This window comes from Hevea brasiliensis, chromosome 4, assembly GCF_030052815.1.
Source record: "Hevea brasiliensis isolate MT/VB/25A 57/8 chromosome 4, ASM3005281v1, whole genome shotgun sequence".
NCBI lineage: Eukaryota > Viridiplantae > Streptophyta > Magnoliopsida > Malpighiales > Euphorbiaceae > Hevea > Hevea brasiliensis.
The window spans coordinates 22,178,145-22,250,233 of record NC_079496.1 but is presented as its reverse complement, the minus strand read 5'-3'; the positions used below and the strand labels follow the sequence as shown (position 1 = coordinate 22,250,233).

Genomic DNA, 72,089 nt, shown 5'->3' with positions numbered 1-72,089 from the left:
GCAACATCAATAATTAGATGGTGATAGTAGTGATAATGTGAAGTAGTAGTAAAATGAGGTAATGGTGGTGATAGTAGCCAAGTGGTGATAGAGGTGACAATAATTAAGTGGTGATAATAATAGTCAAGTGATGATGATAAGGGTAGTTTTAACAGAATGGTGGTAATAGTGGTAGTTGTGGTGCTGACAGAGTAGGAATAGTGGTGGTATTAGTAATGGTGGCCTAATGTTGATAATAATATTGATAATAAATAAAAAAATAAAATAAATAATTATGATTATATTATTTTTATATGTAATAACTATTACGTTACTTTAAGTATAATTAATTACATTACATAATTATCATTCCATTACATTAAATTTTTTGATATTATCAAATGATTTAATTAAATATGCAATGTATTACATTACAATTTTAATTATGCCATACTAAACATAGCTTAAATATTAAACGTGAGGTCAATATTTTAGTAATTTAAGATTTAGAATTTAGTGAAAATTAGCTTAATAAGCCACATATTCTAAGTAATATTATTAAAATATATCTAATTCTAATAATACTCAATATGACTTACCAAAACTAAAACATATAGCCCTCAAAAATTTTAGTTTTTAATTAGAATAATTTAAATTGTGAGTAAATACATAAAACAACTAGATCTAATTATTATATCCGTCATTACTTTCATATATCTAAATATTATAATCGTCATAACCAAATAAAAAAAAATTAATGGACTAATACTATAGTAAGAGAAAAAATTAAATCATTCTTAAAAAAAATGACTTTTTTTAAAGAATAAATCATTTTATAGATTTTGATAATTTTATTAAAATATAAAAACACTTAGGGATGGCAACAATGCCTACAAGAATCATATTATCTAAACCAAAACTTGATTAATATTTTCAAAATCCGAATCTACCAAACCTGATTAAAATTTATTCTTAACCACCCAAATTCATTCCAAACCCGATTATTACTACGAAAAATACTTGAACCCAATTAATTTTATATATTTTAATTAATAATCTACGTAAAAATTATTTTATTAATAATTTATATTTTAAAATTTTTATAATTTCATAAAATATTTAAACTTTATTTTATTTAAAATAAAAAATATATAAATTTTATAAATAATATTATAAAAATATATATTTTATATTTAATTAAATATTTATGTAAATGAGTTGGGTTAACAAATACATAACATAAAAAATTCAAACCCATCATAAGTATTATTTTTGAAACTCGAACCCATCCCATACTCGATTACATCCTACTCAAGTCCGTCTTATTAGAGTTCCATCAGATTGGACACCCATAAAAATCTGACTTATTATCATATCTAAAAATACTTATACATATATTTTATAAACACATATTAATTAATATACTATTTATTGAAATCAAATAATAAAAAATAATTTAAAAAAAAATAATTTTCATAAAACATATCTTTTTTTTATAAAATTAGCAGAGTCTAAATCCAACGGAAGAGTGATTATTTTAGTAAATGCTTCATATGTATATATTTACACACAAATAAGATAATTGACAGAGTGTCCATACCAACAAAACCTAACTAATGGTGCTAATTTGAGTTATCCTTTTTGGAAGTTAGTGAAATAGAGAGCTTTTGGGCTAACAATTAATTATTAACTAATTAAACACTAAAACTTGTGCCTTTTTAAAATACTTTTAATTTCAATAATTAAGTGGGATTATTTTCCATGGCAAATTTACATTTCACATTTTTAATAAGTATTTGAATACTAAAGTCATACTATCTAATAGATATTTTTTTTTTATAAATTTTAAATATGATTAAATTGAAGATACATGTTTACTATACTGAAAAATTTTTATTTAAACTCGGTCTTACATAAATTCAAGATACGAATATAAGAAATTTATGTATTTAATAGGTGAATTTTATCTATATTTTATATTTTCATTTATAATATACTAGTTTTACCTAAGAAAATCTATAATGAAAATATGTAAAAATTAGTTAACTATTTGCAAATTTTATCCGTAACAACACCTTATCATAAATATTAAAGAAAACTGTAGATTTTGTTAGTTGCAAAATGCTGATAGAAAGCTAAGTTCTTAATTCATAATAAAATCATATGAAAAATTGAAAATTATTTGATACACTTAAAATAATATTCATTCATTCACATAAATAAAACTATATGCAAAACATAAAACTAAATAGACAAAAACCACATTTTTATTAGTTTCAGAATCGTGATATACCATCTTACTATCATATTAAAAGGGGGAAAAAATGGTTTTTATTAGTTCCAAAATCCTGTTAGGAAGCCAATTAGTTGTTACCAAATCAAATCATATTGTACACTCTCCTCATGTTCAGACATAAACATTTTTAGCATTTGTTAATGGTTCAATATTAAAGCAGAATAAGCTCTGATATCATGTAGAGAAAATAGATCAGACCTAATTTTACCCCAAAAGCCAGCTTAAAAAAAATAGATTTGCTAAGTTTTATATTTAGTTCAAAGACCTCATACCAAACTAGGGAACAACACATGTGCAAAATATAAATAAAATTAAACAAACAAAAACTATTGGGGTTTTAATATCAAGTGTTGTAATAGCAGATTACAGGCTAAATTAAGAAATGGCCTTTTCAAATTTGTTTTAATTTACTAACTATATATCTTAGCAGAAATCATATTAGCATTTTGTTTTCTAAATTTTTTTTTCATTTATTTTTCGCTGTAATACAATTTGTTTTCATGAGAACAAAATGGCTGTCAATACTACCTAACTCAGTTTCATAGTTTGAGCTCTGTCTCTAACTCCACCTCCCAAAAAGAACCCTGCCATTTTCATGCAACAGAATATGTCTCTCAGATACATATATATATATTGATAATCAACATTTTATATTTCATATCCTGATCATTTCTCATCTTCTTCATTCATTTCCTTAATCATCTCCTATTTATCTATCTAATAATGGATCAAGACGATGCATCATCAAGCATGCTTTCTAATGCCAAGATCAATCCTACAACTGCAGAAACTTCAGATTCATCCGACAGCCATTATCCTCAGTTTCGTGCAGCCAAACGTCCGAGACTAGAGATTAACAACACCATTACTGCGGCCAAATTCAAAGGAGTGGTGCCCCAGCAAAATGGACATTGGGGTGCACAGATATATGCAAACCATCAGAGAATCTGGCTAGGAACCTTTAGGTCTGAGAAAGAAGCAGCTATGGCGTATGATAGCGCAGCAATCAAGATTCGAAGTGGAGATTCGCATAGAAATTTTCCATGGACTGAAAGGAACATTCAAGAGCCTAATTTCCAATCCCAATACAGCACAGAAGCTATATTGAACATGATCAAAGATGGATCTTACCAACCAAAATTTGCTGATTTTCTTAGGACACAATCCAGAAGACAAGAAGCTGCTGCTGGCAAAAGTCTTAATAATAATAGTAATCAAACCAGGGCTTATGGTGGTGATGGGCAATTTTCTTGCATACAGCTTTTTCAGAAGGAACTTACACCTAGCGATGTAGGTAAGCTTAACAGGCTTGTTATCCCCAAGAAATTTGCCACTAAGTACTTCCCTTATATCAGTGGAAAAATGGAAGATGATCATGATGATGATCATGGATTAGGGGATGGGATAGATGATATAGAACTTGTATTTTATGACAGGCTAATGAAGTGCTGGAAGTTTAGGTATTGCTATTGGAGAAGCAGCCAAAGTTTTGTGTTCACAAGGGGTTGGAATAGGTTTGTGAAGGAGAAAAATTTGAAGGAAAAAGACATTGTCACTTTCTATGCATGTGTTTGCCCTGAAAGGGTTCAAGAAGGGCAGCACTTTTCCTTAATTGACATTAGTTACAGCAATGGCCAAAGCTGTAGCGTGGTTGATGGGCCTTACCAGATTGAGGACATGCAAGAAGAATTGGAGCTCAATTTGGGACAAACTATTAGAAATAAATTGCAGAAAGATCATCATCAAGGGAAAGAGAATAGATTCAGAGGATCGGAATTCAATAACGCCAAGGAAAAAGGGTTGAGGCTTTTTGGAGTGCAGATCAACTGACGAGTAAATCTTTTTTTGAAACGTTTCGAATTTAAATCTTAGAAAAGAATTTCAGTATTATAGGAATTTATTAAGAGGGTGATTTTGGTGTATCTGTAAAGTTATTCAGGTACTCCGTTTATAATTTAGAGGTCATAAAAACAGTTTCTCTATAAAATAGAGGTAAAATTACATATATTAACTCTCTCAAAATCCATAAATATAAATCTTCTTTAAATTTTTTTTTTATTTTCCAATAAGTTTTTAATTATGAATGCAAGTCATGAAATTAGGATAACACTGCATACATCAATTTTCCCATAATCCAAAAATGTGAGTAAGAAATCATATATATATATTACAAATTCATTAAGTGAATTAGAAAATTATAGAAAAATGAAAAGATTCAAAGAAGAAAATAAGTAGGAAGGAATATCAACAAAAAATGGTTACCACCTTTTTGGATGAAAATTAACCAACAAGCAAGTCTATGGGAAAAGAAAAGACTCAGCCTTTTTTTTGAAAGGTAAAAAATTTTACTAATAATAATAAAAAAAAGAAAAGAGAAAGAGCTGCATCGTATATATCAGAAGGCAAAATCAAAAAATTTTACAATTTACTTTGTTACTTGGTTTAAAATAGTGTAAATATTACTTTGTTGTGAAAAATAAAGTGATTTAATGAATTTTACAATTTATCCCATTAAATTTTTATAAATTGATACTTTTTTATAAAATAATTAATTGTGAAAAATTTATTAACTTAATATAAAGAATAAAATTTCTTTCGTATAATAGAATATATATAATATTTTTTTTAATAATGTTAAAAATATTATTAATAAAATTAAATAAAATATATTTATTTAATATTTCATATTTAATATCTATTATTTTAATTAAAATATAAAATATTACAAAAAATATAATAATCTAAGATATTGAAAAAATTTTATTTTTTTATAAATTAATAAATTTTTCATAATTGACTACTTTTCGAATCATCTTAAAAAAAATTAAATGAAATAATTATAAAATTTCATTAAATCATTTTATTTTTCAAAATAATATAATTTTATTTTATTTTAAATTTAATAATTATAAAATACATCCAGTCGAAAGATCAATATGCAACTCATCAAATGAGAAAAAACAAACTCATTAAATAAGAAAAAACAAAGCAAAGTAAAATACAAGATTTTCCAAATAAAGTCTACATAGAAATCAGTATCATGTCATTAATTTAATCACTTATTAATTATTTAAGTTTTCTTATTTATACTAAAAAATTATTTAATTCATTCTTTTATTATTAAGAAAAGAAAAATTCATTGTTCTGATCTGTAAATTTAATACATATTAATTACCAAGTGTCGCAAGGTATTTTGCGATCGCCCAGATGAAGATCTTCACCGAAGTGAGAAGAGTGAGGAGTCACTACTCTAATTTTGAGGAAAATTAAAAAAAATCATTTTGTGAAAATAAATTAAAAGGAAGCCACTTCAAAAGAGAAAAAGAGATTCTAGGTTTGGGATCTGTATACGGGAGGGGAAGGTGTTAGGCACCCCGTCTCGTCCCTCAGTGAGGGTGAACAGATTTAATGTTATACTCCTTATAAATTAAAAAGATAATTAGAGAGTTGGGATAGGGGTGGTGTTAGTCCTTTATGCATAATAAAAAAGTGTTCGATATTTCACTTATTTTGGGTTGCTCAAGAACACGAATTCGTGAGACGGCCCTTTAGTGAATAGGTGTCAAATAAAGTTATCTTATATATTGAACTTCTATTATTTTAATTTTGATTTCGTTAAGAGAGATCGAATAAGAAGTTTCTACCGATCTCTAGGTATGTTTTATTAAGAGTTTTAGGCGGGAGATTTCGGATAAGAACTCTCCTCCGATCTTCACATATTTTATTGAGGTTTTGGTTGAGAAACGGGTAAGAATTCTCCCCCGATCTCTTAGAGTAATCGGTTCAAAATTTTAATGAAGGATCTCGGATAAGAACTCTCCTCCGGTCTCCGTATTTAGTTAAATGAGAAACGGGTAAGAAATCTCCCCCGATCTCTTAAAGTGTTCGGTTCAAAATTTAAATGAAGGATCTCGGATAAGAACTCTCATCCGATCTCCGTATTTTATTTAAATGAGAATTGGGTAAGAACTCTCCCCCGATCTCTGTATTTTATTTAAATGAGAATTGGGTAAGAACTCTCCCCCGATCTATTAAAGTGTTCACGATATAAGATCGAACTTTTCACCGACATCCTAGGTGATTACCTTGTCAGGATTCTTTGGCCTGCTATATCCAATCTCTTTCGGATACTTGTCTGGAATCCGATCTTATCTCGATTCCTGCTCTATTATGCTATCTCCTAGACTCATTTAGTAGCCCGACCTCATAACTTTTTCCTCTGAACTTATTATTCAACCTTTGGTTATTTTTTATTTGTTCAAAAAAAGTTTCACGTTAAGATACTTCTACTAATATTTTATTAAGCTACCTATAAGTTGCCCATAACTAGAACACCTATTTTTGAAGGAAATGAAAACTGAGGAGGAATAAATAAAGTTTACGGACGAATAGAAGAAGTAAACATCAGAAAATAACTATTGACCTGAATAATCTACATTGGGACTTTAATGTTACTAAACTTGATGGAAAAATAAAAAAATAAACTAAAACACGAGCATTCAGTAAAATAATAGTCTAGACACTTACCTGTGGGAGGTTGAGGATCTTGAGCGAACTCTAGTGTCCACAAATCTTGTAGAGGTGGAAGTTGATGGTCCAGAGACTAATGCTTACTTTGAAATAACAAGAACCAGGTCAGAATGCAGTTGAGCATGAAGCGACGGTAACCGGGTCAGAATGAGATCAAGCTTGGGGATTAATATGCTAGTATTAGGGTGATGAAGACGAAACTAAAAAATGGTAGAGCAGAGTAATGAACAGATTGAAAATAAAGAATTCCAGGGTCTAAAGCTCCTTCAATGGAGATACTTAAGAAAAATTGTTTCTGAAGTTTCTCGAAAGCTCAGAAAGGCAAAGTAGCAAGACTGAATTAGATTTCAGAGCCTTTCCACTATAATCACCACCCTTTTTTTTGTCCGTCCCTTCTACAGTATTGTATGTAGGTATTTATAGGGAACGGGTGCTTCTAATGAAGGGTCAGGATCTCTCCTGGGGAGAGGAAGGTCTGGATTTCAAAGGACATGATCCGATATCTAAGAATTAGAGAGAATCAAAATGGACGGCTGGGATCCTATTCAGAATATCTGTCCTTTCCCTTTTTAATCCAACGGCTCAGGATCTTTCCTGTCAAGATGGATCCGAAGGCTGGGAATAAAAGGCACTGGTCCTGTCGTCTATTTTTTGATCCAAGGGCTCTGGGTTTGTCCTTACAAGTAAGATCAACAGTGGAGATTGAGATGTACAGGACTGCCATAACTGTCTTGGCGTCTGTCAGCAATGTGGGCGATTTTACAAATGAGGCATGCAGTGAAGATTTGATCACACCTGCAACGGTTTAACTACCTCGGCCCTGATTATGAAGAAAGTTATTGGAAGTCTTTTTGTCCTCTTATTGCTTCCCGATCTCTATTCCTTCCGATCTCTCTGTTATAACTCTTTTTCGATCTCTCTCACATCGGGTCCCTCATCATTTCCCGATTTGAGATTGCCCAAACGATGAAATTTGATCTTTAAAGGTTCTCTCAGTGATGTAATCTGATCTCTTGGGATCGCCCAAATGATGTAATCTGACCTTTTGGAAATGAAATGAAATTTTATTTGAAGATCATTATTTAATGATTGCATTGGTTATTTTTCCGATCTCTGATGTGCATATCCGATCTGGTCTCTAACTAAATCGTCAGAAAAGTGGGCTGATTCTGCTAACCAATGCGTTGCTTGGGACTCTGTGAGCATTAAATGCTCAAACAGGTATAAATTGGGGAAAGGTCCATCAGTTGCTCTCCTATGTCACTTTCAGTACTCTACTAGCAACTTCAACATTCTCTCATTTCTTCAAGTTTTTTTTTCGGCACCAATCACATTTCGGTAAGGGTTTTGATCCTTTTCTTAATTAAACCTCTTTTGTTTTTTTGTGAAAATGAGCGGCGCCGAGGGTCAGAGAGCGGCGTCCGTATCTCATGGACGTCGGACGAAGTTGAGGTGGTCAGGCTAAGTGGGCGACCTGAGCCTCCTACGACCTCTGCTTCAGCCCACGGTCTAGCGGCCCAATCAAGACAGACATCTTCCTCTGGGAGAGAAAATCTTCCCATGGATGAGTTGCCGTCAATCCTCCAAGAAACCGATCTGCAATCCATTAGTCAAGAGTACAACCTTCGGACCGACTCTTACGATTTTATTAGATGCCATGGTGATCTCTAAGCCAACCACTTCTTTGAAGAAAATGATGTGATCATGGTGTATGAAGAATAATTAAAAGCCGAGCTTTGGTTCCCCCTTGATGACTTCTTTAAGGACATTCTGAAGTTCCACCACGTATGTGTAGCCCAAGTGCATCCGAACTCATGGCGAATTCTGGTGGCTTTTAGAGGCTTATGCCGGGCTAAGAAGCCCGAGCCTATAGCGAAGGTTTTTGTCGAGTTTCATAGGCTTACTCATTGAAAGGACGATGAATACTGATTCTTCTAAGTCAAACTGTACTGCGGGCTTTTTACCGACCTCCCCTCTTCACTGAAGAATTAAAAGAATCACTTTTTTATGTTGAGGAGCAAGATTCTGAACGGTTTCGAGGGTTTCTCCCGTAGTTGGCAATATCTGGTCTCATCAATTCCAAAAAAGATCACCCTGAGTAGGGATGAGGGTGCCATGGTAATGGAATTAAAGAATCAGGCAGCCACTCACAAATATTCATGCTTATACGTCATTTTGGCCGAACAGAAATGTTGGTTGATGCAGATAATAGCCAATAAAGATTATGAACTGCAACTCTCTGACCTCGGACCTAGGATCGGTATAACTTAAATCTTTAGTCTCTCGACTTAGGTAATCTCACTAACTATTTTTCTGTGCAGAAATGGCTAGAGGCGAAGGTGTGAAGGAGAGCCGCAAGCGAAAAAGAGAAGTCTCCCGAAAGGTACGAGAAATGAAGATCGCCGCGACATCACAGACGCCAAGGCGAGATTCGGGAGAAGTGCCAGGAGACTCATCCCGACCTTCGGGACAACTGATTCCAGAAGTAGAGCTAGCTCCTTCCCCTCCTCGACAAGAAGAACCACCACCTCCACCTATTTCTTCAAGTGCAGAAGGGGGGTCTTCCCAACCTACTGTGAGGACCCTTTCTCGTGGTGCCCAGGTCCTCATTCACTCTCTAGAGAAGAACAGATCAGTTCGGGAGAATCCGGGCTTGGCCAAAGTTTTGGGTGCTACCATATGCCTCCAGGAGGACCGGAACAGGCTGACCCTAGATAGCATTGACAATCTCCTGGCTCAGACGATGAGTTTGAGCGTAGAGAGCCTGGTGAATCAGCATATAATCAGGGAAAAAGCTCATCTTCTGAGGCAAGAAATTCTGAAGGCGGTCCAGGATGCAGCTTCTGCCCGAGCCCAACTTTCGTCCGCCTAGGACTATATTGCTGAAATCGAAGGTCAGATGAAATACTACGAGGCTAAGTTGACTGAACAGGCTCATGAACTTAGAGAAGCTCGGGCGCTCTAAACTACCGATGTCGCTCGCCTTACCGAAGAACTCAAAGCGAAAGAAGAAGAGGCTATGACGAGGGAAGCTGGTGCTTACGTAAATGTACACAGCGATCTTTTGGCCGAGCTCGAGAGGCGTTATCCCGGGGAAGACTTCTCCTGGATGGTGGATCTTGCTCCTAGAAACGAAGAGGGGAGCGAGGAGGAAACCGAAAGAGAGAGAGAGAGAGGATGAGCGAAATGACAATATACCTGGAGAACAGGATGGGGGTGACTCTCCAGCCGAATGACTTGTAACTTTTATTTTAAGATGAAATGAAATCCCTTTTATTCAATTTCTTGATGAGATAGGAAAGTGTCCAAATTGTATGAGTGCTTGATTATTTGAACACATTAGAACGTCAAACTTAAAAGCGACAATTAATCTAAGTATAAGAGGTTGGAAAAACATTGTAAGCATGAGATCGGCCTAAGCCGAGACCAAACACCGGGTAGAACTTTAGAACCTTAAAATTGGAAAGGCTTAATTTAAATTCTTAAGATCGGAACCACCATTAAGTCGGACTGAAACCTTAACTTTGTTTTAAGGAATGTCTAAGACATATAAGTGAGGAACCCGATCTTAGTGTTAGCTAAACGACTATCAACTATATTTGTAAAGAAGAGATCGGAAATAAGACTGGATGGCATGGAGACCTGATATTGGTTCAATCTCCTTTGACGAGAGATCGAAAAATAATCGACTAAATGTGGGATCGGTTTATTTCATGACCAAGTCACTTGCAACCGAAGAATGTTGGCTGAGGGTCGATTTTCAAAGTCCATTGAATTCGGTGATCGGCCGAAATATGGTGTCAACAGCTGCCCCTCTTTGCATAATTTCTATTGAAGGGAATAAAATTTTCCGTATAGGAATTATGTAAAGATTCAGACCCATATTTTGGGCGATTGGGGGATCAAAAATCAAAATGTTGAGAATCAAAAATTGGCTTGGAAGTTGAAGTTGGAAACTAAAATCAATTTAGATCGAGGAACTAGAGGTTGATGCAAGAAATTAAAATCAACTTGGGATTTTAAATGCACGAAATTAAAATCAACTTGGATCAAGGAACCAGAGGTTGATGGCGAGAAATTTAAATGCTGAAAATTAAAATCAACTTGGATCAAGAAACCAGAGGTTGATAGCAAGAAATTTAAATGCTAAAAATTAAAATCAACTTGGATCAAGGAACCAGAGGTTGATGACTGGAAATTAAATGCAAGAAATTAAAATCAACTTAGGAATTTAAATGCACGAAATTAAAATCAACTTGGATCAAAGAACCATAGGTTGATGACAAAAAATTTAAATGCTGGAAAATTAAAATCAACTTGGGAATTTAAATGCACGAAATTAAAATCAACTTGGATCAAGAAACCAGAGGTTGATGGCGAGAAATTAAAATGCTGGAAATTTAAAATCAACTTGGATCAAGGAACCAGAGATTGATAGCGAGAAATTAAAATCAACTTGGATCAAGGAACCAGAGATTGATGATAAGAAATTTAAATGCTGGAAATTTGATGACAAGAAATTTAAATGCTGGAAATTTAAAATCAACTTGGATCAAGGAACCAGAGGTTGATGATGAGAAATTTAAATGCTAAAAATTAAAATCAACTTGGATCAAGGAACCAGAGGTTGATAGCGAGAAGTTTAAATGCTAAAAATTAAAATCAACTTGGATCAAAGAACTAGAAGTTGATGACAGAAAATTAAATGCGAGAAATTAAAATCAACTTGGGAATTTAAATGCACGAAATTAAAATCAACTTGGATCAAGGAACTAGAGGCTGATGACAAGAAATTAAAATGCTGGAAATTTAAAATCAACTTGGATCAAGGAACCAGAGGTTGATGACAGGAAATTAAATGCAACAAATTAAAATCAACTTGGGAATTTAAATGCACGAAATTAAAATCAACTTAGATCAAGGAACTAGAGTTTGATGGCGAGAAATTAAAATGCTGGAAATTTAAAATCAACTTGGATCAAGGAACCAGAAGTTGATGACAGGAAATTAAATGCAAGAAATTAAAATCAACTTGGATCAAGAAACCAGAGGTTGATGACAAGAAATTTAAATGCTAAAAATTTAAAATCAACTTGGACCAAGGAACCAGAGGTTGATAGTGAGAAATTAAAATCAACTTGAATCAAGGAACCAGAGGTTGATGGCGAGAAATTTAAATGCTGGAAATTAAAATCAACTTGGATCAAGGAACTAGAGGTTAATAGCGAGAAATTTAATTGCTAAAAATTAAAATCAACTTGGATCAAGGAACTAGAGTTTGATAGCGAGAAGTTTAAATGCTAAAAATTAAAATCAACTTGGATCAAGGAACCAGAGGTTGATGACAGTAAATTAAATGCAAGAAATTAAAATCAACTTAGGAATTTAAATGTACGAAATTAAAATCAACTTGGATTAAGGAACCAGAGGTTGATGACAAGGAATTTAAATACTGAAAATTTAAAATCAACTTGGGAATTTAAATGCACGAAATTAAAATCAACCTGGATCAAGGAACCAGAGGTTGATGGCGAGAATTTAAAATCAACTTGGATCAAGGAACTAGAGGTTGATGACAAGAAATTAAATGCAAGAAATTAAAATGAACTTGGGAATTTAAATGCACGAAATTAAAATTAACTTGGATCAAGGAACCAGAGGTTAATGGTGAGAAATTTAAATGCTAAAAATTAAAATCAACTTGGATCAAGGAACCAGAGGTTGATGACAATAAATTTAAATGCTGGAGATTTAAAATCAACTTGTATTAAGGAACCAAAGGTTGAAAATTAAAATCAACTTGGATCAAGGAACTAGAGGTTGATAGCTAGAATTTAAAATTGTTAGTAGTATGCCCTAGAGCATATCATTTAGTATGTATCTTGTACATATTTTTATTAATAAAAGGCATTTCCACTTTTCCGTTTACATAATATATTTATGTGTAATAGAAAAGGTCCATTGATATTTTGTTAGAAATATTATTCTTAAGTTGTTAAGAATATGAGTGACAATATTTCTAGCACGAAGTATCATAAATAGGTTCATAATCGAAGAAACTTCATAATAAGGACATGACTTATCCAGAAAGATTGTATTCATGTTTGTTCCCAAGTTGTTTATATGAGATATAAATAAGATGAAATGGTGAGTCTCATGCCATATAACAAACATGATAGGCACTTATAAATGATAAGTAGCCGAACCAGTGACACTTATGACAAGCACATGGAGTTTACTCTTGTCAATGTTTTGTCATAAATCATATCAGTGCATATAATCTTTAGACCTGAGATAGCACAATTATCTTGTATATAGGTAGTTTGAGTTTGATACTGCTTTCATACTTGTACTGTGTATGGGTATATGGGCATGTGTTGGCTCCTACTAGTTATATATGGAGGTAGGTGTTGATCAAGATGGAATCTGTTCCTCTAAGTAAATAGAGATAAAATCCTATGTTCATTTAATTATTCTTGATGTTTCAAGTTCCTGGCCAGGACAGATAGATTTATTCAGAAAAGAGTTTCTGATGAGAAAATCTTTTTAATCAAGAACTGGAATTAAAAGAGAACATAATATTCATAGCAAATGGAGTTTGACATAAACCATGATTCCAGCTTGAGTTGGGATTTTGTAACAGAGAGATTCTAGTGCATGGTAACATATGATTATAGGTTCATTTAAGGTAAACCTTATTACTAATTGGGTGGCCATGGCATGCTATGCTAGGCGTTAACCATGGTCTATGAGGTTCATAAAATGATTTAGAGAAATCATTTATGGTAAGAAAGAGTTCTGATGATATTAAGAGTTGATATCATGTCTCATTGCCAATTAGTGATGAGCCTAGTAAGTCACACACATACACAAGTTATCACCTAATTAAATATGATTTAATTAATTAATTAAAGAGTTTAATTGATTAATTAAAGAGTTTAATTGATTAATTAAATAGGTTTGGTTTGCAATTAGTTTGCAAAGTCCCTAGCATGACTTGAAATCAAATCTAGATTATTGGATGTATAATATAAGTTAAATTTATATTTAAAGTGTTTAAATATGAATTTAATTAATGAGAAATTAATTAATAGAGATTAATTAATTAATTTATATTTGATATAAATTAATTAGAAGAAGAAAAATAATTATTTTGGGTTGAGAACTCAAAATTAAGACACAGGGGCATTTTGGTCATTTTGCAGTGTGACACGTGGCACCATGAGATGGTGACACATGGAATAACACATAAGCTTGCCAAATGTTTTTTTAATCATGTAAGATGATTAAAATCAAGATTAAATATAGGTTTGACACTTGGCGCAATGTGATTGGGTCACTTAAACCTAGAGCTAATCAAAGGGTGACATGTGCAAGGGTTTAATGTGTTAACCTAGCTATTTAAGTGTTGTTATGAGAAAATAAAAGACAACCAGCAGCCACACTCCTTGGTCACGCCATTTTGCAGCCCTCCCTCTATTCTTCTTCATCTCTCATCAATTCAAAGAGATTAGTCATCAATCTCTTGAATTAAGAACACTAGAAATTGTTTTTAGTGTCCTGTTTACATCTCTAATCTCTTAAAAGGCAGAACTTGAATTTCTAATTAATAGAAAAGGCTTTAGAAACTGTTCAAGGGTTGCCATAGGTGTTCTTGGTGTGGACAAGCTAGAGGGACAACATCTGGTGTCCTGAAGACGAATCTCAAAAGCGCATACGCCGCAGGCATCAAGAGGTTAGTGTAATCGTTCTTGATTTAATCTAGGGTTCTAAAATTAATCTGATTAATTTTAAAATCTTAAATGGCAAATACAGATCCAAAAACATATTAAAAGAGTTTTAATATGTTGTTTATCATTGAAATCAAATAGATAAAATTAAATCTTGCATGATGCATGTGACCCTAGGTGAAAATTTTTGAATTCAATGGTATAAACTTGTGTTTTTCACGCTTCCGTTCCTTCAATTGGTATCAGAGCCACTATATTTGCCATTTAGATTGTTTATTATATGATTTAATTGTGTGATTTGATCATGAGATGATTGATCCATTGCTGGTTGGATCAAGAGGTATGGCGGCATGCTTGATGAACTCCAACATGGTGCACATGGCTTGGGAAGATCATGGTGCGCATGGTTGTTATTAAATTCTACAATTGTTGCATGATGAAAGGTTCATCACATGACTAATTAACATGTTTAATTAGGATTTTTAATCACACAATTAAATTATGATTCAAATCAGAATTTTAAAAATTGTTTGAATGTGATTCAAATCTGAATTTTAAAAGTTGTTTGAATGTGATTCAAATCTGAATTTTTAAAGTTGTTTGAATCATATTTAAATCTGATTTTTTAAAATTGATTGAATAAAATTCAGATCTGATTTTTTAAAAAATGTTTGAATGTGATTCAAATCTGATTTTTTAAAAAATGTTTGAATGTGATTCAAATCTGAATTTTTAAAGTTGTTTGAATGTGATTCAAATCTGAATTTTTAAATTTGTTTGAATGAGATTCAAATCTGGATTTTTAAATTTATTTGAATCATATTCAAATCTGGATTTTTAAGTTGAATATGAGATATTCAATTTAATTTAAGTATGTATGTTTTATTTAATCGTTAAATAGTGATATGCATGATGGATGATCATGGACTATAAAAGACCAATGTGATTGGATTTATTTCTTTTATGTTTCTTTGGAATTGTAAATTAATTAATTTATTTTAATTTATTTTGGGCATGTATTATTAAGTTTGTAATAATTTTTGGGTTGTAATTTCATTTATTTAAGTTCTTGTAAATTCGCCTTGGTATGCCAAGGATTACTATGTAATATTGGATTGCAAGAAGTTCAAGGAGGTCAAGAGCATTGGTGGGACCAGTGGGAGGAATTCAAGATCAAGTGTTGATTATGTACTCCTTCAGCAACTCTTGTAAAATGAATGAATGAAATGCACCTAGGAATGCCCTGATTCAATTCTTGGTGGCTCAGAATTGAATCCCTTAGAAAGTCCATGATCATACCATATTTATTGCTTATCCATGAATGCATGAGATGTATGGGAATATATGCTATTATATGATATATGCATGCTAATTGGATAATGTGCAAAGTGAGACCTTAATAGTAATTAGAATGACCATAAAATCTTCCAAACAAATGATTAAGTTGGAAATGCTATAATTAAAGTAATTATAACATAGGCCCTCCATTGGGGCAATTATTTTAAGAAATTTTAAATAGTTGCATAAGATGCAATTAATTTAAGAGATTTTCTTAAGAATAATTGTTAAGCATGAGATATTGTAAATATGTAAATGGTTTAGTGGCCAATATTGGACGTACCTGAGGGCATTAAAATTATTTGCATAATTACTGGCTCAATGGGATCAACTTAACTAATGCAAGATAAGTCAATAATGGATGTACTTGAGATTTTGAGCATTAGGGGCTAGGTAAAGGATTGAACCTCACATGAGATGTGATGGGCAAGGAGTTGCTCACTTATAGTTTATTGTAATTCCAATAATGGATGTACCTGAGGATGATCAATAGAATTATAAGAATTCAATCACCCACTAGAAATCCATCCAACTAGGATTTCAGTTTTCTACTTTGGAAGTGTAGGATTCGCTAAGTTAGTGGGAGGACCAATTTGATTAAAAGACCATAATCATTTTGGTTAATTACATGATACATTTACTAATTAATCTGGTTATTTTCTACAGTTAATTTTCTGATAAAAATGAGCACAAAACAACCACCACCATCCAATATCCTTGCAAGCATACTTGATCACAATAGGTTGACAGGACCTAATCATTCGATTGGCTAAGAAATTTGAAACTTTTCCTGAACCTTGAACATATAGGATATGTTCTAGATTCAAATGTTCCTGGTCCCTTACCTCCAGAGGCCACACAAGAGGAACATGAAACTTTGGTCAAGTGGAAGGAGCATGATATGAGAGCTAAGTATTACATGCTTGCTTCCATGAGTAATGAATTACAGAAGCAACATGAGAACATGCAAAGTGCGAGTGAGATCCTCCTTCACCTACAAGAGTTGTATGGTGAGCACAGCAGGAATGTTAGGTATGAGATATCTAGACAGCTATTCCGTATGAGGATGTCTGAGGGACAGAATGTTGGGGATCATGTCCACAAGATGATTCGGCTGATTGAGCAGTTGGAACATCTTGACTTCAACATGGATTTCCAACTACAAACAGATTTGATCCTTCAGTCCCTTCCTGAGTCTTTGGGGAAATTTATGACAAATTTCCATATGACTAAACAGGAATGCACCTTAGCTGGTTTACTCAACATGCTGGTTATTGCCCAAAAAGAATATGCCAGGCAATAAAGGAAAAGAGGTAGCTTTGATTGCATCTTCTTCTACTGAAAAGTCCAATAAGAAGAAGGGCAATAAGAAAAAGAAACCTCAGATTCCTAGTCCTTCCAAGAAAATAGCTAAACAGAAAAGGAAAACCAAAGCTGATGGAGGCAAAGGAAAGTGTTTCCACTGCCAAAAAGGATGGGCACTGGAAAAGGAACTGCCCAGAGTATCTTGCTTCTCTGAAGGATAAGAAGGATACACCTTCGAAAGGTATGTCCATATCTTGTTATTTAGATTCTGATGATACTCATAGTTCATCTACAGCTTGGGTTTTAGATATCAAGTGCCGCTTCACATTTCTAATGATATGCGGAACTAGCAAACAAGATGGCGACTTGCGTTCTTAAGATATTAGAGTCCGGATTGGCAATGGCTCAACTGTTGAAGCTTTAGCCATAGGATCTAAATCTTTTTACATGTTTGGATATGTTTTGTGTTTGGATAATATTTTATATGTACCTGATGCTTTTAAGAACATCATTTCTATATCTAGTTTGACTAGAAATGGCTATGAATTTCAGTTCACTGATGATGTTTGCAATATTTATTTAGGAAATAAATATGTTGGTTCGGGTTATATGAATGATGGTCTTTATTATTTAGATAATAATGATAAACACAAATTGAATGCAAGTGATCTAAAAGAATGCAATGCCATGGTGAAAACCAACTCAAGTTCAAAATATATTTGGCACTTAAGGTTATGTCATGTTGCAGAAGATAGGATTGCAAAACTGGAGAAAATGGGGATTCTATCCTCATTGGGCTCTGAGCCTACTCCAACTTGTGAATCTTGCCTTCAGGGTAAAATGACTAGATCACCCTTTGTTGGACAAGGGCTAAGAGCTGAAAATATTTTGGAGCTAATACATAGTGATGTATGTGGTCCATTTAAAGAAATGGCTAGAAGGGGGTTTTCATTATTTTATTACCTTTACTGATGATAAATCAAGGTTTGGGTATTTGTATTTGATGAAATACAAACATGAATCTTTTGAAAAGTTCAAAGAATTTAAATCTGAAGTAGAAAATCAAACAGGAAAGAATATTAAAGCTCTTCGATCAGATCGTGGAGGTGAATATTTGAGTACTGAATTTGATGAATACTTGAGAGAGCATGGCATTGTTTCTCAGCTAACTCCTCCAGGAACGCCACAGCTGAATGGTGTATCTGAAAGGAGAAATCATACCCTATTGGATATGGTACGTAGTATGATGAGCTATACTGATATGCTAATCTTCTTTTGGGGATTTGCATTAGAATCAGCTTTGTATATTCTGAATAGGATTCCATCAAAATCAGTTTCTTCCACACCTTATGAGATATGGCATGGAAGAAAACCAAGTCTTAAGCATGTTAAGATTTGGGGTTATCCAGCTTATATCAAAAAGCTGAACACTGATAAATTAGAGACAAGATCAGAAAAAGGTCGATTTGTTGGATATCCAAAAGATAGTTTTGGATATTATTTTTATTTGCCTACTTCACAAAAGGTTGTGATAAGTAGAGATGCCACATTTCTTGAACAACAGTTTGTTCAAGAAGGAGGCAAAGGAAGGCAAATAGAGTTAGAATTGGAGAATTCTGACCAACAAACAGATCAGATGGATATAGATCCTCTAGTCAACCAATACCCGTTGATGAAACATCTACAGCTGTTCCTCGTAGAACAACCAGGGTATCTCACCCACCAGTGAGATATGGTTTTCTTTATGAAGAAGAACAAGAGTTGTCTACTCATGAAGAAGTAGATCATGGAGATGATCCACTTACCTATGAAGAAGCTATATCAGATATAGACTCTTTAAAATGGATTGAAGCTATGAAATCCGAGATTGATTCCATGTATAAGAATCAAGTTTGGGATCTTGTTGACCCACCTGAAGGTATTATACCTATAGGAAACAAATGGGTTTTCAAGAAGAAAATTGGTTCTGATGGAAAGGTAGAGACCTATAAGGCAAGGCTAGTAGCGAAAGGGTTTCGCCAAAGGCAAGGAATCGACTATGAGGAGACTTTCTCACCTGTTGCCATGCTTAAATCAATTAGGATTTTATTAGCAATAGCTGCATACTATGATTATGAAATTTGGCAGATGGATGTCAAAACAGCTTTTCTCAATGGATACATTGAAGAAAACATTTTCATGGAACAACCTAAGGGATTTGAATCCCAAGATGGTTCCAAGGTATGCAAGCTAAAGCGATCCATTTATGGATTGAAACAAGCTTCGAGGAGTTGGAACATCCGTTTTGATGAAGCCATTAAATCCTTTGGTTTTATCAAAAATGAGGATGAGCCATGTGTATATAAGAAGGTTAGTGACAAGTTATCACTTTCCTTGTCTTATATGTGGATGACATACTGTTGATGAGTAATGACACAGGTATGTTGACGACTATAAAGGTATGGTTGTCAAATACATTCTCCATGAAAGACTTAGGGGAGGCAACCTATATTCTTGGGATTCGCATCTATAGAGATAGAGCGAAAAGAATAATTGTTTTATCCCAAAGTCTATACTTGGAAAAGGTGTTAAAGAGGTTTAACATGCTTGATTCCAAGAGAGGATTGTTACTAGTGAGACATGGTATCCATCTTTCTAAAGAGATGTCTCCAAAGACACCTGAAGAAAGAGATCAGATGGCCAGGATTCCATATGCTTCGCTAGTGGAAGTTTAATGTATGCAATGTTGTGTACTAGGCCTGATATCGCATATGTCGTTAGTTTGACTAGCAGTATCAATCCAATCCGTGTTTGGAACATCGATAGTCACAAGAATATTCTTAAGTACTTGAGAAGAACTAAGGATTTATTCTTGATTTATGGAGGTGGAGACTTGTAATTGGATGGTTATACTGATTCTGATTTCCAATCAGATATCGATGATAGAAAGTCTACCTCTGGATATGTGTTCATTTGTAATGGAGGTGCAGTCAGTTGGAAGAGTTCCAAACAGAGCACGACTACAGATTCCACTACGTAGGTCGAGTATATATTGTCGCATCGGATGTCGCAAAGGAAGTCGTTTGGATAAAGAAGTTCGTGATGTAACTTACAGAGTTCCTTCCATTGAGTCAGCTCCACTACATCGTGACAATAATGGAGCATCATACTGTGCTAAGGAACCAAGGTCTCACCGTAAATCCAAACACATAGAAAGGCGCTACCACATTATCAGAGAAATAGTTGGGCGAGGCGATGTAGCCATGCAGAAAATAGCATCAGCTGAAAATCCAGCTGATCCATTCACTAAGCCTATGTCATAGACTCAGTTAGACTGACATCTTGAGAAGATAGGTCTAAGATATTGTAATGAATGGCTCTAGTGCTAGTGGGAGATTGTTAGTAGTATGCCCTAGAGCATATCATTTAGAATTTATCTTGTACATATTTTTATTAATAAAAGGCATTTCCACTTTTCCGTTTACATAATATATTTATGTGTAATAGAAAAGATCCATTGATATTTTGTTAGAAATATTATTCTTAAGTTGTTAAGAATATGAGTGATAATATTTCTAGCACGAAGTATCATAAATAGGTTCACAATCGAGGATACTTCATAATAAGGACATAACTTATCCAGAAAGATTGTATTCATGTTTGTTCCCAATTTGTTTATATGAGATATAAATAAGATGGAATGGTGAGTCTCATGCCATATAACAAACATAATAGGCACTTATAAATGATAAGTAGGCCAAACCAGTGACACTTATGACAAGCACGTGGAGTTTACTCTTGTCAATGTTTTTTCATAAATCATATCAGTGCATATAATCTTTAGACCTGAGATAGCACAGTTATCTTGTATATAGGTAGTTTGAGTTTGATACTGCTTTCATACTTGTACTGTGTATGGGTATATGGGCATGTGTTGGCTCCTACTAGTTATATATGGAGGTAGGTGTTGATCAAGATGGAATCTGTTCCTCTAAGTAAATAGAGATAAAATCCTATGTTCATTTAATTGTTCTTGATGTTTCAAGTTCCCAAGGTGATAGATAGATTTATTCGTAAAAGAGTTTCGATGAGAAAATCTTTTAATCAAGAACTGGAATTAAAAGAGAACATAAGATTCATATCAAAAGGAGATTGACATAAAACATGACTACAGAATGAGTTGGGATTTTGTAACAGAGAGATTCTAGTGCATGGTAACATATGATTATAGGTTCATTTAAGGTAAACCTTATTACTAATTGGGTGGCTATGGCATGCTATGCTAGGCGTTAACCATGGTCTATGAGGTTCATAAAATGATTTAGAGAAATCATTTATGGTAAGAAAGAGTTCTGATGATATTAAGAGTTGATATCATATCTCATTGCCAATTAGTGATGAGCCTAGTAAGTCACACACAACACAAGTTATCACCTAATTAAATATGATTTAATTAATTAATTAAAGAGTTTAATTGTTTAATTAAATAGGTTTGGTTTGCAATTAGTTTGCAAAGTCCCTAACATGACTTGAAACCAAATCTAGATTATTGGATGTACAATATAAGTTAAATTTATATTTAAAGTGTTTAAATATGAATTTAATTAATGAGAAATTAATTAATAGAGATTAATTAATTAATTTATATTTGATATAAATTAATTAGAAGAAGAAAAATAATTATTTTGGGTTGAGAACTCAAAATTAAGACACAAGGGCATTTTGGTCATTTTGCAGTGTGACACGTGGCACCATGAGATGGTAACACATGGCATAACACATAAGCTTGCCAAATATTTTTTTAATGATGTAAGATGATTAAAATCAAGATTAAATATAGGTTTGACACTTGGCGCAATGTGATTGGGTCACTTAAACCTAGAGCTAATCAAAGGGTGACATGTGGCAAGGGTTTAATGTGTTAACCTAGCTATTTAAGTGTTGTTATGAGAAAATAAAAGACAACCAGCAGCCACACTCCTTGGTCACGCCATTTTGTAGCCCTCCCTCTATTCTTCTTCATCTCTCATCAATTCAAAGAGATTAGCCATCAATCTCTTGAATTAAGAACACTAGAAATTGTTTCTAGTGTCCTGTTTACATCTCTAATCTCTTAAAAGGCAGAACTTGAATTTCTAATTAATAGAAAAGGCTTTAGAAGCTGTTCAAGGGCTGCTATAGGTGTTCTTGGTGTGGACAAGCTAGAGGGACAACATCTGGTGTCCTGAAGACGAATCTCAAAGGCGCAGACACGCTGCAGTGCATCAAGAGGTTAGTGTAATCGTTCTTGATTTAATCTAGGGTTCTAAAATTAATCTGATTAATTTTAAAATCTTAAATGGCAAATACAGATCCAAAAACATATTAAAAGAGTTTTAATATGTTGTTTATCATTGAAATCAAATAGATAAAAATAAATCTTGCATGATGCATGTGACCCTAGGTGAAAATTTTTGAATTCAATGGTATAAACTTGTGTTTTTCACGCTTTCGTTCCTTCAAAAATCAACTTGGATCAAGGAACCAGAGGTTGATGACAAGAAATTTAAATGCTGGAAATTAAAATGCTGACAAAGCAAGCCTAACCTGACACGAGAAGTTCTTCCGCGATGAAGTGTACTTAACAGGATTCTGAAGATAAACGATTAATGGAGGAAGAATCTCAAGACTTATCCCATTGCCTTCTCCTTCTTACTCACTTCCCAGGATGCCCTTTCTGTTCTCGACTTTCTTCTTATTTTGCAAAAAGCGCCCTTGTGGGTTTTCATTTTCCCCTCTGCATAATTGACTAGAAGCGCCCTTCCGAGTTTTCACCTTTAGTTTTTTTTTTTTTTTTGGTCATTTCCTGCAAATCTCATAGCAAAGTACATGAGGTTGTCAATATCCAAATCCTAATCTTATGATAAAATTTTAACAGATTAATAGCGCATAAAATAAAGATGTAGAAGAAAGATAACATTAAAGTGTGGATATACAAGAAAGGTAAATATGAGCGTAAGTATAAATTAGGGTGTAAAAAGATAAATTAAAGTGAAAGAATGATTTTATTATGGCTTGAGAGAAAAAGGTACAGTCTCAAAGAAGAAGGGTACAAGAATGGATCTCACAGATTCCTTGTAGTTAACTTTGAAGTGCCTTAACTGCCATTATTTCAAGTATTCTGTTGACGAACATTCGTGCCGTAGTGGCTTATTTCCTTTCTTGGTCATGTATTCTCTTCCTTATTTCTCCATTTTCTGATTCTAAGGGCGCCCTCTCAGGTTTCCACCCCTAGATTTTTTTTTTTAGCTCACTTTTTCAGGGTGTCTTTTCGGGTTTTCACCCTTTACTCATTTTACATAAAGCGCCCTTGCGGATTTTTGCCCTCTTTCGCATATTTTACTAGGAGTGCCCTTTCGGGTTTTCACCTTTACCTTTTTTTTTTTAGGCGTAATACCTTTTTACAGCATCTGCATTCATGGGTTTCAGGAATTCTTCGCCGTCCATGTCGGACAAGATCAGAGCCCCACCAGAAAATGCCTTTTTAACCACATAGGTTCCCTCATAAGTTGGTGACCATTTGCCCTGGGCATTGTTTTGATTTGGAAGCACATTTTTCAGGACCAGATCTCCTGGTTGGAATTCGCGCGGGCGAACGCCTTTGTTAAGTGCCCTAGCCATTCTTCTCTGGTATAATTGCCCATGACATGCCGCTGCTAGCCTTTTCTCGTCCAACAAATTCAATTGGTCTAACCTTGACTGGATCCATTCTGACTCATTGATTCCTGATTCTTTCAAAATCCTTAAGGAAGGAATTTCTACTTCAATAGGCAAAACAGCTTCCATTCCATAAACCAGCGAGTATGGAGTTACCCTAGTTGATGTCCTTACGGAGATCCGGTATGTAACACCCTCATTTGTATAGCTTGGTATATTTCACTATTCCGATGACCGGGGTCGGTTCGGACAATTAAGGAGATTAGAACCACACTTAAGACAACTAGAGAAGCCATAAACACAAATAATTAGTAATTGCCAATTAGTTAAGTATAAACAAGAAAAACAGAACATAAGAAGTTAAACGAGCCGAGAGTCACAGCGATGGGTGACCTTCTCAAGAACGACTGCGAAGTCGATTTAAACTCAAATTTCAAATCATAAAATGTGACGCCGCAGTCCTTAGGACCCTTATAAACACAGTGGAAAAGAGAAAATCACGAAAAAGAACTGTTAAGCCAGTCAAATAATTAGATCAGGGAGCCGGAAGAAATATTGGATTATTTGCAAACCGGGAAGAACTGGCGAGGGGCAATTTGGTCAATTAACCCCGAGAGCTGACTCCTGACCTAACTGTCAAATAAAATCGGAGAAAAAAAATTTCAGAATCGAGAATTAAATTAAAGAAATAATAGAAAAAAATAAATAAATAAAAAGAAAATGGAAAAGTTAAAAGGTGATGACATCATGCATGATGCCATAAAAATAATAATTAATATATTTAATTAATTGGAATTTATGGTCTTCCATAAGATAAAACGAAAAGAAAAGAAAAGAAAAGAAAAAAAAGATAAAAAGTCTTCTTCCTTATCAAGTTGCCGCCCCACTCTCCTTCCCATCCCCATGAAAAGTCCTCCATTGAAGCTTGCTCTCAAGCTTACAATCCTTCATTAAACCTTAATCACTTCCATAAAAACCTCATTAGAGCTTGTTTAGTCACTTGAGAAGAAGCTTGGTCATCAAAGAAAGAAGAAAAGAAGAGGGAAATTAGAGAATTCAAATTCAAGTGAGGTAAGCACATCAATTTGAAATTTTGAGATTTATTTGTTATATTTTTAGCTTGAATTACTTGTAAATAAACTTAAAATGAAATGAAACAAATTGTTGAGGGACTAAGTTGAAATTCGGCCATCATGAAGGGGAGGGTGATTTGCATGATTTGAATGGTTTGAATGGGTATAGGAACTTTAATTAGTTGAATGGTTAGGATTAAAGACTTTGAAAGTAGCTAAATGCATGAGTTTGTGAATTAGGGTTTTGAACATTAGGGTTTAGAGATAAAAAATATGAGGAAGTGGTAAATGATATCTTTGACCTAATGTGAAGTGAAAAATAGTCATTTGTAACCTAATTAAGTGTGTTAGAAGTGTTTGAATCAAAGCCAAATTCGGATTGGGTATGCACCATGACCAAAAGTCAACTTTAAGGGACCAAAAATGGAATTTTACAAGTCCAATTGATATGGGACCAATTGGGAATGAAAATAGGCACTAAATGACACAATTTTCATTTAGGAAGCATGCCCAAAAAGTGACCAAAACCTAGTGAACAAATTGATCAAAGTTGAAAAATCACAGTCTGCCTCTGTACAAACTGACCAAATGAATTTTTTGTTCATTTGGCCATAACTTGAGCTAGGCAGGTCAAAATGACCTGAAATTTTACCAGTGGTTAGATGAGATATAGACCTAAAACTTTTATGAAGAACACCACCCCAAATTATGCTATTAACCAAGTCATTTGGCCACCCCAAGTTGGTGACCTAAAACTGCCAAAGACAAAAAATTGCCCGAGTGCAGGTTGTGTCCAATCCGGCAGTCATGGTTCAAATGGCTATAACTTGAGCTACAAAACTCCAATTGGAGTGATTCAAAAAGGAGAATAAACTTAAGACAATAGGGAACATTTTCTGTGAAGGAATTTTGCTAAATTCCAACAGTACGATGACCAATGGAACAGTACAACCTTAGACACCAAAACTGAAAATTTATCAAATTTTGCCTAAAGGACTTAAGTTTTGAGAAAATGACCAAAACCAACAAGTTTGGTGACCAAAATGTGGTATGTGGGTGAAGTTGGAATTCCCATACCTATTAAGCCTTTGAAAGTCAACAATTTGACTTGAAGTGTAGTGAATAGTAACCCCGAAGCACAAAATTTTAAGAACGTCGAGTTTAGCAGATATACACTAGGTAAAAGTGAAATTAAATTTATTTTTGGATTTATGCTAAGTTATGGTATTGAAATATTGTAAAATTGTGTGTTTCAGTTGAAAAGAATACTGGGAAAGAACCCGAGGAACTAAGTCAAGGCCAAGAGGCGACTCGCTTGAGGTTTGTGCACAACATCACTATGCTTTAAAATTCATTGATTAAGTGAATGAAATATGCATTTTACTTTTGCTTTGAATTGTTGAAAGTATTGTGACCTTATTTATGATGTTTTAATTTAAATTGTGAAAGTTACTGTGTATATTTGAAATGACAATGTTTAGCAAATTATTAAGATAACTTTTAAAACCACAGTGTCATGACCATATATTTGAACACCTCACTAGCACGACTAGTGGGGGTAATTAGTTTCGAATTTTGATTCCTTCTCTGGAGAAGTGTTGAGGTGTGCCAGTAGAAGAGGATGTGAATGGATATCCATATATTTGAGCTAGCTAGCCTTGTGATGTGATTTCTCTTTAGCCTCTGGCTATTGAGATTCTATTTGTTTTGAATGGCATTAACTAACTGTGGGTTTTATGAAATGTGATTTGATACTTCAAAATGAAATTGTTTGGGATTAAAATCTCATAATGCATGATTTGTATTTAATTTTCATGTTCAGTCAAATTTTCGAATAAATGTGATTTAAGTTCTGCATAAAGATTATTTTAGTATGTTGTGCACCACTGAGTCCTAGTACTCAGCGATAGCTTTTATTGCTGTCGCAGATATAGAGACTAGAGGAGCAGTAGACTGAGCTGCTGAGGATTGAGGATTTATCAGCTTGAAATTATCGAGTATAATTTATACCCTGCCTGTAAATATTTATTTTGATGTATGTATTGCACATAAATGTATGGACATGTAAAATGGGTCTTAAGCAGCTTGTACAAAGTTTGTATGAAGTTTGTAATAAAAATTTAGTTTGAATTTCCTTTGACGTAAATTTTGTAATGATGTATATATATAAATTGTTTTGTCTCTAATGAAATATGAGTAGAACTATTTTATTTAATTTGAATGAGATGAATTGCTAGTATTTTTGAGGATTATTGAATTTTGGAAATTGAGAAATGTTGATTGTGGAATCTTGAGATTTGAGATTGATTGAGAATTTGAAGTAGTGGTTGAGAAAAATTTTTAGAAGTACTTTTTACAGGTATTTGAAAAACTGTTTTCTCAAAATACAGACAGAACTCTGCCAAAATTTCTATAAAATTTGCGAAAAAATAAAATGGACTAAAAATATTAACTAGTTTTAATTTTAACTAAATGTTTTAAATACTTATTAGAAAATGCTCACCACTTATCAAAAATAAGAAAATTGTTTTAAAATCCCTTGTAGGGTACTTAATGAATTATCGGTAGGTGAAGTTCGGTAGTTCATTAGGTATTCTACGGGAACATGATATGCTTTACAGAGGGGTAAGGTGTGACACGGTATGCATGAAGGACGTAGGGAAGCATATCATGCCAATCTCTATAGGTGATGGTCATTTTCTGGATGATTCTCTTGAGATTTTTGTTAGCGGCTTCCATCGCTCCATTCATCTGGGGATGGTATGGTGAAGAATTGAGATGTCGGATCTTATATTGGTCGCATAAACTTTGGACCTTTGGACCATTCAAATTTTTAACGTTGTCAGTGACGATCTTGCTGGGGAGGCCATGTCGACAGATGACATTATTTCAGAGAAATTTGAGGAATGTGTTCTGCGTGATATGGGCATATGACGTCGCTTCGACCCATTTAGAAAAATAGTCAATAGCTACCAAGATGAATCGATGCCCATTGGATGCCTTGGGATTAATGGGACCAATTAAATCGATGCCCAACATTGCAAAAGGCCAAGGTGAGACGAGATTGAACAATTAATGAGGCGGAATGTTTATCGGATCCGCATAGATTTGACATTTATGACACTTCCGAAAGTACTCGATGCAATCTTTCTCCATAGTAGTCCAGAAGTATCCCCCATCTCATGATTTGCTTGGCCATCATATGTCCATTAGCATGGGTTGCACAATTCCCCTCATGAGTCTTAAAAAGGATCTTCCTTACTTCTTTTGCATCTACGCATCTCAATAATTCGCCATTGGAGCTCCTTTTGTACATAATTTCACCACTGGGGAAGTATCCCAAAGCTAATTTCCTGATCATTCTCCTTTCGTTTCTGCTTGCCCCTGGAGGGTATTCCCTGGTTTTGACGTAGACCTGGATATCATGGTACCAGGGTTTGCCATCAATTTCTTCCTCAGTCATGTAATAATAAGCTGGCTCACCCCTTGCCTTGATATGCAATACCTGAGTCATCTGCCCCTCTTCCATTTGAGCCATGACAGCCAGAGTGGCTAAGGCATTCACGAATTGATTCTTGTCCGGACTGAGGTGAGTGAAAGAAATTTCTTCAAATCTCTTGATCAATTCCAGTAGGTACTTTTGATATGGGATCAGCTTCGGGTCCTTGGTTTGCCATTCTCCCTTAACCTGATAAATGATCAAGGCTGAATCTCCATACACCTCTAACTTCCTAACTTTCATTTCGATGGTAGCCTGTAAACCCATCACACAGGCTTCGTATTCCGTGACCTTGTTGGTGCAGTCGAATCTTAACTTGATAGCTATCGGGAAGTATTTTTCGTCAGGGGATACCAACATAGCTCCGATCCCATTACTAGATAAGTTGACTGCTCCGTCAAAATACATTTCCCACACGTCAGCTAGTTCCTTTTCCTCGCCGTTGACCTCATTAACATGCTCATCAGGGAATTCAAAATCCAAGGCTTCATAATCTTAGATAGGGTTTTCTGCTAGGAGATCAATGATCACGCTCCTTTTTACCGCCTTTTTGGTCATATAAACAATATCATATTGAGAGAGTATGACCTGCCATTTTGCTATCCTCCCTGGCACGTACGAGCTTTCAAATACATACTTGATGGGATCCATCCGGGAGATGAGCCATGTCTTATGATTCAACATGTAGTGTTTGAGCCGATTAGCCGTCCAGGCCAACGCGCACAAGTTTTCTCTAGGAACGAGAACCTTGACTAGCAATCATTGAATTTCTTGTTCAGGTAATAAATGGCCCTCTCCTTTTGACCTGCGTCATCATGCTGCCCCAAAACACACCCCATTGAACTCTGTTGGACTGCTATATACAGAATCAATGGCCTTCCTGCCACTGGAGGAACCAATATCGGTGGGTTTGATAGGTACTGTTTAATTTTCTCGAAAGCCTCTTAACAAACTTGGTCCCATCGAGTAGTATTATTCTTTCTAAGTAACTTAAAGATGGGCTCAGCTTTAGCAATGAGGTTGGAAATAAATATCGATTGTAGTTCAGCTTTCCTAGGAAGCTGCGCACCTCCCTCTCTGTTTTTGGGGATGGCATTTCCCGAATGGCTCGAACTTTGTCGGGATCCACTTCTATTCCCTTCTCACTCACTATGAATCCCAACAACTTTCCAGATCTAGCTTCGAACACACATTTGGCTGGGTTCAACTTCAGCTGATACTTCCTGAGTCTTTCGAATACTTTCCTCAGCACTTGTACATGACTTTCTCCCTCTCTGGATTTGATGATCATATCATCCACATACACCTCTACTTCTTCGTGCATCATATCGTGGAATAATGTGACCATAGCACGTTGGTAGGTAGCTCCAGCATTCTTTAACCCGAATGGCATGACCCGATAACAGAACACCCCCCACTGAGTGATAAAAGCAGTCTTAACCTTGTCTTCTTCATCCATGGGGATCTGGTTGAACCCGGATGCCCCGTCAATACACAAACATCTACCCAATCCTGCAGTGTTATCAACTAGCACGTCTATGTGTAGGAGAGGGAAATCATCCTTTAAGCTTGCTTTATTGAGATCCCTGTAATCAACACACACCCTGACTCTCCCGTTTTTCTTCATTACCGGGACAACATTAGTGTTATGGAAAGTCAATCACTATATTATTTCTCTGTATATTCTGTATTCTGTATTCCTATTTAAGATTTCTTATTTAGGATTTCTTCCTAATTAGTAGAACACAATTATAGGAATCAATTGTATATATATACCCATGTACAGATTAATTGAAATTAACGAGAATCATCTCTTTCTACATGGTATCAGAGCAGTTCATCAATCTAGGGTGACTATTTGTTCTCACTACCCAGCTCAGGAGAGACCTTGGCCGCCGATCGGTCGTTTCAACCCCGATCAACATCTCCGGCGTCGTCTCAACCCCCCCATTCCACCACTGTGTGCTGTTGCCTGATCCAGTACACCATTAAAGGACTTCTGAGGTTTGGCTCTCAGATCCTATTTCGGTATTTGCTTGATTTGTGATTTTGGATTATTTTGCTGCTATAAGCACTTTGGATTAGCGTTTCGGTTAGTTTTCTTTGTCTCAACAAATGGCAGACAATAAGAATGTTATTTCTGATGTGATTCCGGTGATGACTAAGATCACGGAACACAAACTTAATGGTTCGAATTACCTGGAGTGGAGTAAGACTGTTAGGGTCTATTTGCGTAGCATTGATAAGGATGATCACCTTACTAAAGATCCACCCACTGATGATACACGACAAACTTGGCTAAGGGAGGATGCTCGGTTGTTTTTGCAGCTTCGGAACTCGATTCATAGTGAGGTAATTAGTTTAATTAATCACTGTGAATTTGTTAAGGAATTGATGGATTACTTAGATTTTCTGTATTCTGGTAAAGGGAATATCTCCCGTATTTATGATGTTTGTAAGGCATTCTACCGTGCTGAGAAAAAGGATAAGTCTCTCACGGCTTATTTTATGGATTTTAAACGGGTATATGAGGAACTTAATGTATTGTTGCCTTTTAGTCCTGATGTGAAAGTTCAGCAGGCCCAACGGGAGCAACTGGCTGTTATGAGTTTTCTTGCAGGCCTTCCTTCAGAGTATGAGACTGCTAAATCTCAGATTCTCTCCAGTTCTGAGATTTCCTCTTTGCATGAAACGTTCACACGGGTCCTTCGTACAGAGAGTACTCAATCTTCACAGCCTGCCAGTAGTGCTCTTATTAGCCGTAATCCAAATGGACAACAGGGTAATAGAAGAGGAAGTAGAGGAGGAATTACAGGCAACAGAAGTAATCAGCGTAATGGAGAGGCTAGTTCTAATCAGGACTCAAGAGGAGTCATTTGTTATTATTGCCACGAGCCTGGCCATACAAAATATAATTGTCCGCAACTTCAGAAGAAAAATCAGCGATCACAGATGGCAAATATGGCAGCAAAAAATTCTACAGTATCTTCCTCTGAGAAAACTATTTTGGTATCTGCAGATGATTTTGCACAATTTTCCCGATGATCGTGCATCTCTAAAGCCTACCGTTCCTCACATCGCGATCACGAGTCGTAAATCCACTACATGCCTTGTGTCTTCCTCATCCAAATGGGTTATTGATTAAGTGCATGCATCACATGACGTAATTCTAGTCTTCTATCCGCTTTTCACCTAATCTCACTTCCAACATCACTTTAGTGATGGTTCTACTTCTTGTGTCATGGGTTCGAATCACGAACCCGACTTCGTCAATTTCTTTGTCTTCTGTTTTGTGTCTACCAAAATTCTCTTTTAATCTACTTTCTGTTAGTAAACTTACTCGTACCTTAAATTGTTCTGTTTCCTTTTTTCCTGACCAGTGTTTGTTTCAGGATCTTACGACGAAGCAGATTATTGGTAGAGGACGCGAGTCAGGTGGTCTCTACATTCTGGAAAATCATGTACCGCGGTCGCTTGTTTGCTCCATTACCTTAACACCTCTTGAAGCTCATTGTAGATTGGGTCATCCCTCTTTGTCTACCATGAAGAAGCTGGGTCCTCAATTTCACTTTATCGATTACTAGAATGTGAGTCGTGTCGCTTGCAAAACATCATCGTTTGCCTTCTATGTCTAGAGTCAATAAATGGGCTTCATCCCTTTTGAGTTAGTTCATTCGATGTTTGGGGTCCTTGTTCTCATTACTTCTAAACTGAATTTCGTTATTTTGTTACTTTTGTTGATGATTACTCGTGTTACCCGTTATATTTAATGAAGAATCGTTCTGAGTTGTTTTCTATCTTTTGTGCCTTTTGTAATGAAATCAAAACTCAATTTAATATTTCTGTGCGCATATTAAGAAGTGACAATGCCAAAGAATACTTTTCAGCATAATTTCAGTCTTATATGACACAAAATGGCATTCTTCATCAGTCTTCCTGTGTGGATACCCCATCCCAACATTGTGTGGCCGAAAGAAAAAATCGGCATCTTCTTGAGGTAACTCGTGCTCTTCTTTTTCAGACGAAAGTACCTAAACACTTTTGGGCGGATGCAGTTTCTACGGCATGTTTTTTGATCAATCGTATGCCGTCTTCTGTCCTTAATGGGGATATTCCTTATACTACTTTGTTTCCTATAAAATCTTTGTTCCCTATTGAACCCCGTATTTTTGGTTGTACATGTTTTATGCGTGATGTTCGTCCACAAGTTACTAAATTGGATCCAAAATCTCTCAAATGTGTCTTCCTTGGGTACTCCCGGCTCCAAAAAGGGTACCGTTGTTTCTTTCCTACTCTTAATCGTTATCTTGTTTCTACAGATGTCACATTTTTTGAGTCCACTCCATTTTTTCCTCCATCATCTGTGTATGAGAGTCAGGGGGAGGAGGATGATCTCTTAATATATATTGTCCAACCAATGTCTAGTCCTCTCCGACAGCCTGTTCATTTTGTCTCTAGACCTACTCGACCTCCCGTTGTTCATGTTTATTCCAGGAGATTGGAGATTCCCGACTCAGATCCTCCACAAGCTACTTCGTTGAGAGATCCTGTACCTCATACTGATAATGATTCTGATCTAGACTTATCCATTGCTCTTCGTAAAGGTAAACGTTCATGTACTTACCCTATCTCTTCTTTTGTTTCTTATAATCAATTGTCTTCTTGTTCTCGGTGTTTTGTTACTTCTTTAGACTCTGTTCCTATCCCTAATACTATTGGTGAGGCCTTTGTCTCATCTGGTGGTGTGATGCTATGAAAGAGGAAATGGAGGCTTTAGATGCTAATGGTACATGGGAACTATTGCCTTTGCCCACTGGTAAGAAAGCTATTGGTTGCAAATGGGTATTTACAGTAAAGGTAAATCCTGATGGGTCTGTGGCTAGGTTAAAAGCACGCCTTGTAGCAAAAGGATATGCTCAGACATATGGGGTTGATTACTCTGATACTTTTTCTCCTGTAGCTAAACTTACTTCTATTCGCTTATTTATCTCTTTAGCAGCTATATATGATTGGCCCCTGCATCAATTGGATATCAAGAATGCTTTCCTTCATGGTGATCTTCAGGAGGAGGTGTATATGGAGCAACCACCTGGGTTTGTTGCTCATGGGGAGTTGGGTAAAGTTTGTAGGTTTCGGAAGTCTCTTTATAGCTTGAAACAAAGTCCTAAGGCATGGTTTGGGAGATTCAGTGAAGCAGTACAGGAATTTGGTATGCAAAAGAGTAAGTGTGATCACTCAAGATTTTATAGGCAACTGAGGTCGGTCTAATTCTCTTGGTAGTCTATATGGATGACATTGTCATCACCGGGAGTGACTCTGCAGTATTTCATCTCTTAAAACCTTCCTCCAAACTCGGTTTGGACCAAAGACTTGGGATTGTTAAAGTATTTCTTGGGTATCGGGTTATGAGAAGTAAGAAGGGTATTTTCTTGTCTCAAAGAAAATATGTCCTCGATCTATTGACAGAGACAGAAAATTAGGTGCTAAGCCTTGTAGCGCACCAATGACTCCAACTTTACAAATCATAGCGGGGATAGTGAGTTGTTTGAAGATCCAGAGAGATACAGGAGATTGGTAGGAAAATTAAACTACCTTACAGTCACTCGTCCTGACATTGCTTATGCCGTTAGTGTGGTAAGTCAGTTTATGTCTTCCCCAACTGTTGCTCATTGGGAAGCCTTGGAACAAATCTTATGTTATCCAAGGGCGCCCAGAAGAGGTTTGCTATATGGTAATCATGGGCATTTGAATATTGAATGTTTTTCGATGCCGACTGGCTGGATCTAAGGTTGAGAAGGTCAACTCTTTGGATATTGCGTTTTTATTAGAGGAAATTTAGTGTCTTAGAGAAGCAAGAAGCAGAGTGTAGTTTCTCAATCTAGTGCTGAATCCGAATACAGAGCCATGGCACAATCAGTATGTGAGGTAATGTGGATACTTCAATTACTAGATGAGACAGGTTTTAAGACCTCCCTGCCTGCGAAATTGTGGTGTGATAATCAAGCTGCTCTTCATATTGCTTCTAATCCGGTGTTTCATGAGCGGACCAAACATATTGAGATTGATTGTCATTTTATTCATGAAAAGATTCAACAACAGATCATCTCAACAGGACACATCAAAACTGGAGAGCAGTTAGGAGATATTTTCACAAAAGCTCTAAATGGAGCTAGGATTGACTACATTTGTAACAAGTTGGGCATGATTAACATCTATGCTCCAACTTGAGGGGGAGTGTTATGGAAAGTCAATCACTATATTATTTCTCTGTATATTATGTATTCTGTATTCCTATTTAGGATTTCTTATTTAGGATTTCTTCCTAATTAGTAGAACACAATTATAGGAATCAATTGTATATATATACCCATGTACAGATTAATTGAAATTAACAAGAATCATCTCTTTCTACAATTAGCTATCCACTGAGGGTAATTGACCACTTCCAAAAATCTAGCATCATACTACTTTTTGACTTTATCCCTAACCTTGAGCAGGGTGTCGGGACTCATTCTTCTAAACTTCTGCTTTACTGGAATTGTCCTGGGAATTAGGAGAATCTTATGCGTCACTATCTGAAGGTCTAATCCGGTCATATCGTCGTAACTCCATGAAAATACATACAAGAATTCTTTGAGCAATCTGACCATATCTTCTAATTCTCCACTCCCCACAATCTTAAGTTCCTTCTTTATTTCTTCAGTCCCTAGGTTTATGGTGTGAGTTTCATCCCCGCAAGGAAGGTTTGTCTATTTCACCTCGTTCTTCTATAGGTTCTTCTTCAGAATCACTTGAAGCAATGGTAGTTATGAGAGTTTCAAAATTAACATGAGGAATTTATGAGTCTATTGAATTATTAGGCATTAATTGATGAGTGGTCCTGAAGAAACGAAAGTAGAGTATATTATAAGAATGGATTTTAAGAAAAAGAGAATTGGATGCAAAATGCGCTATTAATTCATTAACACTTAAATCATAAGAAGAGGGTCCATTTACAGCATTACACTTGTCACCATGGACGAAATGATCAAGTGTAGATAACAAAATATACTTTACTCGAGATTGAGCACAGGAAGGTCTTCTGCTTCCCAATTATCCAGCTCTTGCCCCTCAGCCATTGGGGAGATCAGGGCTTCATATAGGGAGTCCAGTTGTAACATCAACAGATGATTCTTCGGGTGATTCTTCGCCCTTCTTGGGATTCTCAATGATTGGTTTGGCAAAGACATCTGTGATTTTCGGGACAACCTTCATTTTCCCGACTTTCTGTTCAAATCTCTGATCTTGAAGTATGTTCCTCCTCCAGAATTGCCCATCCATGATAGCATCCTCATCATATCCCAGGTCGAAACGGCCGATCTTCTGAATAGCCAGTATGGGTTCAACAATTCCCTGCAACGCGGCACCCAATCCCTTGCCTACCTGGTATCCGTTCTTAAGCATCACTTTTGTAACCATGGTTGTAGCCCCTTCATCCCTTAGGATAGTTTCTTGCAACTCTAGAGCCTGGAAAGAACTTTCCAAGGACTTTTCAGTTGTTTCCACATAAGGAAGTGATTGCGGCTTGGTGACCAACATGGCTTCTTCCCCCCTTACAGTGATGATCCTGCCGTCAATGATGTATTTAATTCTTTGGTGCAGGGTCGAAGGTACGGCGTTTGCTGAATGGATCCAAGGTCTCCCTAGCAGCATGGTGTATGTAGGTTCAATGTCCATCACTTGGAACGTGACATTGAAAGTGCATGCGCCGATTTGGAGCGGCAAGTCGATGTCTCCCAGTTCCTCCCTCCTTGTGCCGTTAAAGGCTCTTACCACCATGGCACTTTGGCGTATGTTTGATCAGTCGACAAGTAGCCTGACCAAGGTGGCATTAGGCAAGATGTTAAGGCCATATCCATTGTCAAACTGAACTTTGGCAACCATGCAACCTTTACACTTAGCTGTCACGTGTAAAGCCTTGGTGTGCTTCAAGCCAACCGAGTCTATCTCCTCTTCATAGAAAGTGATTAAACTGGATGCCTTTATTTGCCTAACTATTTTCTCGAATTGCCCCGGCGTGATATCGGGGTTTACAAAGGCTTGATCCAGAATCTTTTGTAAGGCTTGGCGATGCACTTCCGAGCTCAAAATTAGTGACAGCAATGAAATCCGGGTAGGTGTCTTCCTCAGTTGCTCGACAACATCGTATTCACTTTGCTTCATTATTTGAAGCAACAGTTCCTCTTCTCCACTTGGTCAAGTAGGTTTTCCTTTCTCAACTTTCTCGCCCCCCTCTTCCGTGCTCTCTTGCGGCTCTCCCATTTTTAATTTCCCTTTTTTCTTTTCCCTCTCACCGTTCCCATAACATCTCCCACTTCGGGTTATAAATTCTACCTCTTGCTCTGGTGGGGAGGAGTTGCTGGTTGTGACAGGTTTTGGGTTTGATTGGGGAGTAGCATTGCCGGAGGGTCCAGTGTAAGTCATTTGAAGTGCTCGTGCGAAGCGGAGCACGGTTTAGGAGGGGTCATGGGTGGAGTATAGGTAAGGTTAGGAGCTGATGTACTACTGGATGCTTCTTGAGTGAAGACTTGGAGATTATAGTTCCAAGGCACTGCATGAGTGTTTGTGACTGGGAGCTGAGGTGGGGTTCGGATGACTGTTATTGGTGGTGATTGTGTTAGTGCATTGGGGGCAGAAAAGGTCAATCTGGGATTGGGGGTGGAGGCATTCTGGCCAAATCTGGCTGTGTTCACTTCGCCCTCTACCTTTGACCTTTTTTGGCATCTCAAAATTTTGAGGGACAGCAAGTTCTGAACCTCTTGCCGGAATCTCTCACAGTCGCGCAGCTCATGATCAGCTGCTCCTCCATGGTAGGGGCATCCCGTATCACTTTCTGATCCTGATACCTGAGGGAAAAAGTAGCCTTCCCTTACTGCCATTACAAAAATTTTCTCCAAGTGAGGAATCAGTCGATCTACTTCCGCAGTTGACTTTTCGTCCTCAGGCTCTATCATGTTCACACCACTGGCCGTACCATGATTAGGCAGGGGGTTCGAAGTGACATTGGGGAGAGAACTGTTTCCTTCAATCTTCAGCCACCCATTTCTGATTAGGGCCTGTACTCTTCCCCTAAGAGTGCTCGAGTGTCCCTCCATGATACTCACATCGGGCACTGGCATCATACCACCTCAGGTATGGTGGCTGAATTGGATCAAAGGGGATTGCCAATATCTGATTTATACCGAGGAGGTATTGGTGTATTTCACTGAGTGGGAGGGGAAGGGATGGATCAGGATTTCTCTGTGGCCTAGGATTATTTTGGGGTGGTCTTGATTGAATAGGTTGAGGAGGCGGTCGGGGTTGGTAAGCTGTTTTTAGTGGATACTGTGGGCATGGATGAGGATAATTTGGAAAAGGGGGTGGAACGTTTACAATTATCGAGCCATGAGCAGGATGATATGGCCGAAAATTATTTTAAGGGAAGGAAGATTGGGTTTGTCGGGTGATGGAGTGCACATCACCTTCTTTCTTTTTACTAAAACTGGCAGTCTTCTTTGCAGGATTCTCAGTCAACTCCTGCAATCGTCCTAACCTGAGGTTAGCTTCAATTCTCTCGCCAGCTTGAATGATGTCTGAGAAACTGTTGGAGGTGTTTTCAATCATCAAATTGAAATACGGAGCCTTTAATGTCTCAATGAACAAGGAGCAGAGTTCATTATCAGTAACCGGAGGATACACCTCCGCAGCTTTCTCTCTCTACCTCTGGGCATACTCTTTAAAGCTTTCCCTCTCTCTCTGTACTAGATTTTGGAGGTCTCTCCTTGTGGAGGCGACGTCACAGTTTAATTTGTACTGTTTCAGAAAGGCGTCGGCCAAATCTTTCCAGGAGCGCAGCTTGCTCCTATCTAACTGAATGCACCATCTCAGGGCTGCCCCGGAGAGACTCTCATGGAAGAAGTGGACCAGGAGTCTATCATGTTTTGTTAGGGTGGACATCTTAGCGATGTAAGTTGCCAGGTGGATGCGAGGATCTGAATTCCCAGTGTATTTATCGAAGTCTGGGACTTTGAATTTAGGTGGCACCACCACATCTGGCACCAATCTTAGTGACGACACATTAACTGAACTATACATGTTCAGGCCCTCTATTGCCCTTAATCTTTCTTCAAGGGCAGAAAGCTTCTCATTCTCTCTTGCTTTGCTCTCTCCTCCTACTGCATGAGCTATTCCCCCAATTGGGAAATAAGGGGCAGGGTGAGCTGGAGGGATCAGGATTGAAGGGTGTGGCTCGGCATTTGAGACAGTCGGGTAGTAGGGGAAAGGCAGGTCATTATTTAGGGGGGTCGGATTGACAGTGATTGTCAGATCCAGAATATGTGGCTAAAAAGTAAAAGAGGTTGAAGCTTGGTGAGAATCAACCATTATAAGAGGTGGGGGAGGTAGTGGCAAGTTCGATTCTAATGCAGGCTTATTTTGGGACATCTCCCTCATCAGTTTTATGAGCTCTAAGACTTGGTCTTTTAACTCGGAAACTTGTCCTTGTAGATTCTGGACTTGCTCCTGATCTTCCATTAGTTTTTTTGCTAGTGATCTTGTTAACTACACTCATCTCGGTCGAATTGCTTGCTCGGTCAGGCTTGCTTTGCTTAAAGCAATGTTGATTTCCTGTGGGAAAAGAGTCATTAAATGAATTTCAAGTTTCATTAAAATTTAAAGGTCTTAATTTGGACAAAGAATATGATGGCATCTGAAAGCCAGGAAGGGGATCTGTAGAAGGATAATTGCATCAATTTTATCATGGCATCGCTCGATAGTCTGACGGTGAATGACTAGATCGAATGCGTGTCAATGATACTTGTCCATATGGTGCATTCGTCTTTTCGTATAACCCTAGCGAGGATAGTTCCTACGGGAGTCATACTATTCATTCATAATTTTGCTAAACAATGGCCCAAAGTAATTTTATTAATCGAATAGTTCATACATAGCAGTCTTTACATTGGCCTAGGCTCAGGGAGACTTTTTATAATGCAATGACATCTTTTGAGATATTCATAGAGTCTTTCTTCTTGTCTAGCGAGGTTGAATGTTTTTAAGGCATATTCAAATTTCGGCAAGAGCTCTTGTTTCCTTGAGCTATCATTCTCTTCAGCTGGTCAACATTTTCTCTCAGCTCCTGATGGAGAGTAGCTTGTTTTTCTTTTTCCTTTCTTTCCCTAGCACACTCCTTCAAAATATCATTGATGAATTGTGCTTGCTCTTTTAATTCGAGCTTCTTCTTTTTGCCTTTTTGTTTATACTTCTCCATGAGTATCTCTTGGTATTTCATTTTCTCCTGCAATTCGTCAGTCCAAACTCCTGCCTCCCTTACTGTGCCTTGGAAGGAGATCTTTTCCCTTTCCCATCGCATTTCTTGTTTCTCAAATTTTGCCTTTTCTGTCATTACTTCTTCCCTGAGCCTTTTTACCTCCATTTTGAGGATTTGTTGTCGGTCCTCCGACTGCCTTATCTGTTCTAGCAATTGCTGGTTCTCGGCATCCGATTTTTGCAGAGAGCTGACCAACTGAGCATTAGCTTCTTTTGAAAGAACATTCTGACAGGGGATGCTACTTTCAGGTTCTGTTGGCTCCGCAGTTGGGTATCCTTGCTCCCTGTTAGCCCTCCATCTAAGGTAGTCTTCTGTGGCACCCGGCCCTTTAGGCGATCTTTCCATCATAGTGGCATCCAGGATTTGCGGAATACTTTCAATTCTTCCTCGCTATCGAGTTCATGATAAAAATGACCTTGATGGTATTCTTCACTACTGAGTGCAGACTGGGTTGAACCGAACTACCTCATTACCAATGCCGGGACGTAACTCGTGTATCCGGTCACTCCGATCAAAGATACTGAATAATTACTCCCTGTGCTGAACAAAATAGGTTGACCCAACATCCACAATTTCCTCCAGCAGTAGTTGTGACTGTTGAAGCTTAGAATCAGCTCTTGCCACTGAAGCTCGTTCTTTGGGCTGATTACTAATCTGGCCATTTTCTTGATAAAAAGCTGGTCGGGGTACCAAGTTAACCCCTTTGTCTCCAGAGGACACCTATGACTGAGGATCCAGAGGTGTAACAATTGAGAGCAACACTTAATATATCCCCTGCCCTGTTGTCGATAATAAGTAAGAGTCAATAGAGTCTTTGCAAGGATCGCCGGTATTGGGTTGACCTTCTGCTTTTCTACTGCCCAGCACATCTCCGTGACACTGTAGGTTATAATTCCCGAAGGCTCAGGGAATAAGATCAGGCCATAGATCCCCAAAGCTAGTGCTAATGAAGCTCGTTCCCATTGTTCATCCTGGATGTACAGGTCCAACCGTTTCTTGAGGTAGGTCCAATACCATCCGTGTGTGTTCCCTTTGATAGTTTCCCTTGCCTTTGCTTCCTCTGGGGGAATCCCTAACATATGCGCAAACCGTTTCCAAGTCTGCCTATGTTCGAGGTGTATGTATATTCGATTCTGTGCCACATAAGGAATCTCTAGCAGTGCCTGATATTCTTCCATAGTAGGGGTTGTATCGATGTCATTGAAGGAGAACACCCCATACTTGGGATTCCAAACTGACAGCATGGCCTTTAGCACCGGAACTTGGACTTTGATCCGTTTCAAGGTCGCAATCTTCCCATATTTTTCCTCGAACTTTACCTTGACGTAATCGGGAAGTGATTTCCAACTACTGGATAGACCTTCGAAACCGATCATTCTGATTTCAACCTTGCTTGGGTCTAATGGAGGTAGTAGGCCCGTATCTGTCCCGGTGACATCACTTTGCGGGGACACTAAACTATGAGGTATTCTGGACCATGGTCTAGCATTCTGTCCTTGTCTAAGAACTTCTTCCATCGACTGACTCGAGGATGCTATGTTAAAATTGATGATTATTCTTTTATAGACCCTAATTCTATGATGCCTGTGGGAGAAAACTCACTAACAGGACAAATTCAGATAATTTTGAATTATACCGCTGGTGGAGCGATGCCTACACATCTATCAAAGTAGGAAGATGAGTAGATCGTTCTAACAGTATAATTCAAAATTACCCTCAAAATTAATAAACACAAGAAAACACAAACAGAGTACAGTGAGAGCAAGTACGTCCCTTTTATCCTAAAATAGGGAGAATCCTAGTACCGAGTAGGTTCTATCTAATTGAATAGTTATATCTTATAAGGTAGTTTGCTACGGCTCCCCTCTACTGTGATAGTTTAGCTCAAGGTCTAATTTTCTAAAAGCCACAGGTTCCCAAATTGCCCCTATTGTAAATAGTAGAGCCCCATTCCTTCACCATGATACTAACGGGAGAATTCCACGAGTATCACAGTAGATGGAACGAGTTTCAATCTGAGCAGAAGCCTTCATGGATACTAACAGGGTAAAACTCACAGGTACTGCTACATGACTCCCTCCTACGTCCCTAAAGGGTCAGAAAGCTTAGGTATAGGGCTGAAGTGTGTGAGGGTATTGTGTAAGTACTCAGTGTGTGAAGGGACATATTTACCTCTTCCCTTCATGGGGGATTTTTACTTTTTTTTTTTGACAAAAGTTGCTGTGGGAAATAAGACAAGCAAAAATGGTTAGAACAATAACAAATCAACATATCGAGATTTTCGAATTTTGCAAATTAAACGCCCCCTCTAATTACGAATTCAATTCATATGAGCATATAACTAAATCTATTCTTGGACCTCTAAACCAGGATAAAAAAAAAAAAAAAAAAAACTAAGCCGTCCCCAGTGGAGTCGCCAAGCTGTCGCAAGGTATTTTGCGGTTGCCCAGACGAAGCTCTTCACCGAAGTGGAAAGAGTGAGGAGTCGCCACTCTAATTTTGAGGAAAATTAAAGAAAACCATTTTGTGAAAATAAATTAAAAGGAAGCCACTTCAAAAGAGAAAAAGAGATTCTAGGTTTGGGATCCGTATACGGGTGGGGAAGGTGTTAGGCACCCCGTCTCGTCCCTCAGTGAGGGTGAATAGATTTAATGTTATACTCCTCATAAATTAAAAAGATAATTAGAGGGTTGGGATAGGGGTGGTGTTAATCCTTTATGCATAATAAAAAAGTGTTCGATATTTCACTTATTTTGGGTTGCTCAAGAACACGAATTCGTGAGACGGCCTTTTAGTGAATAGGTGTCAAATAAAGTTATCTTGTATATTGGAGTTGTATTATTTTAATTTTGATTTTGTTAAGAGAGCTCGGATAAGAAGTTTCTACCGATCTCTAGGTATGTTTTGTTAAGAGTTTTAGGCGGAAGGTTTCGGATAAGAACACTCCTCCGATCTCCACATATTTTATTGAGGTTTTGGTTGAGAAACAGGTAAAAACTCTCCCCCGATCTCTTAGAGTGTTCGGTTTAAAATTTTAATGAAGGATCTCGAATAAGAACTCTCATCCGGTCTCCGTATTTTAGTTAAATGAGAAACAGGTAAGAACTCTCCCCCGATCTCTTAAAGTGTTCAGTTCAAAATTTAAATGAAGGATCTCGGATAAGAACTCTCCTCCGATCTCTGTATTTTATATAAATGAGAAACGGGTAAGAACTCTCCCTCGATCTCTTAAAGTGTTCGGTTCAAAATTTAAATGAAGGATCTCGGATAAGAACTCTCCTCCGATCTCCGTATTTTATTTAAATGAGAATCAGGTAAGAACTCTCCCCCGATCTCTTAAAGTGTTCGCGATATAAGATCAAACTTTTCACCGATATCCTAGGTGATTACCTTGTCAGGATTCTTTGGCCAGCTATATCCGATCTCTTTTGAATACTAGTCTGGAATCCGATCTTATCTCGATTCCCGCTCTATTATGCTATCTCCTAGACTCGTTTAGTAGCTCGACCTCAGAACTTTTTCCTCTGATCTTATTATTCAACCTTTGGTTATTTTTTATTTGTTCAAAAAAACTTTCACGTTAAGATACTTCTACCAATATTTTATTAAGCTACTTTAGAACTTTAGTAGAACTTTAGAACTTTAGAACTTTAAAACTTTAGAACCTTAAAATTGGAAAGGCTTAATTTGAATTCTTAAGATCAGAATCACCATTAAGTCGGACTGAAACCTTAACTTTGTTTTAAGGAATGTCTAAGACATACAAGTGAGGAACTCGATCTTAGTGTTAGCTAAACGACTTTCAACTATATTTGTAAAGAAGATTTCATAAATAAGACTGGATGGCATAAAGACCTGATATTGGTTCGATCTCCTTTGATAAGAGATCGGAAAATAATCGACTAAATGTGGGATCGATTTATTTCATGACCGAGTCACTTGCAACCGAAGAATGTCGGCTGAGGGTCGATTTTCAAAGTCCATTGACTTCGGTGATCGGCCGAAATATGGTGTCAACATCAAGTTCAATAAAATATCATTTGAAAATTTTCTAGTCGCAGAAGCAAAAATTATACATTTTTTTTTTCTAGCACGGTCAAGTTAAATATCAAGCCCTAAACTTTTAGAAGCCTCGTTTTAAATAGTTGTGAAACTTAATTTAGATCTTAAAAGAAATTTAAGATTTATTTGACTTTTAATCATTAATTTAAGAGCTAAAATAAGTTTTTTTAACTTTAATTAATTTTATATAAAATTTTAAATAAATATTTATTTAATAATTATTAAATTTATTTTTATATAAAATTAAATTTTTATTGTACTTCCCGACAGATAAGTATTATTGTATAGAGTTTTGACTTGTAGATTTTCAAATCGAAAAACTTTAAGTCATCCTATCGATTGAGATAAGCTGTCTTCCACTTTCTACCTCTTTCTTTCTTTACCTTGTTGGCATTTCAGATGTCCCATCACTTGCCATCTTCAAACCGTAAAGTTTTAGTTTAAATTTAATCAAAATTAAATATTAAAAAAAAATTAGTCTAAGTAAAATATTTTTGGAAACCAAAAGTATTATAAAAATATTTTTCATAATTTATCTCTAAATTAAAATATTAAATTCAATTATATACAAGAATCATGTTCACATTTGGGGTTGATGAATATGAATTTCATCATTCGATCTTAATTTTTGCATGCGATCTAACTCAAAATATCTTATTGATTATCTTATAAATAAATAAAAAATAAAGATTGCATAAAATTTTTTCAAGATAATTTATTCAATAATAATAATAATAATAATAGTCTATAGTATAAAACAGATAAAATGTTTTTTTCAGAAATGGCCAATTGGTATTTTTTAATAAGGGTTTGGCTTGTTAATGAATATTATTATATTAATATTTTAAATATTTTTTCTTTAATAAATTATATCAAATTTATAATTTTAAAAAATAAAATAATAAATTATATTAAATGACCATTGATTTGTAATTTATGATTATTATTTTATAAAAGTATTAAAAAAATTAAAAAGACAAAATATTAAAATTGAGATAATATTATTATATTAACGTTTTAATTTTTTTTCCTTTAATCAATTATATTAAATTTATAATTTTAAAAATAAAATAATAAATTACATGACCTTTAATTTATATTTTATAGCTATTATTTTATAAAAGTGATAAAGTACAATTTTATTAAAATAATTAAATTAAATATGTAAATATTAAAAATAAAATATTAGATGAGAGTATCATAATTATACGTTATAAATTTTAATAATTTAATTTTTCTTTTGACTAAAAAATATATTTTTTATTGACTTATTTTTTTAATATTTCAAATATTAAAAAAATTAAAATTATTATTTGAAAATTTTTCTAAAAAAAAAAAAAAACAGGATTTCATATTCGCATATGTCAAAAAAGTTCTGTTATGAACTTGTCCTCGATTGATAAACATAAATAAAATCTAAACAAACTTATAAAAAACATATTAACTATTTATTAAACAAATTTTATTCATAACTATAAAAGGGTTTCTCCACCATCTAGAAGATAATGCATATGCATAAAAAAAAAAAAATTAAAAAAAATCATGAGAAGATTATGACTACATCAATGATCACACAAGACATGGGCATGTGGCCCGCAAAATCTCAAAGGTAGACTACCAAATAGTACCTTATGGGACACTTAATAGAGAATAGAAAAAGTTCAAATTTAGTGCATGTTGAGGCTACCAAGGTGTCAATATTAGGCAAATGCCTCCCACCATCCTTTGTTTCCTCCAACAATGGCTTTTAAGGCCTTGGGACACCCACCTATCCATATATGATTCGTTTGCCACCTTGCCAACATTTCTCTATTCACAAAATACAACAGTCTACAAAATAAAATAAAATTATATTATATTATGAGGGGACACTTCACTTTCCTCAAAATCTTATTCTACCACTTATAAAAAAATAATAATTCCATATAAAATATCATATATGAAATGATAATTTGTATATTTATAAGTTCAATAAGTGAACATTCATGTAAATATTAGTGTGTCTCAAAAATCTGTAATTATCTTATAATTTTTTTTATAATCATATATCTGCATATGCTTTTAACTACTATTTGTTTAGTATTTCATATCAAATATTGACATAGAATTACAGTCTTATGATTAGGATGGCAATTTGATTTGATCCATTGGAGATTTGATGTTTATCTCACTCGTCTCAAATGGAATGGACAATACCTTTATATATAATTGAACGTGAAAATCAAATATGAACAATAATTTGTAATTACAGTCAAACCTTTTAATTTTAAATAAAATTAATATCGATATTTGAGATTTGGTGCAATTATAGTCAAAATTTAAAATTTATTTAAAGAAAATTTAAATTTTATTCACTAAATTTATGATTATGATAACTAAATGTCCTAAGCTTACAATAATAGTAATTAAGTTGATTGACTGATTTAAAAATTATGAGCACAACAACAAAAAATAAAAAATAAAATCAGCTCATTTAAAATATAAATACATGGATTTCTATAAATTTGTGCAATAAAAAATTAAAATTTATAGCGTTTGGTTATCATAGTAGTAACTTTAATTGATAAAATTTAAATTTCTCTGAATTAATTTTAGGATTTAGCTATAATTCTCAAAGGTTTAAATTTATCATCCAAAATTAAAATATTTGGATATAATTACAAATTATCGTAAACATTTGATAAATGTTCCCTTTTTTTTCCTATAGTTTTTCCTTCCTTTACAAAAATTGTAATTTAAGTAGTGTTCTTTGTTTTTTCCTACATTAAAAAAAAAAATTAATCTTGGACTTCAATTAATTTTTTAAAAATATTTTTTAAAAATATTTTTCACATTTTTAATATTTGAGATATTCAAAAAATAGATTAACAAAAAATATTTTTTAATAAAAAAATTAAATTATTTTTTTTAAATTAATAATTTTATTAAAATATAAAAAATATTTATATATACATGACATAAATAAATATCATTAATTTAATATTATAATAAAACAACATATATAAATTATATTTTATGAAATAAATATAATTTTTGTGTGTAATTGTATTTTATCTTTAATTAACAATTAAGTATAATTTTTAGATCAAATAAAATTTTATTTAAATATTAAAATTAATTTAGGAGAAGTGTGTTATTAACATAGCACTCATGTGAATAATTCTATTAATTAAGAGCAAAACTTATAAAATATATAATTAAAAAAAATAATTTTGAGTTAGAATACTTTTAACACTTTGTTCTGAGAAGCCCTACTTGATTCTCTAACCCATTTTCTTATCTGGCACGTAATAGACCCTCCCACTCATAAAGCCCAGCCAAAGTCTGGAAGTGATCATGCTTGCTTGCTGTAAATTGTTACAATATAGATTTACTTAAAAAAATGAAGGATTAAATTTATGATATTTTGAGAAAGATATATATATATATATATATATATGACCTTATACTGATGATAAAGGTTAAAAAAATTCATCGATAATAACATAAAATAATATAATACGATATAATATAACATAATTTAAATTTAAAATTTGAATAGTTATATTTTATTGTATTTTTTTTTAATTTTTTGGGATATAAAATATTAGGTGTAATGTTTAATATTATAATAAAAAATTTTAAACTTTTTAAAAAGAAAAAAAATTAAAATTATGTAATATCACTATTGATACGTCCAATCAAATTATTTAATATTAAATATATTAATATGTATGAAAATTTGAGTTAATACAAACACAATATATAAATGTTAAAAAATATGTAATTATCATATTAAAAAAAAAATCAAGCCAATTTTCTCCTCAACCTTTGTTCTTGTGATCCAACCATCATTTTTATTAATAATAATATGATGAAAATTTTATTTTTATTAATAAAATAATATGTTTTAATATAAATTTTGAATAATTTGATCAATTAAATAAAATTTCAATTAATTTCAAGACTTTAATTTAATTTTCCAAAATTAAAATATTTGAATTAAAAGATAAATTTTACAAAATGTTAAATTTTATATGCAATTATATTTTATTTTTTATTATAAATAAAAATAATTATGAATTATAATTAATTTGTTGCACGTGCTTACAAGGCGTATAAATAGCTTTATATCGAGTGAATTCCGATTATATTAGTGGATCAAATTAAAATTTGCCTCTTCTACCATTTTTTTTTTATGCTCAAGGTATTTTTTTTTTTTTTAATTTTTTCTTTCTTTCTTCTGGATATACATTTCATCATGTGGAAGAACGCATTGCAAAACAGCATCTACAGTGTTAACAATTACACACCATGAACCTCAGAATGCATGAGATATTGTGTTTGAAGCAATGCCTGCCGCTTATTGATGTTGAAGCCTGTTATGTTAATCCTTGTGCCAAAGCCCTTCATATTGAGCATTTTAGCAGGCCCTTCTTGTCATCATCAACAAACAGCAAATACAATAAGCCTCTGGATCTATAGTTGGACAAGTTAATGTGCTATAAAATCAAGAGATGGGCCTGGCCATTCCCAAGAAGAAAATAGGCCCAAATTTAATATTATGCTAATTTAATGTAGACATAAATATAATTAATATTAAAAACATAGTTTAAATAATAATAATAATAATAATAATAATATAAGCAATTATTTGTGTTCAATTATTTATGTGCCATTTAATTTATTAAAAATGAAAATTAAAAATCCAAATAACATGATGAAGATTAAACATTTGCATTAATTTTCACCAATCAATTTTGAATTTCTACAATATTCTTGACATTTTCCTCAAATTTAAAAATATTAAAAATTCATGTTTGAAAATTAAAATGTCAATTTATTATTAAATCAATTCACCAAATATGTATCAATTTGCATCTTAATTTCTTTTTTGAGGCTAGTCCTGCTCATGCTAGAGAGATCCGTTACAGGGTAAAGCGTTCTAAATAGAAAATTTTTTATTTACAAAATTCTTTACCATTCGTACCAATTTCCTTAGTTAAAAAAATTTTAATTTTGAGCTTAATAAAATATTATTTTTTTAATAATATTTTTTTATAACTTGTAAATATTAAAAATTTTATTATTTTTAATTAAAATAAATTTTAAAAATTAAAGAACATGACAAACAGATGAAAATTATTTTTAAAATTTAAAATATAAAATAAATATTTTATTATTAAAATAAAAAATAATATTTTATTTTTTTATAAAAATTAAAATTTAACCCAAACTTAATTTATTAGTTTATTTAGGCTTCAACTGAAAGTAGCACCGTAGGGAAGCTTTGAAATAAAGCAATTGGGAGGTTTTTGGACATGCTACAGAGGCAGACAAAGGACGCTAGAAGGAAGTTGGCTCATATGTTCTAATAAAAAAAAAAAATCATAACCAGAATAATATCAGAAACAGATCAATTCAATTTAGAATTGGACCGAAGCCGATTAAAATTAAATTAATTAAAATTATTTTTATAAAATTAAATTAAAAAAAAAATAAAAAATTCAATTGAATCAATTGTAGTATTAAAATTTAATTTTGATTTAATTTAATTAAAATTATAGTCTAAAAAAAATTAAAATTATATAAATACAGAATCCATCCTCAGACATCAATTAACGCTTAAGAATTTTTTTTTTTAAAGAATTAAGACTTAAGAGTATATAATAATAATAATAACATCCTATTTTAAAATATCTATAATTTTTATAGTTCTCTCTTAATTTTATATAATGTTTTACTTCTGTTTTTTAATTTTTATTTAATATTATAAAATTTATAAATTTTAATTTTATTTTAAAAAAATTCCTATAACTTATAATAATAATGAATTTTTAAATAAAAAAAAAATTTCTCTTAACTATAACGTAATTTTTATAAATATAAGCTCCTTTTAAATTCTCTTTATTTTTAGAATGTAAAGTGATACATGGTATTGATATTTTTATAATAAATTTAAATAATAATTAAAATAATTATTTATTAAAAGTATTTTTTTAAAAGAAAATTAAAATTTAAAATTTTTTTAATAACAAATTGGAATTTGAAATTAAGATATGTGAAATACTGGACAAAATGGAGAACGGCAAAAGCACATGTAACCGAAAGTGAGTCATGGGGTGTTTGGTTTACTAGTTGGGTGCGGTGATGGTGATAGGCAGCAATTAAGTGTGGTGTTTGGTAAGTTTAAAAAATAGAGTGATAGGTGATGGACAACCGATATGATACCCATCACCGGTTTGTATCACTCTATTTTCGAATTTGTTTCTCATCGGTGATAAATGATCTGGTTTTATTTTTTATTTTGACCATATTATCCTTTTTTATTTAACTTGAAAATTAATATTATTAATATTTTTATTTTTTTATTTATAATTTTAATATTTTAATTAATGTATTTCAACTTTGTTAAAATATTTTTTATTAATAACATAAAATATAAAATATTTATTTATATCCAAAAACTTAAAATTAATTATAAAATTTTCTATTAACAATAATAATTATTTTATTATTTTATCTATATTTTTAAAATTATTTAATTATCTTAAAAAATAATTATTTTCTTATTTTAATAATAAAATAAATAATATAATATAAAAGATTAATAATTATATATTTATTTAAATAATATAATATATTAATTTAATAATTATTTATTTAATTTAATAATAAAATAAATAATATAATGTAATAAATTTATAATTTTATATTTATTTAAATAATAAAATAAATTATATAATATATACCCTTATTAGTTATTTCACATATTAACAGCAACAGCTAAATATAATTTTATCAAACATTTAATATAAAACAGCTATCATCAGCTATAAGTTATCAGCTATCAGCCAACAGTAACAATTATCGGCTAACATCTATCATTGTATTCAACAGTTAATCCAAACAGTCCCTCTGTCCTCTAAAGTATTCCAGCTGCTGCGGCTTCTCGCAGAGAGCCTCCAAAACCGTTCAGCTAAGTCCAAAAAACCACTAAAACCCTTGTTAAATCTCTACCATTTCTATTTTCCAGCGTTGGCTTTCTTCGTATTTCCGCGGTAACAATTTCTCTTGCTTTGTGTTTTCCCAGATGCATTTCTGCATATGTTTTGTTTATTGTTCTGTGCTTTTGGCATTTTCGGAGCTTCATGTGGAATGTGGATTTGTACCCGAATGTCAGATTTTATCTAATTGGTCTCCACAGTTTACTTGATTTTAAATTCAGGTCTTTATAGTTCGTTCTTGGTTTCTATTCTGGATGATTAAGATATAAAGATGAGCATTTCTGAGACCTTCTTTTTGTTGGTTTTTAGCAAATTTGGTGGGTTTTTTTTTCTTTTTTATTTTTAGCTTGTAATCATAATGTTAACGTATTCTGGAGCTAAACTTGTTAATCATAGCGTTGAGGAAAACCACGGGGCGGTGGGGTGGGGTGGGATGCCGCGGGCGGTGGTGTATTTTTGGGCTCCTACAGTTATTTGGTGTTCATTATGTTTGTGGTGACAAGAAATCAAAGATTGGAGAGTACCAAGAATTCTTCTTTTTTTCCTGAAAAGAATTATAAAAAGAATCAGAAAGCATGTTTTAATTTACCTTATGACACACCATGTACTTTGCCTTTGCTAAATTTTGATATGGATGACAGAGCTCAATTTGACGAGTCTTTTCTCTTGACATAAACCAACATGGTATGACTTCAGGATCATAAATCTTTTGGATGCTTAGTTTAGTCATGGTTTTCTAAGTATACCATAGAGATGATTTTACACCAGATAGCGGAGACATTGATCTTGAGATATTATGCAGGTCACTATTTTCCTCTAAGAGATTTGATCTACTGAAAATGGCAGCAACTGCGGCCTCCGGCCTGCAATTGGCAACAACAAGGCCCTACTTTTCCTCTTGTCACAGAGTTGTCAAAGCAGGTGCGGCTATTATTGGTGCTAACTCTAGGGAAGCATCGTGGACTAAGCTTGCCAGTGCTTCTCATATATCCTCCATACAACCTTTCCGACGGCAGAATTTCATGTCATGTTCAGTTAAATTCAATAGGATTTCCACAAAAGCAATGTCTGAATCTATTGAAAGTGAGAGAGTGTCTGGACTGCCTATTGATTTGAGAGGTACTTTAGTCTTTTCTTCTTTTTGTTGTAGAATTTTTTTTGTTTGTTTCATTATTTTTAAGATGTTAAGAGGTCTTTGCTTAAATTTTTCATTTTCATTTTAACTTCAATCCTCACCTGCATCGTCTTATGTTAATAAAAAAAGATGAAGTTAGAAGAATTTACATTTTAGCAATGCATCATGCATATATTCTCTATTTAAAATTTTTTGTTAGTCTGCTTCCTGGCCCCCTTACCTTAATTCAATATTTGTTGGGTTTTCAATGGTTATAGCATAGTGATCTGTTGATGAAGATGGTCCTTGATTTATGAATCCATTTCAAGACACCATTTTACCAAAACTCTTTTCACATGGTAGAATGTATTAGAGTGATTCTCTGAGTAGTTAGTGTTAGGACTTTTTGTCTGAATTGTTACTATATAATGAGGGCCTTTGACTTCCCATCCTTTTAATGCATCCAGTGTAAATATATTATTAGGTAAAACTAAAAATTACTATGTAGGTAAACGGGCTTTTATTGCTGGCGTGGCTGATGATAATGGGTATGGTTGGGCAATAGCAAAATCTCTTGCTGCTGCAGGTGCTGAAATTCTGGTTGGAACATGGGTGCCTGTAAGTAAATCATGGTTCTTTCTTTTTTCACAATAATTCTGTCCCTGGTCTCTGAGATTTCTTGGGCTATGTAAAACTATTCTGTTATTGACTAGGAAGCTGCTTTTGTAGGCCTTAAACATTTTTGAAACCAGCTTGCGACGAGGGAAGTTTGATGAATCACGAGTGTAAGATTCTACAACATATATAAGTTGCAATTTTAATGGGCAAATTTTCATAAATAGTATCAACTGATCAACAATGTGATATTTCAGGTTGCCAGATGGTTCTTTGATGGAGATCAACAAAATATATCCCCTTGATGCAGTGTTTGACAACCCTGAGGATGTGCCTGAAGATGTAATGGAGAAGAATAATTCAGTTTTTTGAATTATATGTAAAAATGTTCTAAATTGTTAGTAACTATCTTCATGTTTTAATGTTACTTTGTACAGGTGAAAATGAACAAGCGCTATGCAGGATCATCTAATTGGACTGTTCAGGTATAGCTCATAACCTTCCTTTTCTTCTGATTTATACTGACATGCTTCACATTGAAGACCTTTTCAATACCCCACCCCTCCTGCACTTATTCTCTCTTTCCATTTTGAATTTAAGAAAAATGTTTTTGAATTGTGCTTGATGTTATACTGACAATTAAAATTTTTTCTCTTTTTTTTCCTTCAGCCTTCATTTCAGTGGCTGCATCTTGATCTGCAGCTTTGGACATAATCAAACCTAAAATATTAAAAATTCCATTGGTCATCTTGGTTGATGTGTCAAAGTGTTTAGTGTCCTTGATTTGAACTTTTTGCTATTCACCTAGAGGCTTGCGATGTGTGATCTGTCAGCCTCTAGGAGTCAAGGACTGTATGATCTAAGCCACACTGCTTCCCTCACTTCTTGATAATGCATAACCAACTAGGGACGCTCACAATTATAATATCAATGTTTCCTGACTGAAATGATGGTTTTGGTTCACTATCTGAAGACATTGATTAAACAGAAGTTTGAAGAGGAGAGAGAGAAGGGGGAGATGTGAATGCAAATCTTAAGTTAGTATTTGTCATAGTTGTCAGAAGCATGCCTAGGGGCCTAATAAGGCCCTTGTAATGCAGCCTACGGGAGGCTGAGGTTAGATGCAGAGTCTTGCACCTTAAGGGCCTAATGGATTCTTGGATATATATGATACAATAAGATCATCACATATTTCTATCTGTTGCCTCTCTCCCTTAATATGTGTCGGTGTCGCTCTCCTTCTGGCTTCAGCAACTTGACATAGCAAATGTGTCTCAAACCTAGACCAATTCTCATTAATGTGCCACTTAAACTACTGCAAAACCTCTTTGCATTTGATATCTCATTGCATTTTTTTTTATATATTACCATCCGTTTGGCTTACTGGTGATATTTTGAACGTAAAACTAAACCAAACCCTAAAATAAAAAAATGTGAGCCGAAACTGTAATGATAAGTTCAGCTTCTTTTTTTTTTTTTTTTTTTTTTTTTTAAGTTTTTCTTTCACCACCTATTACCTCAATTTCTATCTTGTCACCCTGCCCGCATTTACTTTTGCCAGAATAGCAAATGTTGTTTCATTTTGTAGATAAGTGTAGCTCACTGACTATCTAGTCAGTCTGCCCACTTTATAGTAATGGTAACTCAATTGCAAATAGGTAAATAATTCAGTCAATCATCCTTATTTTATCCTGTTATCATTTGTTGAAAGAAAGGGTTTGCTTTGTAATCATTTGCTTTCTGGCTTGCCAAGCATCAAAATCTTCAAACCCTAATTCTGGATCCGTTTTCAGTTTCTGATTGATTGACCAATCTGATTTTTGTTTGTTTGATTATATGCCCTGAAAACATTTCATTATAGTTCAAGTGCTTTTTGTACTAAGCACCATGCCTCAAGATAACGATCAGGAATATTTCAGAAAAGCTTTTAATATTCGAATTTGGCAAGCTTGGAATTTTGTGGAACCAGCCTTAAAGTGTTTCAAGTGGTAAACTAGGTGAAAGATTTAGGGGTAGCTCTTGACATTTATGTGATCAATTGTCTTGCAGGAAGTTGCTGAGTCTGTCAAACAGGACTTTGGCAGTATTGACATCCTTGTGCATTCACTTGCTAATGGGCCAGAGGTATTTAGTTTCTGATAATGAATTTCTCTATCATTTCTAGATGACAATAAATCATCTCTCTAATAGGTCAGTAAACCTCTATTGGACACATCAAGGAAAGGATATCTTGCAGCTGTATCTGCATCAAGTTATTCGTATGTTTCTTTGCTCAAGCATTTCCTACCAATAATGAATCCAGGCATGCCCTATCTGCTTGTCAATCTCACAGCAGTTTGAATTTGTCCCCAATTTTTGTACAAGGCATGTCTATATCATCTAAAGAATGCTGCTGATACAGGTGGTTCTTCAATTTCTCTTACATACATTGCTTCTGAGAGGATCATTCCAGGGTATGTTTTTCATGCCTTTTTTACTCTGGCTTCTAATGTCACTGGAATCCTGGATTATCACTTCCCATAGGTTATGGTTCCTAAATTTTGTCATATGCAGATATGGAGGAGGTATGAGTTCTGCCAAAGCTGCACTTGAGAGTGACACAAGAGTGAGTATTTCCCTCTTTCCTGCCTGTGTCTCATGAAGTCATGATTGCACTTCTTTATATATGATTTTGGCATATTTCTGTTCAGGTACTTGCTTTTGAAGCAGGAAGGAAACACAAAATTAGAGTCAACACAATATCTGCTGGTATCTTGCTCTTCAATTTTCTATTATTATCTTTTCAATTGCATCCAATGGAATAATTTGATAGGCCTCTGCATTTGTTTTTCATCCTTGAACCATAGGAGGATATTGCACCAATGGTCTTGATGTGACAATGTACCAACCTCTTCGAATGTCAACCTGTTTTATTGTGTACATCTTTCTGAATGACTCCATTGGATTAGGGTATATAGTTCAAATGAGGATTTGTTTCTCTCCTGTGAAATCCCATAGGACTCTCTGCCTATCGCAACTTTAGATTGCTTTATATCAGTATCTATTTCTTTAGTTAAAATTGTTAATATTTTCATTCATCTACACACATAACCTTGTGGTTAATGCACCTCTCAATTTGTGCAAGATCTTAAGTTTTTGAGTCCTCTCTCCCTCTCCTTTGTCAATAATAATAAAAGGTAAAAAAAAAAAAAAAATGCTAATACATTTTTCAAGAGCTTCAGAGCCCTTCATATGGATACCACGTTGAACATCGCTAGGCTTATCAAATTCCAGCTTATTCTGCTGTAAATGGGTGCCCTACTGTGCTACTAATATATAGTTAAAGCAGAAAAAGTTTCTGTTAAATTTTGAACAGAGTGCTAGACAAATTACATTTTAATACTATGCTAATATAAATGATTGAGTTGCTTTACATATCAAGATGACTAGCCACTTCAGTATTGCAACCTAACCATTTATATTTTGCCCTTTTATTTCATAGATTTCCAATGTGGGATTCCCAACAGTTTCCACAGGATTATGGTTTCAAATTATGTGTAATTTTCATGCATTGGGCCCACATGTACAATAATCAGAATTGAAACCTACCTTCTCTCTCTCTTCCCCTTCCCCCGCACCCCAACAAACAAAAAAAAGTAAGATTGTCTTTTTTACCCATTTCTTGTTAAGCGCATTGTCTTTCAAGTTAATTCTACTTGAGATCTTGACTTTTTTTATGTCTATGGATTCATTACCATGTGCAATAGTTCAAAGTGTCTTCTTATTGACTTGCAGGTCCACTAAGAAGCCGAGCTGCAAAAGCAATTGGATTTATTGATACAATGATTGAGTACTCATTAGCCAATGCTCCCCTGCAAAAGGAACTATCTGCAGGTTATGCATACTTCTTCACTCATTGGTTTTATAATTTTTTTTTTTTATTCTATTGGTAACAGTTAGCTGAAATTTGTGGAACAGATGAGGTGGGGAACACTGCTGCCTTCTTAGCATCGCCTCTGGCTTCTGCCATCACTGGCGCTCTTATATATGTTGACAATGGCCTCAATGCAATGGGCATCGGCCTTGACAGTCCAATACTGAAAGACCTTGACATCCCCAAAGACAAGCACTAGAGGATACTGCAGGTGGGTTCTTAGCGAGTGAAACTTGAGCTTTAGTTAGTGCTGCGATTTTCCCTCCCTTGTTCCTTTATCCCTTCATTGGCATTGCCCTAAAAGAGCTTGGCCAGCGGCAATTCTTTTTGAGATCTTCTCTTAAAAGGAACCTGATTAATCTGAATCAGAATTTCTTGCAGGTGTTTCACATTCCTTTGTGGCAATGTTTATATTGCAACTTTTTTTTTTAGACTGTTGATGTTAACATTGAGATTATTTATACGAGTGAGTTTTACCTATACATGGGTGTATACACCCAACCAATCTATATATGCAATATTGTATTTGTATAAAATCATGGTAGGGCTTACTTAAAAATATAGTTTATTAACTTTCTATTAATTGAGTGTATATGCATCCGGGTGCGTACAAGAATTTTCCTTATGCAACAACGGGTAGAGAGATTGGGAGAGTGAGACTCCAACTTGAGTCTGCCAGGTAATTGATATTCCTTTAGCCACTGGACCAGGTTAGGTTAAATTACAATGGTACATGTTTCTCCAATGGTGATTGATATGTCTTTAACAACCGAACCAAGTTAGGTTAAGTTAAAATGATAATTGTTATTCCAATGATAATAGGTTTGATTATGGGATTGGGTTGGAATGTAATGCGTCTTTCTCTCCTCTTGGAAATTACAATTAGGACCTTTGCATTTGCTGATTTGTAAAATGGGCAACTTAAAAGTAGGAAAGGCAATGGGATGAAATTTTTGTAACTTGCATCCCCACCCCTATTATTTCCGTCATCGTCCCAGTTATTTTATTTGCAAATAAAAAAAAATCAATAAATTTATTTTAATAATATTAGATTCATATCTATACAATTTTGAATTTGACTTTTGCGTAAATTTTTTATTTTAATAATATAATTTAATATATATTTTTATATTTTATAATCATATTATAAAATTTAGTTGATGATAAAATTTTTAAGTAATTATAATTTTACTTCAAGTGTTAATAAATAAATGGGTTGATTAATAAATTATTTTTATTATTTTTTAAATAAATTGACATATAACAAGAAAATAATAAAGATAGTTTATATATGTGCGTCGGATTTTTGAAATAACACTATTAAAACTTTTAGACCTTAAATATTAGAAATTTTTTTAAAAATAAAATTGCTTTTATAAATAATTTTTAATAATATTATATATTAATATAATTTTTTTAAAAAATTATTAAACTATAAAAATTGAAGAAATTTTAATTTCATGAGATTTACTAATAATTATATATCAAAATATTATTTAATTGCCATTTCATACTATATGAAATTATGGTTCTATTATACAATTTCTACCACGACATTCAACCCCATGTTTCTCTCTCTGTAAGTTTCTCTCGTTCAAAGTCCTAGAATCCTTCCACTTCTTTCCTTCAGGGGCAGTTGAGGGCCTTTGGCTTGGAAAAACCACCTATCACTTCAATTTCTTTTTAGTTTTTTATTTTTTTTCTTTTTTTTTTTTACAAAAGGATAAGAATCCTGACATCGTAGTCACAGTCATAACATTCGTAGGACTTCCAAGCATACTCCAAGTTCCTATCAAATACAACTCTCCAATCCTAATATGAATCTATACTAAAACCTATATAAAAGCCATTAGTATGTACTTGAATATCTTAATTATTCTCACCCATTCAGAAAAAAAAAAAAATACTGCAGTAATTTATTTATTTTCATTAAAAACAATAATTATACATTCTAAAGAAAAATTAAATTATAAGCAAACATAATAATATTATATTTCTTAAATTGCTTTTTTAAGATATGAAATATTGAATTCCAACATCCAAATACCCCAACTTCATATGAGAGCTACAATTTTCTAAATATGGTGTAATGTAAAATGGTTTATAATCCTTCCTTTCTTCTTTTACCATGGCTGGCTTTAAATCCTACAACTTAATCTTCAGAATCCAAAGATGTTCGACTTGCCTTCCCTTTGGATTGAGTGGAAAATGGTCTAATAATATATGGTATTGTATGATACTGTATGGTATAATACAATAATTATTCTTAATATGTTTGAAAAGATGATGTAGTAAATTATGGGTTAATAACTTTTTCTTATTTGATTTTATAATATGGTAAAATAAAATAAAAATATTACTAAAATATTTTTTACCTGTTTTAAGTATATAAATAATTTAGAGTATATATTTTTAAATAAAATATTAATTTATAAATAATTACTCATAACAGTAATTAAAAGCATAATGTATTAAACTTGATAATTTGTATTTGTATGATTAAAACCATAATATGGGCAATTTTGAAAAAAAATGAGTGAAAAATTTGGTGATTTCAAAAACTTGACAAATCTCATGGTTTTTAAACCATGGAATACCATAGCCATGACTTGCCATTCTTCCCGAACACAACTGAGAATCATATCCTACATTAATAAACCATGGCTTACCATGATCCTAACAGGGGTTTAAGAGAGAAAATGTAATATAAAACTAGCAATAATTTGAGTGTGATTAACTTGTATGATATTTTCCTCTTCATTTCTGCCTCTATTATCAGTTAAACCACATTATACCAACCAAATTCAAATATACTAGCTAAACATTTACGGTATAAACTGATAAACAAGTCCTTCAGTGAGAGATACAAGCTCTTGACGATGATTTTGTAGCTCAACCTCTGCTTTCTGGCATTCAGAATCTACCTCTCGCAGTTGACATTCTAAAGAAGACTTCTGCTTCTCCAAAGAATTACACTGGTCCAGTGCCCTCAACGCTTCCTTTGCTTTGCATGCAATAGGTTGCAATTGCAGGCAATCCAACTTGAACCCAGCATTTGAAGCATCCACAATGTAAATCATTAGGTCCTCTAATTCTTTTATATTTAATGACTCCAAGTTTCTGTGCTTCATCAGGTACAATGCCTCTCCGAGTCCATTTAAAAGTGATGTTACCGTATCAGCATTCCGTATCTTGGAATCTCTCCAAAACTCACCCATTTTCAAATAAATGCATTCCAGGTAAGGGATAAGATGGTTTCGTACATAAAAACCATGAAAATCCACTTGCATTTTATAAGTTCCAATAATGTCTCCTGCAGATGTGCTTGCAACTTGAGGTGGCTGTGGAGAAATTTCAAATTCTGTTAGAGGAATTCCAATTTCAGTTGAAGGAAGAGTTGCACGCTCATCAGGCAAAACACCAGGAGAAGAAGTATGGGTAGGAGATGAATTTCTGAACTCCATTGAAGTACTTATACATGGAATAGGGGGCAAATTTCCAAACTCAGTTGAAGGAAAATTTGTGTCAAGAAGACTAGGTGAATTATCTTCCCCAAAAAAATTACTTATATCAAAATCAAATTCATCAATAGTGGGCCTCTCAATATTGCCAAATCCACTTCCTTCAGCCAGACCATAGCTTTCTTGCAAAATGCCAGCATTACCTTGACTCACTTTCCCCAAGTTAGCTCCACTGCTGTCAACGTCGTAATTTCCCTCAACTCCATAGCTTGACTCCACCATGTTAATACGAGAACAACTCTCATTAAACTGTCCTTCTGTCCTACGCCTCTGATAGGGAATATCATAAGTAAAGTCAACAGTATCATTTGGTTGCGCTAGCTCGCTCCTTTCACTTATTTGAGAGTTTGAAGCTAGTTCCAATTCCCATCTTGACACTCTTTCTGGAAGGAATGTTGAAGGTTCATCCCATTGAACCTAGCAGAGATAACCACAACAGAAAATATGAGAAAATTTTATCCTGAAATAAGTTGTAAGGATAATATTTTAATCAAACAAAAGATAAGTTGCAACAAACAAATAATAAAGTTGTTATATAACATAAAAAATTAAAGGTGTTGGACAATAGGCATGCATGTAGAAACCGTGATTAGTCCAAACCAACATAACTATTGAAGATAAACATGAACCTTTATGGATCTCCACTCAGAACCAGCCCATGACGATACATTATCTTGAGAACCAACAATATGGCCAGTGAATCTGCAATTGATAAACATAACTATTAACAAAAAGGTGTTTTCAGCTTCTAGAACAAAATATAGTTAAGGATAAGATGATACCTTTGTTCAAGAACTTCCTCACCCTCCAACCTCATTGAAAACCTAGTCCCAATGGGTAAGTTGAGATTTTGAGCTTCAAGGTACTTGTTGACATTTACCATGAACTCGGACTGGTTTTCTCTGAAAAAAAAGGAATTCTTTCTTAACAAAAGTACCAGTCTCTATTAAAAATGTAAGGAAAGCAAAAGACAAGTAGGCAAGTTGCGGTAATAAGGAAAAAGAATGAATTATAAATTTTTTGAATATGCTAAAGAACACCAAAAATCAATTAAAAGTATATTACAAACTGGAAAAGCTCTACTCAATAAGGAAGACCACTTGAACTTCACATGACAATTCATTGAAATACTATTGAAACAACAAACATACCACATTGGTAGTTGATGACACATTCACATAACAGTGACATCTCAAGTCAAGAGGGATTTCAAAAAATGATAAAAAAAGTCTCTAAGTTACATTAACAATCCCAAATGAGACCACCTTATATTTGGAAGATACCTTCATGACAAAGAAATCTTTGTATACAATTATTGGTTTTTTGTTATGTGCTTATTCTATCAAAAGCCACTAGACTCAAAATTTTGCTATTGTTTGAATGTTGCATGCAACTATAGATGAGAACACAAACTAAATTAACCAACCAAAGCGACAAAACCCAAACTTAGCTTGCTTTGCACAATTGAGTGAAGAACACAAAACCTAGGCTTGTAGATGAAATGAAAGGGAGTTCCAAACTTGATAGCCATAAAAGCACTAGACAAAGTTCCAACACACTTGTCTTTCAAAGATTTAACAGAAGGTGTGCCATTTGTGTCTTGCTTAATGAGCTTCTTTAATCCAACCAGAAGGGGTCCTGTTTCTCCCCTGGAAAGAGTACATCAACCAATAAATTTCACAATGGCATTTATTTAGAAAGAAACTACAAAGAAAGAAATAGAAAAGCAAAGTATAATAAACTTACCTTAAGAAGTTTAACACATCACCTTTGGCTAGCTTTTTTGAGCTAGCAAATGCCTTCCAGCCCTCTGTTAGCAAGTGTCGCTTAGGTGTGCCTGCAATTTATATTTCAAACCGCACTCTAACAATTATAATTATACAAAAAAGAACATTAGTACTAAAGAAAACAAAATCATATGGATCCTAAGCCATATGTATGCATAAAACACCAAATACTTGTATCACAAGTCTAAATTTAATCATATTGTATACATGTATTAAATCATAGATTCACAGTCTAGATGCAACTTGCAATAGCAGAAGACAAATGCTCCACAGAACTTGTTAGATTGAGAGTCTTTCCTTAGGAATTCTTCACAAGGAATCCCAATACTATGCTTCTTCCTTCGGGGTTTTTTTCTTCACTAATGAAGATAAGTTTTTTATTTCAATTTATATGTTTGTTAAAACATATAACTGCATGTGATTACATGCAACCGTTCGCCCTTTTTCAATTTTTTTTGTTCTTTATTATAATTATTTATCATACAAATAAATAATTATAATAGAAGATATGAATTTGGGTTGACCCATATGGGTGACCCGGACCCGAATTCCTTCAAGTACTATTATTTTGTATGCTTTGCAATCGGCCGAATGTTAATAAAAGCAACAAAATGACATCAAAACCCCTTAAGAACAAAGAGAAGAAAATTAATAATTAATTTCATAGCAAATGGATCACAACATATTGGTTAATTTCACCCAAAAACTTCTTCTCAACAAAAATGCATGCTGCAGTATAGAAAAAAATAGCAGAAGCCTTCCAAAAACACTTAAAAACATTTTTCTGAAGAACTTGAATATTGGATACCAAAATGTGAGTCATGTTTGGAAAACAACATAATGAAAGAACTTTTTTTTTTTTTTTTGGATAACATGAACAATATTAGAGAAAGAAGAGGTCTCCTATGATCCCTCAAACATATTACCTCTTTGATTGTGTTAGTTATGCATTACCTACCCAACCACCACAGTCTAAAGAAAGTAATGTGCACATATTCAAGTGGAAGTCAACAATGCTAAACAGAACAGTACAGCCAAGCACTAGAACAGAAAACCAACACAGATAGCAAAAGTCAGTATGTCACAAACCACCAAGTTCATTTGTATTTTGATTTGGTGTGAACATCCAATACTTCCCTCCTAAAAGTGCTAAGCGCATTAATAGAAGGTAAAAGAGATGACACAAAAGAAATTAATGGACAAGAAGATAAGTATCAATCCAATATCAATAGCTTAAATTAGCAGGTGTTACGGATTACAGAGCCAAGCAGCACAATTGCAAAATCATATGTAGTAGAATAAAAGCAAACAAAAATACACTTCCACTAGTGCAGTTAACTGATTGCCAGTTTGGATAAATATAATTAAGAATCATTTATAAAATATTTACCCCTAAAAACATGTTTGAAGCGCCAATTATTTCCTTGCAGATCAGTTGCATCCAAGTACTGATAAGGTACCTCCTCGGACAGTTCCTGAGTAGAAAGAAATCAAAAATACATTTAATATATAAATAGGTAAGCTAATTATTTCCTTGCAGGTCAGTTCCAAATAAGTCCTGACAATGTACCTCCTGGGGCATTTTGTGAGAAGAAAAGAAAGCAAAAATATGGTTAACACATAAATAGGTAATTGTGCTGTACACAACAGAAATGAGATCAATAATTAAAATATCGATGCTAACCAATGGAGGTAGACAGTTCTCCGCGTCATGCCTGTTAATATATAAACTACCATGGTTGCTTATGTCTGAAGCAGTAAGTGTTCTATGAAATGAATGAACCAAGAGTTGAGGATTTGGGCTAGTGAACTTTCTTTGCTGATTCATAGAGAGAAAAAAAATCAACAAGGCAAGTGAAGGGGTAAAGAAGAGAAAGGGGGAAAAATGAAAAATGAAAATGAAGTTGTAAATTTGTTTGCAAAAAGAGGATGGCTTACATTTTTCACATGAACCAATGTTATTTCTACAGAAATTTGGTCTGTTTCAGGTTCAGCCTACAGTTCATGGTGTATATGCTACATAAGCCAATATCATATAAATTGCAAAAACACAAATTATCTATTTCATGTGCAACAAGGGAACAATATCAATATGCATAAAAGACAAAAAAAAAAAGGAGTAATATAATCATGTCATAACCCACCATATGATAAACATTCATCACTTCACAAAGAATTTTGGACGGAAGTTCAAATGGAAGCTCTAGCTCCCGAACCATTGGACCTCCAAGCTATATAAACAATTAATATGATATATTGTAAGACAAAAGACAATACAAAATAACATAGATAGAAATTCCTAAAACCTTCAATTAAGATTAAAGAATGACATTTTACCAGAAGCTACATAAATGTTTTCATGTTGATTGATGTACTATCAAATTCAACATACCTTTTCTATGTGACCTTCTGGAAAATAATAAAATTGTTCCCCTCTACAAGGAAGGGTGCCACCAGCACAGATATCCAGTAGTTTCTTTTTTAGAGCATCACCATAGTTTGCTATGAACAGAAGCTAAATAATTAGACTTCATAAGATCAGAAGGAACTGGCAGATCCACATAACAAAAATAGGTTATTGAGGAGGAATATTAAAATACAAATAACAATGTGATTAAGAATGATATTTTTACACTCATTTAGCCTTCTATAACTCAATCATAACACATTTTTACTTAAATTCTCTTCATCGAAGTGCATTGACAACCAAAGGCAACAAAATTTGTAGTTATTTGAATACCAAACATCAAGTAAACATCACAAATTTAGAAGAAAAAAAAAAGAGCAATATTATAATTACAACTAAACAATGTGATGAAAGGAAGAAACTTTTGGACAAACTATTTAGCCTGCTATAACTCATTCATATTCTATCCTTCCAACCAAAACAAATTTGTACTTGAATTCACTTCATTGAAGTACAATGGTTACCAAAAGCAACAAAAGTGTTTTATTTGCATCAATGCATTAAGTAATCCTCACAAATTCAGAAAAATAAAAATATTCTCTTTAGGAATTAGAAATATATCCCTTAGTCTATAAATGATTACAAATGCCAATGTCACAACCAATTCAGTACCCATTTAGCATTCTAACCACATTTTAGACAAATCTGCCACAAACTTGTACTATTCACAGAAGTATAGGAGTTGCGTTAAAACAACCATGTGGGCATGCTACAGTGGAATAATCCATAGTCGAGATGGCCAAAATGTTATGGATATCCTCCTGTGTGGATTAAGCTCAAACCACCATGTGGGTGTCCTGCTAACAAAATCAGAAGTAAAGACACTTTCCAATTAATTATAGTCAAATAGTCAATCAATATCCTGCATTTGAGCATAGTATATTCATAGTAAAGACACTGTCCAATTAATTATATACTTACTTTCCAAACCCATTAATAATCATGCATTTACTACTAGTCTACTAATAATGGTTATGCAGACTGGCTCCATATTGGCTAATTTCTATTTCTGATTTTCTTTTCCTGATCGCAGAACAAGTGCTTTCTCTTTTCTTCCTTTAAAAAGTAAAAGAAAAATCCCAACTTTACAAACCTTCAGGGATCTAAATCCCCCCTACCCCTTCTGCAGCATAATTTAGCTCTTTTTTTTTTGTTTTTTTTCTCTCTCAAAGCCAGCAAATAAAAAGTAGCACTAATTGAAGCTTAAATGCCATAAAAAGGTTTCATTTTCTCTGTTATCAAAACATTTATAGAAACAGATAAATACCTTGTTGTTGAAACTTTGCATGGTAAGATCCAAGCGAACAACAGAAGTAGAACTGATAGATTATCGATTCAAATCAGGCCCAGATCACTTCAGGTGATAGTAATGAATTCTCTTTCCAAAAAAAACAGAAAAGAAGGTAGGGATTTTCTTGCTTTATTCACTTACCATTCTCATGCTGGAGTTGACACACGAAGACCAGCATGTCCCCCCTATCAGAAAATGGACCTGCCTTTTAAGAAAGTTTTCTTTTTTTTTGTTATTTTTTGCTACATTCTTTTTGGGAAAAGTTTCAACTAGTGTCTGGGGATTATACAATGAATTGAATTAATTTTCTTTTAATTGAATATATATATATATATATATATAATATTTTATGTTGATATATTATGACATTTAAATATAAATATAAAATTGTATGTATTTAAATTAACTTCATTTTTATCTGTATGCCACTCGCGCAAAAAATAAAAGGGAGGCTCCATGAGTGGGAAGATGGAGTGTGATTTGTTTAGGGGAAAAAATGAAAATTCTGTTGCCCAAAAAATGACAAGGCCACATCCCTTCAATTAATTACCTGATTCGGTAAATGCCCAAACAATTCTAACTTCACCCATCAAATTTTCCTCTAAAAAAGTTGGGGCCAAATATCAATTCACTTTGCTTCTGTTTCTATTAAAACAAAATCATCATAAAATCTCTCATTTTAGAGTGATTGTTTAATGCATTTATGCATATATTTAATATACTTTAAAAAATTATGTAATAATTTAAGTTTGACTCCATTTTTAAGGTAATTTTTTTTATATCATGCATTCCACATTTTTTGTATTTATGATTTAATATTTTTATATATAATTTTTTATTAATTTTTTTATTTAATATAATATTATTATAATATATTATTATCACTATGAAAATATAACAATGGCAAAATGCCTTTTTTTTTTCACAAGGTAACTGTAACACCCCTGATTTTTTATATATTATTATTGGGCTTCGTGTAGGTATCCTCAATTCGCGGGAATTCGACAGTTGTCCGGATCTGTGAATTTAACAGACTTTGGAAAAGTCTCCGAATTAGATTGAGATTTTGGCTACCCCACCATTGTTAGGCATCCGAGCACGTTCCCGAAGTCGGAATCGGCAAAGGTAAACCCGAACCTTGCTTTTTCATAATTTTCTAGTGCTTAAATAGGATTAAAAATCCATAAAATATTCGTGGTAGCTTAGAAAATTACGATTCTTTTTGCAATAGCTTAGTAATATTTCTAAGGACACAAGCGAGTTTTATAATTTTTAGAGCTTATTTGAGCAGTTTTTGCAAAAATGATCAATTATAAGGACTAAATTGAAATTTTACATATTGTGATGGATGATTGATTTGATGGGCCCAGGAGGGGCTGTGTGATGTGATTGAGTTGTGGATATATGGATTGTGGATATAGAAGTGTGTTTTGAGCCCTTTTACAGGTTGGGTAGGTCCTAGGTATAGGGGAGACTCTGCCGGATTTTCGGCATGACTTAGGACGTATTGGGTCTTTTCTTGATTTGTATTGAGTCATTTGTATTAAATGATTGTAATAAAATTGTCAGGTGAGATGACCTTCTTCCTCCGCCCGCCTCAGTGACCACCGTCAAGTCTGTGAGTAAAATATTAATTTTAATTGTAATTTCGATATTATTATATGTTCAACATGCCCATGCATCACTTATATGCATATATTTATGTAGTTAAACTCTAGGCACGATTTATGATGCATTGATAAATGTTAAAGTGCCATGATGTTGTTGTGGTAATTTGGAGCAGTGTGCGTGCGTTGGCGTGCGTGTGATGTGGTGTGGACTATGGATAGGACGGGTAGTCACGGCTTGAGTTCTTCGCTGGGACCCGATCCTTCGAAGGGTAGTCACGGCTTGAGTTCTTCGCTGGGACCCTCGATTTGGTTTATTAAGCGAAAGTCCGGCTTGAGTTCTTCGCTGGCACCAGGTTGGATTTAAGAGAGCTGTATAGGGGATCAGCTCCCATATGTTATGATTGATGCTACAGGGTGCGTGAGTGCTCCAAATTACCTTTTTGATGTTATGATGTGAAAATGATGTGGATGTTGCATTTCACTCTACATGGTGCATTAGTTTTAGATAGTTATAGAGATTATGGTTAAAATTGATATTTTACTCTCTGAGTCGAACGCTCACTCCTGTTCAATATTTTTTTCAGGCTACAGGAGGATTTTATTTTGGTTAACCTACTTTTCTCCTTCGCAGGTTGTTTATCAATATTTGTGTAATTTTATTTACTCCTAGAATTTCCGCATGTGTTAGAAGTATTTATTTGATTATGGTCTGTAATATTATTATCATGTTGGACCTGTAAACGTATAATGATATGCATGTTTGATGGATTGGATGAGGGAGCTGAGCTCCCATTTATTTTTATGAGGATATGAGTATGTGGAGGGTGAGCTGAGCTCCCCAATTGAGTATTTATCATGTTTACAGGTCGGGTGAGTCGAAAACTCCCCGTTGGAAAGTCCATTTTATGGCCGGACTCTGTCCGTTTGTTTTCTTGATATTGGGCCCAAATGGGCCTTAGAGTTGGGTTAATGAACAGTTAGGCTTACTACGGGCCTCGGGGCTTTAGGGTGGCCCGTGTCCTAGTCTTGGTCCGGCCCATAGGTTGGGTCGTGACAAATGTGGTATCGAGCTTAGGCTCAGATTCATAGGGAAAAATCATCTAAGTGTTGGGAAGAGTCTACTAGGAGTCACATGCGGAGTATAGGATTCTATTTCGTCTTTTCCTGTAATTCTTTGTTTCTAGATTCTACGTTATACCTCGGGAAATATAAGATTACCTCAGTTAGTGTCTTGATTTTCGTGGAGTACATAGAAATGTGAAATAGAGTTAGTAGATATGTGAGGTCTATCATGAGGATACGTACTCCAAGAAATATTATATTTTTGTCAGTATGGGTTTAAATGGTGTGCCCATTTCGTGTAAGGCACGAGTACATAAAAGTGAGTCTTAAAAGTACAGTTGCCCTAGATAAGGATGAGGATGCCACTCTTGGCGGTCATCGATAGATGACCCAATCGAGAATAAGTTTGTGATAATAGAAGATTCGGAGAGATAAGAAATTAGGAGACCTAGTGCATCGGGGCGTATCGTAGTAACTATACAATGTTCTCGATGTCCGCTCTGTAGTGCAGATTCTGATTACCAACATGAGATTATTGTGTAGAGTGCGTGCATCCCCATGGTGCTCCATAATGAGGGTGTTTGAGATGGCTTCTGTTTTGGTACGCTTATGCGAGCAGTTACTGTATTTGCAGAGGAGTTGGGAACTCTTGGTTAAGAGTCTAGAGTTAGAATATTGAAAGGTCACAGTTGGGTGATAACTAGAGTCAGTGACTCAGTTACCCCAGCATGAGCTAGAGTTACATCAAGAGTTGCCATCAGACCAGAGGTTTCGGACTAGTTGCAAAGTAAAGGTGACACTTATAGAGTGAGAATAGTATACCTTGTGTGTATCAGTATGGAATAAAGTACAACTCTACTACCTAGAGAAGGTCGAAACTATGAATTGATGATTTATAGAGCTATGATATGATAAAAGAGTCATTAACTTGACATGGTTCTGGCAAGGTGGTAGATGTAGTACCTTTGTTGCAGCAAGTTAGGATATAGTCCTATCTTTTCAGAATGGATCGAAGGTTATTACTGATAATGATGACTTATGGAATAGTGTCCCAGATGGGACTGTAGAGTGTGGTAGAGAGTAGTTGGCTCGAGTATCCTGGAGAGGATACAAGTTCCATTATAGGAATCATATATAATCAGATCATGATGGATGTAAATCCTTTGAATTGGATGACAGGTTTGGGTGCCCGGAATCTTAAGTTTTGGCTAGTTGAGTAAACATGAAAAATAATAATAATAATAATAATAATAATAATAATAATAATAATAATAATAATAATAATAATAATAATAAAATTACTGCAAAATTAGTTCTCGAGGTAGTAAGGGTATTATGTAAGCTAAAGGATAAGAATAGAGATCATACAATAAAAGTATGACTGTAATTTGCTGAGTTCCTTTTTAATTTCAAATTATTCAAAACAATAGTATAATCTAATTATAATAGTGTTAAGAGTAATAAATTAGCGAAGATAAATCACAGAAGGCCAATGGATAAAGAAAGTGCAGAATGAAAGTTTGGACAATTGATTGCAGATGCAATATAATCTAAATGCTAGTGGAAGTACTAGCTAGAGTGGTCAAAGGACCAAATCTGAGTAGCACAGACATATGATAACGCGATAGAGACTGAAAGATATAGTTATCAAGTACAGCTATTATGTTAGGAAAAAGAATGGAACCAGGGATAGAATAGTCAAGTTCTATTTTGGGTAAGACAAAGGAAATAAATGAAAGGACAACCTAAAGAGCGCATAATAAAAGGAACAAAGTTAAGATATAGGATAGGCTAAGTGTTATTCTTGGCAAGGAGAATGACAAGGATGGAAAACCCAAAATGGGACCACATTAGTGAGAAAAGTGATGGAGGTATGGAATACAATAATAATGAGTAAATGTTAGAAGGTGTGCGATGGTATTGCGGACTACCTAAATAGGTAGAGAAAGAGAAGTTAGTAAGCAGTAAGTTGAATAAAAGTCAGTCTAAGGGATCAAATAGGTATGATGAGAGGAAAAGAATGATAGATAATGACACATAGGTTTTAGGTTAGACTTTTGAGATAGTGAGAAGGTAGTTAGAGGTTCGTTATGAATGTCAGGCAAACATTTTTAGTGTGATCAATAGAATCACTTTGTAGTGAAGCAATAACGACAGGACAATAGTAGGGGTAGAACGAAAAGTGACAAGTCTGGATGGTTATAAATCACTAGAAAGTTCAAGGATCAAATTAATGACCCTAGATAAGGGTGGAATTAGTGTTGGAAGAATTTATTAGTGAGAGAAATCTTTCAGGAATCAACAAAAGTTAAGGGCACAATAAAAACGATGATAGATATGAATCATAGGTCGAGTATAAGTAAAGTTAATAAATTATAAAATATTATGTCAAGAAGGAAAATGGTACGGTAAAGGGTTCATGCAGATGATACCTTATAGGTAGAGTATAATTGTGCTAGGAGATGATGAAATTTGGAGAGAAAGACCAAGAAACTTAGGTGAAACGTTATAATATGACAATCGGGTGTAGTTGAATATAAGAGGATATTTTCTTTCTTTTCAAGTTTAGCTTGTGCTTTTGGTTCTAGAAGGTTATATAAGGAACAGAAACTGAGTCAAGAAGACCTAGTTATTGAGAGTTTGGTAGGCACAAATTCATACATAATTTCCTGATATGAGAATGACAGTAAATGCATACCTAGTATTAAGTATGAAAGGACAAACAGAGTAATGACAGGAGTTAAATTGAGTTAGCTACTAAGGCTTGCAACTGTTTTAAACTATGAGCTAGAGGAAATACTAATTGTGGATGAGTTTCAATAGATGAAATTATTGCTAATGGGTAATTTGAGGTTGAAGTTTGGAAAGTTGTGGGCAATATATGTGATTATATTAAAGAGAATAAACACGTGAAGTATCTTATTTAGAATTAAGGCATGACACACATTTCCCACAGCCGTGTTAGTTCAGATGGAACTTATAATTTCTGGAGCTCCTATCCATCCAGGATGAGCAATTTCCTACTAAGGCTGGTAGGGAATGATAATGTTCTGATAGTTAAGTTGGGAAAGGGGTTACAAAAACGAATTTTCTATGGTTAATTATAAGTGTTACAAAAGGTGAAGAATGTGCTGGCAGGAGTAAGCCGTAAGGTTAGAATTTTCGAAGTAATGAAACTAGTAATCAAGATAAGACTAAGAAATAAAAAGAAAGTTAAAGTTGATGATGGGATAGACGTCTTTGAAGGAAAAGGTGTAAGGATGAGATAGGACTAAAATTAAGGAATAAGTACAGCAGATTGAAAAGATACCAACAATACCAAAAATAGGAAAAGGGAAGTGGATAAGATGCAAAGGACAGGAAGAGAGCTCGATAGAGTCAGTTATAATGACGAGGATAAGGAGTGTCTAACCACTGCCCCTGTGTTAACACTACCTATGAGCGGTGAAGGATACACCGTGTACTGTGACGCCTCTAGAGTTGGCCTAGGGTGTGTTTTGATGCGGAATGGAAAAGTAGTGGCTTATGCTTCAAGGCAGCTGAAGAGGCATGAGCAGAACTATCCCACCCATGATTTGGAAATGGCGGTTGTAGTCTTTGCACTAAAAATCTGGAGACACTACCTGTATGGTGAAGTGTGCGAGATATATACCGACCATAAGAGTTTGAAGTACATCTTCCAACAGAGGGATTTAAACTTGAGACAGAGGAGATGGATGGAGCTTCTGGAAGACTATGATTGCATCATCCAGTACCACCCTGGGAATGCCAATGTAGTAGCAGATGCTTTAAGCAGAAAATCTTCTGGCAGTTTGGCGCACATTTCAGCAGAGAAGAGACCATTGATTCAGGAAGTACATGAGTTGATGGATCAAGGTTTAATCCTAGA

At 34.3% G+C, this 72,089-nt stretch overlaps 3 protein-coding genes across 8 annotated transcripts; 2 read left to right on the top strand and 1 right to left on the bottom strand.

Moving 5' to 3' along the window:
• Window positions 1–2,998: 2,998 nt before the first annotated feature.
• On the top strand, window positions 2,999–4,105 carry LOC110640187 (AP2/ERF and B3 domain-containing transcription factor At1g50680-like). Its single transcript, XM_021791400.2, has one exon. The coding sequence runs from the start codon at window positions 2,999–3,001 to the stop codon at window positions 4,103–4,105; it is 1,107 nt and encodes a 368-aa protein (XP_021647092.2).
• Window positions 4,106–50,733: 46,628 nt separating this feature from the next.
• On the top strand, window positions 50,734–56,942 carry LOC110640193 (enoyl-[acyl-carrier-protein] reductase [NADH], chloroplastic). Of its 3 annotated transcripts, none has more exons than XM_021791409.2 (14): window positions 50,737–50,874; window positions 51,623–51,939; window positions 52,443–52,552; window positions 52,664–52,719; window positions 52,807–52,891; window positions 52,987–53,034; window positions 54,599–54,673; window positions 54,740–54,851; window positions 54,951–55,002; window positions 55,103–55,154; window positions 55,240–55,297; window positions 56,324–56,422; window positions 56,507–56,673; window positions 56,844–56,942. In XM_021791409.2, exons 2-13 carry the CDS (start codon window positions 51,660–51,662, stop codon window positions 56,659–56,661), a joined length of 1,182 nt encoding a protein of 393 aa, XP_021647101.2. In that variant the 5' UTR covers window positions 50,737–50,874; window positions 51,623–51,659; the 3' UTR covers window positions 56,662–56,673; window positions 56,844–56,942. The 3 variants fall into 3 exon arrangements, with proteins under 3 accessions (XP_021647100.2, XP_021647101.2, XP_021647102.2); XM_021791410.2 differs by having other exon boundaries at window positions 56,832–56,942; XM_021791408.2 differs by having other exon boundaries at window positions 50,734–50,874; window positions 56,507–56,942.
• Window positions 56,943–59,184: 2,242 nt separating this feature from the next.
• LOC110640184 (auxin response factor 1) lies at window positions 59,185–65,765 on the bottom strand. Of its 4 annotated transcripts, XM_021791389.2 has the most exons (13): window positions 65,670–65,765; window positions 65,505–65,556; window positions 64,935–65,034; window positions 64,163–64,272; window positions 63,915–64,001; window positions 63,709–63,765; window positions 63,455–63,589; window positions 63,161–63,245; window positions 61,730–61,820; window positions 61,468–61,632; window positions 60,766–60,885; window positions 60,613–60,685; window positions 59,185–60,400 (listed from the first exon to the last, which is right to left on the bottom strand). In XM_021791389.2, exons 3-13 carry the CDS (start codon window positions 64,963–64,965, stop codon window positions 59,288–59,290), a joined length of 2,067 nt encoding a protein of 688 aa, XP_021647081.2. In that variant the 5' UTR covers window positions 64,966–65,034; window positions 65,505–65,556; window positions 65,670–65,765; the 3' UTR covers window positions 59,185–59,287. The 4 variants fall into 4 exon arrangements, with proteins under 4 accessions (XP_021647081.2, XP_058001580.1, XP_021647082.2 ...); XM_058145597.1 differs by having other exon boundaries at window positions 65,505–65,701; XM_021791390.2 differs by lacking the exon at window positions 65,670–65,765 and having other exon boundaries at window positions 64,935–65,037; window positions 65,505–65,656.
• Between the last annotated feature and the right edge of the window lie 6,324 nt (window positions 65,766–72,089).

Excerpts from the sequence above, each read along its gene's own strand:
- LOC110640187 (XM_021791400.2), top strand. The coding sequence starts at position 2,999 with ATGGATCAAGACGATGCATCATCAAGCATGCTTTCTAATGCCAAGATC.
- LOC110640193 (XM_021791408.2), top strand. The coding sequence starts at position 51,660 with ATGGCAGCAACTGCGGCCTCCGGCCTGCAATTGGCAACAACAAGGCCC. Across the intron at positions 55,003-55,102 it reads TCTGAGAGGATCATTCCAGG|ATATGGAGGAGGTATGAGTT; the intron begins GTATGTTTTTCA and ends TGTCATATGCAG. Across the intron at positions 55,298-56,323 it reads AGTCAACACAATATCTGCTG|GTCCACTAAGAAGCCGAGCT; the intron begins GTATCTTGCTCT and ends ATTGACTTGCAG.
- LOC110640184 (XM_021791389.2), bottom strand. The coding sequence starts at position 64,965 with ATGGATTATTCCACTGTAGCATGCCCACATG. Across the intron at positions 63,590-63,708 it reads CATTGGTTCATGTGAAAAAT|CAAAGAAAGTTCACTAGCCC; the intron begins GTAAGCCATCCT and ends TCTATGAATCAG. Across the intron at positions 60,886-61,467 it reads CATTTCATCTACAAGCCTAG|AGAAAACCAGTCCGAGTTCA; the intron begins GTTTTGTGTTCT and ends CTTTTTTTTCAG.